Source organism: Engystomops pustulosus, chromosome 4 (assembly GCF_040894005.1).
Source record: "Engystomops pustulosus chromosome 4, aEngPut4.maternal, whole genome shotgun sequence".
Taxonomy (NCBI): Eukaryota; Metazoa; Chordata; class Amphibia; order Anura; family Leptodactylidae; genus Engystomops; species Engystomops pustulosus.
Genome location: NC_092414.1, coordinates 211,758,307 through 211,830,395, shown reverse-complemented (window position 1 = coordinate 211,830,395; position 72,089 = coordinate 211,758,307). Strand labels below are relative to the sequence as shown.

General features: G+C 44.5%; 1 protein-coding gene across 1 annotated transcript; it reads left to right on the top strand.

The window, feature by feature from the left end:
* Positions 1-43,790: 43,790 nt before the first annotated feature.
* Positions 43,791-62,676, top strand: LOC140125774 (mucin-17-like). The gene is made up of 12 exons (XM_072144644.1): positions 43,791-44,154; positions 44,644-44,757; positions 44,970-45,085; positions 46,072-46,130; positions 46,221-46,342; positions 49,067-49,126; positions 49,813-49,981; positions 51,888-52,055; positions 53,277-53,371; positions 58,278-58,333; positions 59,428-59,500; positions 62,363-62,676. Exons 1-11 carry the CDS (start codon positions 44,025-44,027, stop codon positions 59,464-59,466), a joined length of 1,128 nt encoding a protein of 375 aa, XP_072000745.1. The 5' UTR covers positions 43,791-44,024; the 3' UTR covers positions 59,467-59,500; positions 62,363-62,676.
* The last annotated feature ends 9,413 nt before the right edge of the window (positions 62,677-72,089 follow it).

Here is a 72,089-nt window from a genome sequence, read left to right as displayed (position 1 = left end):
AACACTATTCTTCACATTCCAGATGTTCGTGCACATCTCCTAACTTAGCGGGAGACACGCGCGAACACCTGGAAAGTGAAGAATAGTGTTATTTCAATGTGTTCTTACAAGTAAAACATCTGCAAACATCTGGAATTTTTTTTTTTTTGCACTGTTCTTTTACTGTTCAGTTTTATTAAAAAAATGCTCGGGTCTCCCATTGACTTCAATGGGGCTCGTTATTCGAGACGAGCACTCGAGCATCGGGAAAAGCTCGTATCGAATAACGAGCACCCGAGCATTTTAGTGCTCGCTCATCTCTAGATAACACCAAATGGAACTGCCATCCACAGGTAGACCATGTACCTTATTATCACTATCATAAAAAATGTATAAAAAGTGATCAAAAGGTTGCACAGTCCTAGCAAAAAATGACCCCTCACACGGCTCCGTACACCGACGTATGAAAAAGTTATCAGCGTCAGAAGATGGTGAAACTATTTTTTTCTTTTGTACCAATTTGTTTCAATTTTAGAAATGTATTAAAACACAATAAAACCTGTATAAAGTTCATATCAACTTGCTCGTACCGAACCACATTGAGCCCACAAGAAAGTGATGCAAATGCGTTCTTTTGCCAATTTCACCAGATTTGGAATTTTTTTCCAGCTTCCCGGTAAATTGGAATAATAAATAACGCCACTGGGAAGTAAAATTTGTTACGTAGAACATCAGCTCTCACACAGCTCTGTATGTGGAAAAACAAGCTTAAAAAAAGGCCTTTTGTTCATTTTGAGTTTATTTTAAAAATATTTAAAAATTATATATATTCTATAAATTACAAAATTTCCACTTTTACCCCCAAATAAAACTAAACACTAAAAAAATGTAAACTTTTATTAGGTTTTTTAACTAGCCCTAAAAAAATTACAGCAAAAAACTGGGTAGCTCACAAAGAAAATAAGTCATGGCCCTTAAACCACCATGTACAAAAATTTGCTAAAAATGCCCCGATCACGTAATTTAGGTGTTAATAAAATTTCCAGTAGAGTGCCCCTTAAAAAATGTATTTAGTGCTCACCTTCTCCAACTGATCCCCGGGCACCTCTTTGGGTACCGTGCCGCTCTGGCAGATAATATACGACTATAAGATCTGCCGACATACAAACTGTGACGCCAGCAGCTGCCGACACTGCCGCAACCTAGTTTCTGTGCCGGCTGATGTGGATCTGTCAGTGTGGCCTGGAACTTGCAGATGATGCCAGGGGTCAGCGCCGGAGGGTGAGTACTACATTTTTTATGTACTCGAGTATAAGCCGATTTAGACTTTTTCATTGCATAAATTGTGCCAAAAAACTAGGCTTATACTTGAGTATATATACTGTAATTGCTATATTACTGTATATACTGTACCTGGCCTTACTACAGTCTCACAGCGTGGTCCAAAAAATGATCAGCACACATACACTTCAGTCCAAGGAAAGTTCCTCCACTAGCGCAGAGCAGGCCTGAGTAACATACAAGAAGGAGCAGATTACAGGTGACAGTACAGACAGAGTCAGTTTCCTTAAGATACAGCAAGAGAAGCTTTTCTTTCCCTTCTTCTTTAATATGATAATGGATTTTTGTTGAAAGTGTTGAAAATATAATTATATCTGAAACTGTGACGTTTAAGTGCAAAATATAAACCAGCAAATGTAACAATATAAGAGTATTCAATGTGTGTCTGTACCTTGTAGTGGCAGATTTTTCGGTAGCTGTCTCGAGTGCCCCTCCCACCCCTGTCTCGGGTTGCAGGCGCACCCGTGTAACTCTGTGTGGCCCGCTGCGCTACTCACCTCACCAGGTTCCAGCAGCGTCTCCTGCGGCTCCTCGTGCACGTCTCCACCGCCTAGGGCATCCTCGGGCCGGCTCTGTTAATTGGCGCTGGCCACCTTCCTTTCTTTGTAAATTCCCAGCCCCTTCCTGTGTTCCCTGACGGAACTTTGTGCTCAGCTTTTCCTTGTGACCTGTTTCCATGTTTCTATCTCCCATTGTGGCCCTGGACCTGTTCCTGGTTCTGCTCCTCCGCTGCCAGCCCTGACCTCCTCTTCCATCCCAGACCCTGAACAGTTGCCGCCTGTATTGACCTATTGCCTGTACCTAAACACGAGATTGCCTGCTGATTCTGTATCTTGTCCTTGGCTGCCACCGCGGACAAGTCGCGCCCGTGGAACAACCCGGTGGTACCACAACGCATCAAGTCCAACCCGCTTTGCGGTGGCGCTACTTAGACTCTGGTCCCAGATGTTGGCTTGTGTCATAGTCCGGGGTGCTCCAGGTTGTCCACTATCCCAGAAGCCTGATAGTAGCTATGGTCCTCTAGAAGACTTGGACCAGAGCGGCTGCCCAAATAGCCCTTCTTATTATTTTCTACTAGGCGCCTGATTATAAACATTTGTTATATGGACAGGGCGAAACAGTGTAACAGCATGTAAAGCCACATTACAGAGGAGCTAGTGTAGCCCCTCAGGCTTATTAGAATAATTATAAAAGTTGATGTTAGAAGGCAGGAGGCCATGAATAACAAATATAAGTAGATTACCACAATGAAAGTCATAAAAACTGAGCCCACAAGAATATGGGCTTTATTGGCCAATTTCACCGCTTTTAGAAAATTTCCTGCTTTCAGCATGGAAGAATAAACACCGTCATTTTGTTGCACAAAAAACAAGCCCTCACAAAATTGTAGATTTTTTTTAACCAATTGTCACCAAAAATATCTTGATTCCCCTGTGTCATTAGATCTATAGATACCAAATTGGAATTAAGAGGCAACAACAGGTAGTGCGGATAGTGTATTGTTTTCAAGGATTACAAAGATACAATTCCAGACTAGTTATTTCTCTCACCTTGTTTGGTTGTGAAAAGTCACAATACTAAATAGGCTTTAAAGAACATCCACCACCAGGATGAAGGATTGTAAACCCTGCACACTAAAATACTGGTGTGTCCCATTCAGGCTCATTTGAATATTTTTTACAACCTTTATTTCTTAAAAACAAAGACATAAGAAAAGCGGATCCTGCCAGAGGGGGGCACACACCAGTATGTCAGTGTGCTTAGTTTACAATCCTTCATCCTGGCAGTGGTTGAGCATTTGTCTTGGTTACTCCTGGTCGTTTCTATTGATATATGAGCCTTGGCTTAAGAGTTGGTAACGTTTATAAAAGAAGCAAGAAAGCCGTAAAATATGTGAAGGAAAGTCATGAGTGACACATAAAGATTTTTCAGTTCAAAGGTCTATGGAGTTATGGAGTTACAATGAAAAATAAAGATCTCTGTTGATATATTTTAGCTACATCAATATTAGAGTGTGGTCTCGTATGTATGTCTAGGTCAGTGGTGGCGAACCTATGGCACGGGTGCCAGAGGTGGCGCTCAGAGCCCTCTCCTCTTGGTGGGCACTCAGGCTGTTGCCCCATGGCAGAGTTTGCCAGACAGGGATCTTCCTGCAGTCCCTGGACTTGCCATGTTTAGCATTATTTTAATGTGGAGCATCCTGGTCTACCTAAGACTGCAGGACGAAAGATGAGGTGTGGACAGGGTCAGGTTATCATTGGAGCTCCTTCGGTGCGACCCCTTAATCTTCCTGTTCAGGTGGATGTCAAGGGACGCTCCAATGACAATGCAAATTTCCTCTCCTTCTGGTGCCTCAGGTCCATTGAAAGCTGTGGTATAGCACAGAGCAAGAAGATTGCAATAAGTAACTGCTGTGTTGGCACTTTGCAAAAAAATATGCATGTTTTGGGTTGCAGTTTGGGCACTCGACCTCTAAACGGTTCACCATCACTGGTGGAGGTCCTTCAGAGATTCTGTATGGCTCCCAGTATAGACTGATCTTCCATGTATGGGTGAGGTCAGACCTTTTTGTTAGATCCTTTTTTTTCTATAATGAACATTTTTATCTTTGAAAAATTATTTATAAAAATTACATGAGAAGTTTACATTGTACCCAAAGAGTACTTACAAGCAGCATGGAAATAAGGTGAGATGCTTTTCAATGGACAATGTTAGGTCAACTAAAGCAAACTTCCTCATGACGGGCCACCATAGAGTCATATTAAATAAATGCCACCCTAAATGGTTTCCCTCAAATCCTCCATAAAATCACTCCTCTGCTGCTTCATCGTATTTTATTGATTTTAGATCTTAGATGGTTTGGCCAAACCTTCGGAAGGCCTGCACCCATTGTTTGCTGTAAGCACTGCTCTAAATTATTTGTCATTTTTTGTAGCACCCATAAAATCGCCATTGTTCTCTTAACTGGAAAACAGCTGCGAGTCATAGGGGCGTGGCCTCCTCATCTGAGTCCAGTGGCTCCACCCCATGTCAAACAAAAGACAAAAGATAGAATCAGCTCATCAAATTCCTAGCAGCTGTAAGCAGTTTTGCATGGAGAAAAAAGCTGAGCTGAAGTTGGTGTTAGTCTGTAGTAGTTAAAGGGACAGAACTCCAGCAATGTAAACTAAAACTGTTGAAAAAAAACTAGGTTAAAAACTTCTGTTATCTTGTTATCCTGGGTCCCTTATGTTTTTAGCTATGATGGAATAAACAAGATGTTTTTAACCTAGTTTCTTTTCAACATTTGGAGTTGACTTTGCTGGAGTTCCGTCCCTTTTTCTCCCCATGTCCCATACCTCTGTTCACCACTCAGCACTTCATGTCATGTGACTATGGTGATATCATCAAGGTCTGTATGGACTTTTACTCCTACTCATCCTCCACTAAGGCTGCTGTGATTTCATGTGATCAGATACATACATGTGGAATATTTAGCAAATGTTAGGGGTAAAGGACTTAAGATGACATCACCCTGGTCCCATGACCTGAGGTGCTGAATGATATAATATAGTGCTCTCTCTCAATGCTCCAGCAAGACATGGGGTAAAACAACGTATTTTCTACACAGCTGTATATGTCTGTAGTAAAATATTGGCAGACAGTCCCTAAGTATCGGTAGCAGTGAGACTTGTCAATCAGGACTAGGGAGGCAGGGCAGGGCAGGGAAAATTACATATGCAGAACTCCATTATTATCATTGGACTCACATCAAGTGAGTCTCATATAAGTTTATATGCTGATTCTTTAACATTGCAGCCTTGGGAAGGAACCATTTAGGGATAAGGGCAATGGTTTTTAATCATTTATTTTAGATTGGTAAACTTTAATGGCAAGTTCCCTTTAAGAAACAAAAGAAGGCAAGAAGACAGCCTTTCCCATTGGCAGTAGAGATGGAGAGGAAAGGCATGATTGGCCATCATGGTGTACCGTTGGGTATCTAGCAGTTAAGGTTTCACCCTAAAGGCGTGGAGTATGCTGAAAATTAATCGTAAGAGACCTGCATACCTTCTCCAGAGATGGGGGATAAGCCAAGATCAAGACTGTGGACTTCAAATAGACCCAAACAGGAAACAATTTGTTCTTCATAACACATGCAATCAACAATCTTTCATAAGGACAAATCCAATGTCAGATACAGCATCCTCTAGTGGTGAGGAGTAGAAGTGCAGCATATTCGGAGAGAGAGAAACAGCAGCCACTTGTGGTCATGAGTGAATATGCACCAGGATCCTGAGAGGGTAGAATCATGGTAAATACGCAACCGAGAGGCAACTACTCCTCAATAGGGCCTGACCACTACTACAGACTGGGGCCCAAACATATATAAAACCGACTGAAAGCAAATGGATTGGGTTTACTTTGTATGGGATATGGGTTTACTATGTGCTAAAAAAAAAATTCGGCTTTACTGTAATTTAGTAGATCTGAGAGTCTTCACAATTGTCCCTGTTAGAGACTGCACTTCCTAGGGTTAGACTGTAACCGCACTCAATATACGGCTAAGAGATACAACTAATGGCTCCAGAACCCAGAGAGAAGGTTGTGAGATGACAGATGAAAATGGTTATATCTTACCCGTTTCTAAAGCCACAGAGACCAGACTCATGTATGACAATAACAGGTTATTGTTCAATATTGTAATGGTGAAACAACACTCGAAAAGACAATTTAAAGAGCCTCGTAAGAATAATCTACTTTGTAACATACACTTCTGTGATGGGTTCAGAGGGACTGCTGAACGCTTCTGTCACAATGGGGGCCATTTACTAAGGGTCCGATTCGCGTTTTCCTGACGTGTTACCCGAATAATTCCGATTTGCGCCGATTGTACCTGAATTGCCCCGGGATTTTGGCGCTCGCGATCGGATTGTAGCGCATCGGCGCCGGCATGCGCGCAACGGAAATCGGGGGCGTGGCCAAACGAAAACCCGACGTATTCGGAAAAACCGCCGCATTTAAAAACCGAAAAAGTGTCGCTTGCGAAGCGCTTACCTTCACCTGGTCCGAGGTGGTGCATTCCGGCGCGTTGAGATGACTTTCAGTGCAGCAGCGCCACCTGGTGGACGGCGGAGGAACTACCTTCATAAATCCCGGCCGGACCCGAATCCAGAGCAGAGAACGCGCCGCTGGATCGCGAATGGGCCGGGTAAGTAAATCTGCCCCAGTGTCCCTGAGAAGACTTTGGATGTAATATTCTTCCTACACAGCAGGTGGCGCTGTGGACTGTGTGTTACGGTTTCCTGATGGGTGGTGTCCTGGATGGCCAGTGTTACATATAACTCATCACATTGACAGAGTCTTCCTCTCCTTGTGCCAGTTCAGAGTAGTTTTGTTTCTTTTGTACTGCTACTGAATCAACAGTGGCCTCAGAGGCTGAAGGGACATCCCCACTCCCATCCCCCCTTCCCGATGTGTCAAACTGATAATGTAGAAAAGACTATATTCTATATTCTACTTCCTCTTATCTCAGACACATTCTTCTCAATGAGAGCTAATATCAGCCAGGGGTAAACCTAAAATCTCTGCTGCCTGAGGCAAGATATAGAATGATTCCCCCTCTGCCCTATCTAGTAGTAATGTATCAAGTTATTTCCTTAGTAAGTTGGATCCCCATGCAGTGTCTCACATTCATCCTGACATCGGGTGTGAAGAGACACCAGCCATTGCAAAAGCACGAAAAAAACACCCCTCTTCATCTTGATCCCTGTGCTGGTCTTAACATGCCGGGATCACCTACAAAACATTATAATTAGCAAAATTATAATTAACAGGACGAAGCATGGGGAAAAGAAGTCCGGTGCTCCAGGCTGCTAATTATGCACACCCCTACAATTTCATCTCCCATGCTGAGAGCATTGGAGAGCGAGGTGATGTCACGTGAGAATCGTGAATTCAGAACTCTCTCGTGATGTCACCTCCGGAGGTGCGGGGTGTGCATAATTAGCAGCACGGAGCGCCGGACAACTTATCCCCACACTCTGTGCTGCTAATTATGCACACCCCTGCAATTTCATCTACCATGCTGAGAGCATTGGAGAGCGTGGTGATGTCATGTGAGAATCATGAATTCACACCTCTCGTGTGACATCACCTCCGGAGGTGCGGGGTGTGCATAATTAGCAGCCCGGAGCGCCGGACAACTTGTCCCCACACTCTGTGCTGCTAATTATAAGTTTCTTTTCTAGATGATCTCGGTGTGTCAAAACTTGTGGAGGAAAGCATTGAAATTAAGATGAAGAGGAGCGAAGCAGAATATTACTAGGGTTTTTTTTATATGTTTTTGCAATGGTTGATTTCTTTTAATTGGTCGTAGCAGATAACTATGCCCCTGGTGTGACCACCTGCATCTTGTTGCAGGTGGTGCGGTCTGAGACAAGAGGTTCAACTCGTCTAATGGCTAGTGCACCCCTGATATTATCCCACACTGCACATGTCCAAAATTCACACATTAAAATACTAGCTAATAAAGGGCTATAAAAAAAGAAAAAATACCAACCAGAAGGTCACCTCATCCTGATCCCATACAGCAGATACTCTTATCTTAGCCTGTGTATCTCTATAATGCCTTTGCTGCTGCATGTTCTAATTTAGCCTACAGCCACTTACAGTTTAAGCTGCACCAAGTAGATGGCAGTACAACTCAACAAACTAAAGACTCCAATACAACCGTAAAGTGTGCATCTGAAATTTTGTCTGCAGTGTGCAGTTACAGTATTGTAGAGATAGGGGGCAGAAAAGTTAAAAAGTTAAAGGTGGCTACAGTAGGAATCAGAGGTTGCAGGGGTTGTTCTATATAATACCATCCAGTATTCTGTGCAGCTACCTTCCACCTACCTAATACTACATGCAATTAAACCCTTAGCAGCCACTGCCTCTTGAGCCATTACCCCTGGTCATCCATATTAATATCACTTTGATACCCAATCACAGTACCTTATAATGCTCAAGCCTGGGAACAAAGGAATGAAAGGAGGACTTCTCCAGTGTAAAACCATTAGTAAAACCATTAGAAGGGGATTGTGTTGTACTCGATCAGATTTTGGCTCATTCGTGCCGGTTCTCATGCGACTGAAATCGGGGAGGGGCGGGCCGTCGGCCGATCCGATGGATTCGGACTGAGCGCAGGATTTAACTTTAAAATTGTGTCGTAAGACATGCACTTACATACATCGGGAAGAAGAAGGTGAATTCCGGGTACCTGAGCGGGGAAGCGACACATGCAGGATATTGGGTGCATGATCTTAGTGAATCGCGCCAGAGTGCATTATCGTCGGAGTGAGTAAGTAAATGTGCCCCTATTAGTTTAATTTTAAAATAAGTACAATACAATAGAGGAATTGTCTTATATACCAGCCTAGTCCCATCATCTTGGTTTTGACCCAATTTTGTCCGACTCCGTTTGTTTGTCTGCATCTGTGTCGTGTATCTCCAATTGTGACCCCGCTTTCCCTGTCTTTGACTTGTGTTGGTTTTCTATGTACTAGTGTGAAGACTGGTGTCACAATCTCTGGTAATTTTCCCTTGGGACTAAAGTCTGTGGACTCCCACCGCGGGAGATAACAATGCCAGCCAGACTCCTGGTCTACGCCAGAGCCCGCTGAAAAGCGGGATGTCTTGCTGCGGCGGGGAGCCAGCAGGTCGCTCCACGGGTGCGACTAGGCCCGCTGTGACAGCCAAGGTAGGGACACAGGGCAGGCAGGACCACGGGAAGGCAGGAACACGGGAAGGCAGGATCTCGGGAAGGCAAGACCTCGGGACGGCAGGACCTCGGATGGACGGCTGGCAGGACCTCGGAAGGACGACTGGCTGGACCTTGGAAGGACGGCTGGCAGGACCTCGGAAGGACGGCTGGCAGGACCTCGGAAGGATGGCTGGCAGGACCTCGGAAGGACGGCTGGCAGGACCTCGGAAGACCACAAGGATAACCGGACCGCCACAGGATGACCGGACTGCCACAGGATATCCGGACGACCACAGGGTAACCAGACCGTCACAGGATTACAGGACTGCCACAGGATTACAGGACCGCCACAGGATTACAGTACCGGGAACACCACAGGAATACGAGAACACCACAGGAACACGGGAACACCACAGGAACACGGAGGCATCTGGAAACACTCAGGGAGGCTTTCTCTTCAGAAGAATGACCTGAAGATCCGGCAGGGGATGCTGGGAGTTGCCAGGCTATATAGCCGAGCCAGGAATGCCAGCGCCAATAAGGAGGATGCTGGCCCTTTAAATTCTTGAAGAGTCGGGCAGTGGGAGCAAGCGGCCTGGGAGGAAGGAGGCGCGGAGACCACACGCCGGGACCCGAGCAGAGCCAGGAGCCTGGAGAGGTGAGTATAGGTGAGGGGAGCATGGCAGCACGGCAGAGCAACATGGATCGCGGGGACACCCTTGACAGGACCGGACCAGGGGCAGCGCGGCACACCGGGACATGGGTGCCCCTGCGATCCGAGACATGGATATATCCAAATTCCTGCTCCACCATACAGCAGCTGCCATATGAACTAAGTCTTCCCTGTCACCTTGTAGGGTCACTCAGGGTTCATCAGTTGATTTCATGATAGAGGGTTCACCCTTGTCAGGGAGGTTTTATCTGCTTTTTCACAGGGTGAGTTCTCCACCACTTACCCAGTCTGACAGCTAGCACCAAGCATGATTGGGGTTGCGCTATTGCTGGACAGGTTCTTTACAAGCCCTATCACATTCTTTTTTTTTTACCCTCCGACGTGTAGTATAAGGAAAATAACACATGATTTATCTGCTTCCCGTAACCAAGAAGACATAGTTTTTTTAATTTTGGTCATACACCCAAGAAATCTTCAGGTATTGGATCTTTACTCATGTTATCACTCTTAATCAGATAATCATGTAGACCATTGATAGAATATGGTTTCATTTGCTTAAAACCAGTTCTGCCTTCTTTTGCATCTGGATTTGTAGTCTCAGATCCCCGTTTTATTCTCACTAAATAATTTAGGTCCTAATCACAAAATGCTCAAATAACCATAACAAGACCAATGATGTCCTAGATTGTATCCTACCATTCAGCTGTCCTAGCCATTCATTGAGGTCTTCCAGCCAATATCCAAACACTAAAGTCTTCTATATTGTATCCAATCACTGAGGCGCCCTAGACTGCATCATCACTGGGGTGTCCTTGTTTGTATCCAATCACTTCCCAGCTCTGAAAACCAACACTGTGTTAGTAATGTCAAAATAATTGCAATGTACACGGATACAGCTAACCACATGGTAGTTGGTGGAAGCAAGTAGCCTGTGTACAATATGAAATTATAGAACAGTCCAAAATCTGATATATTCCAGTGTTTATACCCACAGAAGATACAGTGGGGTTTACAAGTAGTCCAATAAGAAGCCCTACTGTCAATCAGTGACAATAACAATGAAAAAACATTGGGGGTCATATACTAAGGGCCCGATTCGCGTTTTCCCGACGTGTTACCCGAATATTTCCGATTTGCGCCGATTGTACCTGAATTGCCCCGGGATTGTGGCGCACGCAATCGGATTGGGGCGCATCGGCGCCGGTATGCGCGCGACGGAAATCGGGGGGCGTGGCCGAACGAAAACCCGACGTATTCGGAAAAACCGCCGCATTTAAAAACCGAAAAAGTGTCGCTTGGGGAGCGCTTACCTTCACCTGGTCCGAGGTGGTGCATTCCGCCACGTTGAGATGCTTTTCAGCGCAGCAGCACCACCTGGTGGACGGCGGAGGAACTACCTTCATAAATCCCGGCAGGACCCGAATCCAGAGCAGAGAACGCGCCCCTGGATCGCGAATGGGCCGGGTAAGTAAATCTGCCCCAATGGATATATTTCCCCCAAATATATATGACGACAGATAAAAAATGTTTGGAGTCTGCTACTTTGCCAAAGATAATGGGGCACATTTACTTACCCGGTCCGTTCGCGATCCAGCGGCGCGTTCTCTGCACTGGATTCGGGTCCGGCCGGGATTCATCAAAGCAGTTCCTCCGACGTCCACCAGGTGGCGCTGCTGCGCTGAAGTCCGCTGGAATGCCTCGAAATACACCGGCCTATCCAGGATGAAGGTGAGTGAAATTTTCGCGACACAATTTTTTTTTTAAATGCGGCGGTTTTTCCGAATCCGTCGGGTTTTCGTTCGGCCACGCCCCCCGATTTCCGTCGCGTGCATACCGGCGCCGATGCGCCAAATTCCAATCGCGTGCGCCAAAAACCCGGGGCAATTCAGGTACAATCGGCGCAAATCGGAAATATTCGGGTAACACGTCGGGAAAACGCGAATCGGGCCCTTAGTAAATGACCCCCAATATGCTAAAACACTATGGAGGTTTCCTAAAACTGCATTCAATGGGGCTTATTTACTAAGGGTCTGCAGGTCGCATTTCCGTCAGACTGTTCGTGGTATTCGGGATTTGCGCCGCTGGGACAGATATTTAGAAGGGGATTGTGTCGACTGAATTTTGGCCCAGTGGCGCCGGCTTTCATGCAACAGAAACCGGGGGGGGGGGGGGGGGGTTACGTTGGACGAGCGTGGGATTTAAGAATATAATTGTGTCGCAAGCTCAAGCACTCACATGCACCAGGAAGAAGAAGGGTGAACTCCTGCGGACCTGCGCAGAGAAGCGACACATGCAGGATATCGGGTGCACGATCTTAGGTCAGACAATGCAACATAGTTGTTAGGGCTGTCACATTGCTCGATTTGAGGCCGAGCCCAAAAAACCAAACCGACCATCATGTCCTCTCATCTCTAGATATGTGGAAAGAAAAGGGGAGTGATTTGAGATATGTTTTGTAAATTTTTCTTATTTTAGGCATCCCAAGGTATGTGGACCCTAGCAAGTCTGATGCCATAAATAATGTACTGTAAAAGCTGGAGTTGAGTACGATTGTTGGGGGTGACATCCCTATCGTACACGGCAGGCCAGTCAGAAGGGAGAGAAAAAAAAAATCAAAAGACTCAAGTGAATTCTTTCTATAAATGGTGGATGATATCAAGGAATAACTTTCACCTTGTGGGTTCAGATTAGAGGATTATCAAGGAGTGTAAGAATCCGTTGATGGCGATAAATAGCTGCTGGCTACGAGACACGAGTCCACTCACCCATAATGGCGGACTTGCAAGTGATAGGAATCCATGAGAAGATGGTCTCATATGGGTTGGCGTTGTGTCACTCATTAAGGCAATGTTACATGTGGTCTCAGAAACTGGCCTAGAGGCAGAAAGCCACCTTCTCTAGGCCAGTGTCTGAGACCACGTGTAACATTGCCTTACTGAGCGACGCAGCGCCAACCCATATGAGACCATATTCTCATGGATTCCTATAATTAGCATACTCGGAACGGCTCGTTGCTCGGATGAGTGTTTCCCCTGCTCGATAACGAGCATTTAATTAAGAAAATACAGTGAAGAAGTGAAGAATACAATGAAAACAGTGAACACAGGATCATTTAAGTGAAGAACACAGTGAAGAACACATTGCAGATGTTCCGTACATCTGCTAACTTATCCGAAGACGCACGTGCCGAACGGTGTTCTTCACAATAGTATGTGAAGAACAATATGTGTGAAGAACACATTGCAGATGTTCCCATACATCTGCAATGTGTTCTTCACACATATTGGGGGTCATTTACTAAGGGCCCGATTCGCGTTTTCCCAACGTGTTACCTGAATATTTCCGATTTGCGGCGATTTGCCCCGGGATTTTGGCGCACACGATCGGATTGTGGCGCATCGGCGCTGGCATGCACGCGATGGAAATCGGGGGGCGTGGCCGAACGAAAACCTGACGGATTCAGAAAAACCGCCGCATTTTTTTTTTTAAATGGTTGCACGCGCCATACTTACATGCACCAGGAAGAGCGCAGTGAACTCCGACACAACTCGGTGGACTTCGGCGCAGCAGCGACACCTGATGGACATCGGGCGCAGGACCTTCATGAATCGCCGGAAGACCCGAACGCTCGTCGGAGAAGCCGCTGGTGGAACGCGAATGGACCGGGTAAGTAAATATGCCCCATTGTTCTTCATATACCATTGTGAAGAACACCATTCTGCATGCGTGTCTTTGGATAAGTTAGCAGATGTACGGGACATCTTCAATGTGTTCTTCAGTGTTCTTCTTTCAATGTGTTTAGACATGAGCGAGCACTAAAATGCTCGAGTGCTCGTTATTCAAGACAAACTTTTCCCGATGATCGAGTGCTCGTCTCGGGAGACTAGAGCATTTTTCACTGAAAGAACAGATTGAAAGAACACTAAAGAAGAACACATTGCAGATGTTTGCAGATGTTTTCACTGAAAGAACACATTGAAAGAACACAGTGAAGAACACATTGCAGATGTTCCGTACATCTGCTAACTGATCGGAAGACACGCATGCAGAACAATGTTCTTCACAATAGTATATGAAGAACAATATGTTTGAAGAACACATTGCAGATGTTTCCATACATCTGCAATGTGTTCTTCACACAAAATGCTCTTCATATACTATTGTGAAGAACACCGTTGGCACGCGTGTCTTCCGATAAGTTAGCAGATGTTCGGAACATCTGAAATCTGTTTTTCACTGTGTTCTTTCTGTGGTGTTGGTCCTGCTCCAGCCCGCTCCGCTCCAGCCTCCATTTCAGCCCCCGCTCCGACCCTCCATGCCCGCTCCAGCGCCGCTCCGCCCCGCTCCGTGATGCCCACTCCTCCATGCTCGGTGATGCCCGCTCCGCTCCTCCATGCCCGCTCCAGCCCCACTCCGCTCCACTTCAGCCTCCGCTCCTGCATGCCTGATCCAGCGTCTGCGCTCGTGTCTTCGGCTAAGTGAGCAGATGTTCGGAACATCTGAAATCTGTTCATCACTGTGTTCTTCACTTAAATGATCCTGTGTTCACTGTGTTCACTGTGTTCGAGTATACACGCTCATCTCTAAATGTGTTCTTTTAGTGAAAAATGCTCGGGTCTCCCATTGACTTCAATGGGGTTCGTTATTCGAGACGAGCACTCGAGCATCGGGAAAAAATCGTCTCGAATAACGAGCACTCAAGCATTTTAGTACTCGCTCATCTCTAATTGCAACACAACTGTATTGCAGTATAATACAGCAGACACTTATATTCTAGGAGGAATATTCAGCCCTTGAGTCCTTTCCATACATGGTTAACCACCTATCACCATGCATTATGTGGTTAAGAAAGTTTGGACTTCCATGAATTTACCTCTTATCTGCACCGTGTAGCCGTCCTCAGTGTACAATATTGAGTTTCTGGAACTTCAAAAAAAAAAATCGCCATTCAATGGTATCTCAGAGTTCATGACTTTTTGCTCACATCGAATGCTATAGGCAAACAGCTATAAAGACCAGAATGTGCTATTCTTAGATCTGACGGAACAAGGTTGCAAAAAAATACAAGAAAATTTTTACAATGGTGACAATAAAATGATGTGTACGCTACATGGACGCCGCGTTTTAAAGTTTTTTTGCCTTCGTATTGACAATGAAGCTCCCAGACTGATAATTTTTATATGCAGCACTGAGTCACTCGTCTCCCTCGTTTCCCTTCCTGAAGTTCATATATTTATCAATGTTGCAACCCCTATAGCCAAGGGGGTAACTAGGAGAGGCAGGACCCCATAGCAGACTTCTGAATGTGACCCCTGACCTGCTTACAAATAGAAATATTACACTCATATATACACACACATTTATATACCTATATACAGGGGTTTCAAAATTTTTTGCTTTAATGAGACCAAGGATTATCAATAAAGCTTCATTACAGACACCTTACAGCTGATCATTGCAGCCTGGGACTATAGTAAAGCATCCAGAGAGATTCACAGGGGTCTGTCTTTAACTAGGGGTTGTCTGTAAGTCGGTGTCATTAAGTAGGGGACCGCCTGTACATATTATGCCGCACAATGTACTGCATAATATGTATATAATGGTGCACATCCTCCATTATTTAGTGTCAGGTTGGATGATGGGCCCCATAATACTACGGGCCCCATAGTAGCCACTATGATTGTGGCCACTGTAGTTATCCCTGTCTTTTGTTCAACTACCTCTGGATTGTTCAACTACCTCTGGATTCAGATCACAAGATTGACACAGAGAAAGTCACCAATGTTGTGTCGCCTGCAAAGGATGTGGACGGGCTAACCTGCATTAATGCAGGCAAACTGGCTAGGGGGGGATCTTGGATATTGCTTTAGCTCACACAGTGAATTGTAGAGCTGCCTCTTACATCTCTCTGTCCCAATATCCTGCGCTACTTATTATATCTTTGTTTTCCTCCTGATGAGATTTTTTTTTTCTTCTTACTTCTCTCTAACTGCTGTATTGTGTTATATATTTGAGCCTCCTCACTCATTTGCAACTCTATGGATTTAGCAAGGAGAACTGTAATGTCCTAAAATACCTTTGCATGTTAAGAGCAGAGGTAATGACCAGAGTCCCCAAAATGTGAGCAGTGGGGGTTCCCCGCAATGCGAGATGGTATTTATTATTACAATTATGAACAATCTCTCATGTCCTGACCTTGGCTTGTCCTTCCATTATGTAACTTTCTCAATCCTGACATATTCTGCTTGTATCAGTTGCCAGTTAGTGATGGCTCCAGGACCCTCCACCAGGGACCCCTGTGATCTGTGCCTGCACTGACTGTGGGTGTTAACTGTTGAAATGCTGCGGGCAAAGTCCCCAGAGTATTTAAATTGCTCCAACAGTGCACACAGCCATATTGGGGAGGAACCTTGCTCCTGATGTGGTTCAGTAGCACTTCTAACCATGTAATGGCTTCTGCTGGGGTGCTGGCTGCTCCTGTGTAAAACCAGGAAAGGGAGCAACTCCCCCAAGCCTGCTCAGGTTTATTACTGGAGCTGTTAGAAGTATCCCACAATGGAGATGGTAGCACCATGAGCTGTTTTAGTTCTCACGTATTTGCTTGTTATTATTATCCCTTTTCCATAAACCTGCAATAGATAAAGACACATAGAACTTTCTATGCCAGCTCTTACCTACTGTTCTGTCTCTGACCCTGAACTTTTGCCACCTGTTTTGACCTCCTGCCTGTCCCTGACCACTCTTGCCTTCTGACTCTGTACCTCACCTTGGCTGCCACCGCGGACAAGTCACGCCTGTGGAACGACCTGGTGGTACCACGCCGCAGCAAGTCCAACCCACTTTTCAGCGGGCTCTGGTGAAGGCCGGGTGCCACTTATATTCCGGTCCCAGGTGTCGGCTTGGGTCATCATCCACAGTGGTCCAGGAGGTTCACTACCCCGGAAGCCTGACACTGTTCCATTAGCCTTACATTGTATTTTCTATAAAAGTAGAGACTAGAGATGAGCGAACATGCTCGTCCGAGCTTGATGCTCGGTCGAGCATTAGGGTACTCGAAACTGCTCGTTACTCGGACGAATACTTCGCCCGCTCGAGAAAATGGCAGCTCCCGCCGTTTTGCTTTTTGGCGGCCAGAAACAGAGCCAATCACAAGCCAGGAGACTCTGCACTCCACCCAGCATGACGTGGTACCCTTACACGTCGATAGCAGTGGTTGGCTGGCCAGATCAGGTGACCCTGGGATAGACTAGCCGCTGGCCGCGCTGCTCGGATCATTCTGTCTCTGGATGCCGCTAGGGAGAGAGCTGCTGCTGGTCAGGGAAAGCGTTAGGGTGTTCTATTAGCTTACTGTTAGGCAGGAGTGATTCTCAAAGAACCCAACAGCCCTTCTTAGGGCTACAATAACGTTCTACTTTTTTTATTTTAATTTGCATCTTTTACCATTTTGTGAGGAATTAGCAGGGGGACTTGCTACCGTTGTGTTTAGCTCTTAGTGGCACACATATCCATAGCAAAGACCGAAGTGGGAAAATTCAGTAGGGGTTGGATTTCTATTAGGCAATAACTCAGTGTCATCTCATCTGGCATAGTAGTGTGCTTCCTTTGATACTTGGCTAGAAAATAGCCATAGGAGAATACAAACAGCTTCTTGAAGCCTACAGTAGCGTTCTATATATTTGATTTCTGGTTGATCTGCTGGTGGCTGTAGTTTCTGCAGTGCATGTACTTGCCAATTCTGAGCAATTTGTAGTGAGACTTGCGACCGCTGTGTTCTGCGCTTAGTGGCGCACATATCCATAGCAAAGGCCGAAGTGGCAAAATTCAGTAGGGGTTGGATTTCTATTAGGCAATAACTCAGTGTCATCTCATCTGGCATAGTAGTGTGCTTCCTTTGAAACTTGGCTAGAAAATAGCCATAGGAGAATACAAACAGCTTCTTGAAGCCTACAGTAGCGTTCTATATATTTGATTTCTGGTTGATCTGCTGGTGGCTGTAGTTTCTGCAGTGCATGTACTTGCCAATTCTGAGCAATTTGTAGTGAGACTTGCGACCGCTGTGTTCTGCGCTTAGTGGCGCACATATCCATAGCAAAGGCCGAAGTGGCAAAATTCAGTAGGGGTTGGATTTCTATTAGGCAATAACTCAGTGTCATCTCATCTGGCATAGTAGTGTGCTTCCTTTGATACTTGGCTAGAAAATAGCCATAGGAGAATACAAACAGCTTCTTGAAGCCTACAGTAGCGTTCTATATATTTGATTTCTGGTTGATCTGCTGGTGGCTGTAGTTTCTGCAGTGCATGTACTTGCCAATTCTGAGCAATTTGTAGTGAGACTTGCGACCGCTGTGTTCTGCGCTTAGTGGCGCACATATCCATAGCAAAGGCCGAAGTGGCAAAATTCAGTAGGGGTTGGATTTCTATTAGGCACTAACTCAGTGTCATCTCATCTGGCATAGTAGTGTGCTTCCTTTGATACTTGGCTAGAAAATAGCCATAGCAATAGGATAGGATTGTTTGGTTTTAAAAACTCAAAAAAAAACAAAAAACACAAAAAAAAAAAAAAACACAAAAAAACACAAAAAAAAACAAAAAGAAGTAAAAAAAAAAAAAAAGTTATAACTCTCATTTTAAAAATGTTTAACCCGAGGGCTAGGGGTAGAGGACGAGGGCGGGGACGTGGGCGTCCAACTACTGCAGGGGTCAGAGGCCGTGGTCCTGGGCGGGGTGAGACACCACCTGCTGATGAGGGAGCAGGGGAACGCCGCAGAGCTACACTCCCTAGGTTCATGTCTGAAGTTACTGGGACTCGTGGTAGAGCACTGTTGAGGCCAGAACAGTGCGAACAGGTGATGTCGTGGATTGCTGACAATGCTTCGAGCAATTTGTCCACCACCAGTCAGTCTTCCACGCAGTCCACCCATGTCACCGAAATCCCCACTCCTCCAGCTCCTGCACCTCAGCCTCCTCCCCCCCAGTCTGCCCCCTCCCAGGAAAATTTGGCATTTGAACCGGCATACTCTGAGGAACTGTTTTCTGGACCCTTCCCACAGTCACAAACCACTTGTCCGGTTGCTGCTGAGCAATTTTCCGATGCCCAGGTTTTCCACCAGTCACAGTCTGTGGGTGATGATGACCTTCTTGACGTAGTGGAAGTGTGTAAAGAGGTGTCCGACGATGAGGAGACACGGTTGTCAGACAGTGGGGAAGTTGTTGTCAGGGCAGGAAGTCCGAGGGGGGAGCAGACTGAGGGATCGGAGGATGATGAGGTGACAGACCCAAGCTGGGTTGAGAGGCCGGGTGAACACAGTGCTTCTGAGACGGAGGAGAGTCCTCGACCTGAACAGGTTGGAAGAGGCAGTGGTGGGGCCAGACGGAGAGGCAGGGCCAGAGCTGGTGCATCAGCGCCACTGTCAACTAGTGAAGCTCCCGTGGTGAGGGCTCTTGCGGCGAGGGCTAGATCTTCAGAAGTGTGGAGGTTCTTTAAGGAAACACCGGATGACCGACGGACTGTGGTGTGCAACATTTGCCAAACCAGGCTCAGCAGGGGTTCCACCACTACTAGCTTAACTACCACCAGTATGCGCAGGCATATGAATGCTAAGCACCCCACTCAGTGGCAACAAGCCCGTTCACCTCCGGCCGTGCACACCACTGCTCCTTCCCCTGTGTCAGCTGCTAGTCAGCCCCCTGCCCAGGACCCTGGCACAAAAACCCCATCGTCGCCTCCACGATCCTCCACAGCATCCACCAGCGTTCAGCTCTCCATACCCCAGACGCTGGAGCGGAAACGCAAATATAGTGGAACCCACCCGCACGCCCAAGCCCTTAATGTGCACATCTCCAGATTGCTTAGCCTGGAGATGCTGCCCTATAGGCTAGTAGAGACCGAGGCCTTTCGCAACCTCATGGCGGCGGCCGCCCCTCGGTATTCGGTCCCCAGCCGCCACTACTTTTCCCGATGTGCCGTCCCAGCCCTGCACCAGCACGTGTCAGACAACATCATCCGTGCCCTGACCAACGCCGTTTCTGACAAGGTCCACCTGACCACGGAGACGTGGACGAGTGCTGCCGGGCAGGGCCACTATATATCGCTGACGGCACATTGGGTTAACTTGGTGGAGGCTGGGACCGAGTCTGACCCTGGGGCTGCTCATATACTGCCGACGCCGAGGATTGCGGGGCCTACCTCGGTCCAGGTGTTTCAGGCCTACTATGCCTCCTCCTCCTCCCACCCCTCCTCCACCTCCTCCTCCGAACTACCATCCGTGGGCACGGCGCCATCAGTCGGTAGCTCTAGGCACAGCAGCAGTGCCGTCGCTAAGCGACAGCAGGCGGTGCTCAAACTGCTGAGCCTAGGCGACAAAAGGCACACCGCCCAAGAGCTATTACAGGGCATCACGGCGCAGACTGATCTGTGGCTGGCACCGCTGAACCTCAAGCCGGGAATGGTTGTGTGTGACAACGGCCGTAACCTGGTGGCGGCTCTGCAACTCGGCAGACTGACACATGTGCCATGCCTGGCCCATGTGTTAAATCTGATAGTGCAGCGTTTCCTCAAGACATACCCCAATCTGTCTGATTTGCTCACGAAGGTGCGCCGCATCTGTGCGCATTTCAGGAAGTCCAGCCTAGATGCTGCCACTCTCAGGGCAGCGCAGCGCCGCCTCCAACTGCCCGCTCACCGACTGTTGTGCGACGTGCCCACGAGGTGGAATTCAACACTGACCATGTTATCCAGAGTTTACCAGCAGCGCAGAGCGATTGTAGACTGCCAGATGTCAACTTCCACCAGAACTGGTAGTCAGGTCAGTCAGCTTCCTCAAGTCTACAATGAGGAGTGGACGTGGATGTCTGATATCTGTCAGGTGCTGAGTAACTTTGAGGAGTCAACACAGATGGTCAGTGGCGATGCCGCCATCATCAGCCTCACCATCCCGCTGCTTGGCCTGTTGAAAAACTCTCTGGTCAGCATGAAGTCGGAAGCTTTGCGCTCGTCACAAGAGACAGGGGAAGAATATTCCCTTGTTGATAGCCAAAGCACTCTCAGGTCTGTTTCTCAGCGCATATCGGAGGAGGTGGAGGTGGAGGAGGATGAGGAGGAAGAGGAGGAGAATGTTGGCGAGACACAAGAGGGGACCATTGTTGAGTCCTTTACTGTTCAGCGTGTATGGGCAGAAGAAGAGGAGTTGGAGGAGTTGGAGGAGGAGGAAATGGACAGTCAGGCCAGTGAGGGGAGTGAATTCTTACGCGTTGGTACTCTGGCGCATATGGCAGATTTCATGCTAGGCTGCCTATCCCGTGACCCTCGCGTTCAAAGAATTTATTCCAGCACCGATTACTGGGTGTTCACTCTCCTGGACCCACGGTACAAGCAAAATCTTTCCACTCTCATCCCTGCAGAGGAAAGGAGTGTGAGAATGCATGAATACCAGCAGGCCCTGGTGCACAAGCTGAAACAGTATTTCCCTTCTGACAGCGCTAGCGGCAGAGTGCGTAGTTCTGCGGGACAAGTAGCGAGGGAGAGTAGGCGAGCAGGCAGCTTGTCCAGCACTGGCAAGGGTACGCTTTACAAGGCTTTTGCCAGCTTTATGTCACCCCAGCAAGACACTGTCACCTGTCCCCAGTCTCGGCAGAGTAGGGCTGATCTTTACAGAAAGATGGTGAGGGAGTACGTAGCTGACCATACCATCGTCCTAAATGATCACACAGCTCCCTACAACTACTGGGTTTCAAAGCTGGACATGTGGCACGAACTGGCGCTGTACGCCTTGGAGGTTCTTGCCTGCCCTGCCGCTAGCGTCTTGTCCGAGCGGGTTTTCAGTGCAGCTGGTGGCATCATCACCGATAAGCGTACACGCCTGTCGACTGACAGCGCTGACAGGCTGACGCTTATTAAAATGAATAAAGGCTGGATTTCTCAGAATTTCCAATCTCCACCAGGTGAAGGAAGCTCAACCTGAATAATTGATCCACTCCTCCTCCTCCTCCTCATTTTCCTCCTTCTCCTCCTCTTTGTACAGTAAAGCAGAGGAAAATGGCTATTTTTTGACAGGGCCCACTGGCTCTTGCTATAGTACTTCATGCATTTAATTTTTCTGGAGGGCCACCTACCCGGTCCTCTGTTTGAAACAATTTTTGTGAGTGCCACATACAGGCACTCAATCTATTCCATTTTTCTGGAGGGCCACCTACCCGGTCCTCTGTTTTAAAAAATTTTTGGGACTGCCACATACAGGCACTCAATCTATTCCATTTTACTGGAGGGCCACCTACCTGCTCCCCTGGTTTGAAACATTTTTGGGACTGCCACATACAGGCACTCAATCTATTCCATTTTACTGCAGGGCCACCTACCTGCTCCTCTGGTTTGAACAATTTTTGGGACTGCCACATACAGGCACTCAATCTATTCCATTTTACTGGAGGGCCACCTACCTGCTCCTCTGGTTTGAACAATTTTTGGGACTGCCACATACAGGCACTCAATCTATTCCATTTTACTGCAGGGCCACCTACCTGCTCCTCTGGTTTGAACAATTTTTGGGACTGCCACATACAGGCACTCAATCTATTCCATTTTACTGGAGGGCCACCTACCTGCTCCTCTGGTTTGAAGAATTTTTGGGACTGCCACATACAGGCACTCAATCTATTCCATTTTACTGGAGGGCCACCTACCTGCTCCTCTGGTTTGAAACATTTTTGGGACTGCCACATACAGGCACTCAATCTATTCCATTTTACTGCAGGGCCACCTACCTGCTCCTCTGGTTTGAACAATTTTTGGGACTGCCACATACAGGCACTCAATCTATTCCATTTTACTGCAGGGCCACCTACCTGCTCCTCTGGTTTGAACAATTTTTGGGACTGCCACATACAGGCACTCAATCTATTCCATTTTACTGGAGGGCCACCTACCTGCTCCTCTGGTTTGAAACATTTTTGGGACTGCCACATACAGGCACTCAATCTATCCCATTTTACTGGAGGGCCACCTACCTGCTCCTCTGGTTTGAAAAATGTTTGGGACTGCCACATACAGGCACTATCCAAATTAAATTGTCTCCATAGCAGCCTCCACACGTTGTCTCCATTGCTACCTCCAAAAGTCGTCCATATAGCTGCCTCCATACATCGTCCCTTTATCAAACGAGGTGTGTCAGGCAGAAATTTGGGTTGTTTTCATGGATTCCACATCAAAGTTGTTAACTTTGTCGCCACCCTGCTGTGTTATCCACAAAATATACTGGCAAACTTTTACCATTTAGGGATATTATTTCAGCGCTTCTTGCGCATCTGTTTACATTCCCCTCACCCGGCATATCCTAAACTTATAAGAACGCTACTACACTTGATCTTATACAAAAGGTTCTTAGAAGTGCTGTTTGGGGAGTAGCCTAGAGACAGGGGCTTGGATTGGCGAAAGCTCGCCTGGCAGCGGAACGCCAGCTCCATGCGCATCATGCGCTTCTTGCGCATCTGTTTACATTCCCCTAACCCGCCATATCCCAAACTTATAAGAACGCTACTACACTTAACTTGGTGCAGGCTGGGACCGAGTCTGACCCTGGGGCTGGTCATATACTGCCGACGCAGAGAATTGCGGGGCCTACCTCGGTCCAGGTCTCGAAGGCCTACTATACCTCCTCCCACCCCTCCTCCACCTCCTCCTCCTCCGAATTACCATCCGTGGGCATGGCGCCATCAGTCGGTAGCTCTAGGCACAGCAGCAGTGCCGTCGCTAAGCGACAGCAGGCGGTGCTGAAACTGCTGAGCCTAGGCGATAAAAGGCACACCGCCCAAGAGCTATTACAGGGCATTCCACATCAAAGTTGTTAACTTTGTCGCCACCCTGCTGTGTAATCCACAAAATATACTTGCAAACTTTTACCATTTAGGGATATTATTTCAGCGCTTCTTGCGCATCTGTTTACATTCCCCTCACCCGCCATATCCTAAACTTATAAGAACGCTACTACACTTGATCTTATACAAAAGTGCTGTTTGGGGAGTAGCCTAGAGACAGGGGCTTGGATTTGCGAAAGCTCGCCTGGCAGCGGAGCGCCAGCTCCATGCGCATCATGCGCTTCTTGCGCATCTGTTTACATTCCCCTCACCCGGCATATCCTAAACTTATAAGAACGCTACTACACTTGATCTTATACAAAAGTGCTGTTTGGGGAGTAGCCTAGAGACAGGGGCTTGGATTGGCGAAAGCTCGTCTGGCAGCGGAGCGCCAGCTCCATGCCAAGATCCAACTAACATAGTTTTAACTGCAGCACCTTTAATCTACTACTAGTTCACTGCCTCCATACATGGTCCCCTTATCAAACGAGCTGTGTCAGGCAGAATTTTGGGTTGTTTTCATGGCTTCCATGTTAACTTTGTCGCCACCCTGCTGTGTAATCCACAAAATATACTGGCAAACTTTTATCATGTACCGATATTATTTGAGCACTTCTTGCTCACCTCCTTTGGTTCCTCTCTGCCACCCATTGGTTTGAAGCCTGAGTCCATTTAGGGTATGTCGCCATGACACTCTCTAGCCTGCTGCCGCTGCCTCTGCATGCCGTCCCCTATAGTGTCAGGGTCAATTATTGGATGTTTTAGATACTATCTAGCTTCATTCTGTCACTCTGTCATGGCCATGCTGTTGCCCATAATTTTGGCATAATGGTGCGTTTAAGCAGCCTCAGAGGCATCCATGCATGCTGCCCCTGCTGTTTCCTGTCCATTTCCGTGGTGTTTCCATCCTTTTCTGAGGTTCCCAGGTGTTTGGCCAAGCTTCCCTGTGCAGAGCCTTGGTCCCCTTGAAAAATGCTCGAGTCTCCCATTGACTTCAATGGGGTTCGTTATTCGAGACGAGCACTCGAGCATCGGGAAAAGTTTGTCTCGAATAACGAGTACCCGAGCATTTTAGTGTTCGCTCATCTCTAGTCTAGATGCCTTTTCACACCTAAATAACATTGATTGTTATGCTATATAGGATTGTTTCCCCTAAATCCCTTCCTCATCCAATCCCTACCCTTCCTTGGTTGAACTTGATGGACAAGTGTCTTATATCAACCGTATAAACTAAGATACTATGAAAAAAAAAAAAAAAAAAAAAAATATATATATATATATATATATATATAAATCAATGGCTACTTATGCCTAGATCCAGGCAGTTTGATGGGGAAGAGGAAGCGAAGAGGGAGAGGCTAAGGGAGGGAGAGAATAACGAGTCAGGAGGAGGGATACAGGTAAGGAGGAGAAGATGAGTCATTAAGTTGGAAGTGCCACCCCCGGGACTCACCACACACTGCTGGCAGGGAGCCAGGTAATTTTAATGAAATAATTAAAAATGAGTGGAATAATTCATATGCACAGAGGCTCTTGTAACCTGTCATCATGTAAAAATGACCTTCCTGATGATAGGTTCCCTTCAAGATGATTGATGTATCTTTATATTTCTTATTTTCATCCCCCTTTCTGTGGATCTGCAAATGGTATAGACATGGAGGACTTTCACTTTGTGGCTTTTTTATTTTAAAATAAAATTTTTATACACCAATTTCATGAAAGTAAAAGATATTTTTAACTCCCGTCGTGATTTTGCTCAGCGTCATTGGTTAAGTGCTAGGGCTGCGGCTACTTGTTTTACGGTCATACCATATTTATGAGGAGCCTCGTATATTTTGCTTTTCGCACTTATCTCTGCGTTGTGAATGCTATACGTTTTTTTATTTCTCATATGTCTTTGGAACAAAAGGATCTTTATGTTTGGATGTTGCAATGGAAAAGGTCTTCACATTCCGTAATAATGTTTTAATGGGGCGGGGACCTTTTACAATAGACTTACACCCACTACATATAGACAGACCTGAATCCTGGTCTGTAGGGTGAAGGCTATAGGTGCATAGCATCAGAAGGGCCCCAACTCTGATTACTCCATGCACAAGGGCCACACCTAATCCTCCATGTTGAGCTCTAGCCAATCGCTGGTTTTACAATTATATGTGTAAATATGTGTCAAGAACAATGTAATTGGCAATTTTAGAGTTTTGTTCTGCTATGATTATGCCAGCCACACATTGGGGAACATTTACTTACCCATCCCTGTGCGTTCTCCGAGGTGCGTTCCCCGACGAGAATGCGCATTTGCAGCGATTCACTAAGATTATGTGCCCAATTTCCTGCATGGTTCACTTCCCCGCTCAGGTCCCAGGAGTTCACCTTCTTCTTCCTGGTGTATGTAAGTGCAGTCCAAATCAGTCAGATCGTCCGATGGTCCCCCCCATTTTGTGTCACTTGAAAGTCGATCACATGCGCCAAAAAATGCTGCTAAATGCGTCGCAAAATGGAAGGAGAAGACATCATGGTGGTCAGGGCTGCATGGAGAAGAGATCGGAGAGTATGGTGGGAAAATAATTAGACATGGTCCCAGCTCCTGGGCAAAATGAATTGATATTCCTGATTGTGGATGTATGGTCACATTCTAGAAGTAATAACAGAGGGGAACAGAGAAATAAAAGACATTAATGAGTAACAACACATGAAACAATAGGAGTGAGGGGCCTGCTCAGAAGAGCTTACAGTCTATGAGGATGAGGGGGGACACAAGAGCTTACAGTCTATGAGGATGAGGAGGTGACACAAGAGCTTACAGTTTATGAGGATGAGGGGAAGACACAAGAGCTTACAGTCTATGAGGATGAGGGGGGACACAAGAGCTTACAGTCTATGAGGATGAGGGGGGACACAAGAGCTTACAGTCTATGGGGATGAAGGGGGTGACACAAGAGCTTACAATCTATGAGGATGAGGGGGTGACACAAGAACTTACAGTCTATGAGGATGAGGAGGTGACACAAGAGCTTACAGTCTATGTGGATGAGGGGGGACACAAGAGCTTACAGTCTATGTGGATGAGGGGGTGACACAAGAGCTTACAGTCTATGAGGATGAGGGGGTGACACAAGAGCTTACAGTCTATGAGGATGAGGGGGTGACACAAGAGCTTACAGTCTATGAGGATGAGGGGGTGACACAAGAGCTTACAGTTTATGAGGATGAGGGGAAGACACAAGAGCTTACAGTCTATGAGGATGAGGGGGGACACAAGAGCTTACAGTCTATGAGGATGAGGGGGGACACAAGAGCTTACCGTCTATGGGGATGAAGGGGGTGACACAAGAGCTTACAATCTATGAGGATGAGGGGGTGACACAAGAACTTACAGTCTATGAGGATGAGGAGGTGACACAAGAGCTTACAGTCTATGTGGATGAGGGGGTGACACAAGAGCTTACAGTCTATGTGGATGAGGGGGTGACACAAGAGCTTACAGTCTATGAGGATGAGGGGGTGACACAAGAGCTTACAGTCTATGAGGATGAGGGGGTGACACAAGAGCTTACAGTCTATGAGGATGAGGGGGTGACACAAGAGCTTACAGTCTATGTGGATGAGGGGGGCACAAGAGCTTACAGTCTATGAGGATGAGGAGGTGACACAAGAGCTTACAGTCTTTGAGCATGAGGGGGTGACACAAGAGCTTACAGTCTATGAGGATGAGGGGGTGACACAAGAGCTTTCAGTCTATGCGGATGAGAGGGGTGACACAAGAGCTTAAAGTCTATGAGGATGAGGGGGTGACACAAGAACTTACAGTCTATGAGTATGAGGGGGTGACACAATAGCTTACAGTCCATGAGGATGAGTGGGAACACAAGAGCTTACAGTCTATGAGGATGAGGGGGGGACACAAGAGCTTACAGTCTATGAGGATGAGGGGGTGATAGAAGAGCTTACAGTCTATGAGGATGAGGGGGTGACACAAGAGCTTACAGTCTATCAGGGTGACATAAGAGTTTACAGACTATGAGGATGAGGGGGAAGGCAAAGTTCTAATAAAAGAAAATCCTGAATTTTTTCTTGCAGATCACAAGTATTTACTAGAATGACAGATTTTTACACTTTATATTCTGCGTTTGGCTGTGTCTGATCAGTTACTTGTATAGTCTGCAGTGTCGTAATACTCCATATATAGATCTTGTACTATCATTATATGGTCACTGCATTAGTAGTGTTATACTTATCGTACATTACTGTTTGTACGGTTGCAGCATATGCTTCTCCAGGACTGTGTGATTGTATTTAGTTAAATATATTACATTTTAGCACAGTATATATTTATGCTCTGCTATATATGTGCACACTAACACTGACGTCATATTCTGAATTGTGAAATCTCAGTTACGAGGACCTCGGGTTCCTACGAAAGACCATATAACCATATAACCAAAGACCTTTCTGATGGGGCTGGGGCCATTCCTATACTGCTCATCACTGACTACAGTCACATTATGCAGTTAAAGGTTTTGCCCAATATACAGAGGACTGACACAACCTCCAGGAAGTAAAGTGTAAAAGAGAATTTACATAGATGATAAACCGTAGTTTGTGAGAAGAATTTTGCTGACATATTTCTATAACAAAACACTCATAAAATCTCACCTGTCATAAAATTTATTCTACCTGCATCGACTGCCCACACTCAAAAATGTCAAACAGTCTGGAAGAGAGAGCAAAACTAAGATAAAGACAAGATCTGGTCAAAATGAGTCAGAACGGAACACAAATGTTCTATCAATGAGAGATTTTGAGGTTGGTGGGTTTTAGTGTTTCGACATTAGATAAAAGCAGCCATTGATGGTATACATGGAGATGAGCCAAGCGATTCAGAAAAAGTGGAATGGAATCTGAACTTCAAGTCATCACAAATGGGAATTTCATGGCGATTCCTGTAAACAAAGTTTTCCTGAAATGTCGGAAGCTGGTCAAAGGAAGTGAAAAGCCGGGAACACTACTTCACAGGGCAAGACGTGCCGAGAACCAGTCAGCAGATACCCCTCCCCTGCCATAACCTTTTTACATGTCCGACACTCCACCATTTCCTCCATGATGTTGGATTTGGCACCATGGCCATGCATCAACACAAACTAGGGGACCATCCAATGGCCTAGGAAAACTATGGCAAAAATGTAGTGATACAGTTGAAGGCACAAAGTTCCACAAATCCAATCAGCCGGCTGCAATCCTTCCCCAGTGGTCTGGGCTCCTCCAGTTCATCAGGCCAATCAGTTCTACTGGCCCTTCATCCAACAGTCATGATCTTCCTCAACCTCTTCCTGCCCATTACTACAATCCATAGCCCTGGATCACTAAGGCGATTGTTGGGAAACAACAGCATGTACGCACCTGGTCACGTTGTTCGCCCTACTGTCTATCCCTTTCCATGTGGTTGACTCTGCACCTGTCCAACAACTGGTGGCTTCTGAAGAGCCTGTGGCCGTCATTAATTCTCTTCCAAAGCTGTTCTAGCCCTTCACAAGTATCAGCAGCAAAAAGTAGTCCAGTCCTTGAGTATGTTGGTATCTGTCACGTTTCATATCACCACCATATCCTGGAGCTGTAATCATGGCCAGGGCCAATATATGTCCTTTACGACCCACTGGGTACATGTGGTTGAAAAGCAGTGACACCAGCAAACCAGCCAGGTAACAACAATGCTGCGTTCTCCTTCTGCTTTTCCTGTGTCAATGTACTCCACTGTTTTTTCATCTTCCACCATGTCTTCCGCCTCTACTATAGGCACCGTTAGGCATCTCTGGCTTACTATCTGTGTGTGGCATTGTGGTGTCACATCTTAATACCTTCATAGCCCGGGTTGTACCCTGGCTACTGCAGGAATATAGGGGTCTCTTTCCCCCTAAGAGATAGAGGATACATTATTTTATTACTAAGAAATCCGTTGTAAGTAATTCACCAACACCAGTCCACACACAGGTCCATCTAGGTAGGACCCACTGAGCTCATGTTCCACTGTCACCTCTGTTGGGGAAGGGATGTGGGGGGATAGGTTAGGCAAGAGCTCCATCAGCAGGAACTTGAGGCTCCAGTCACTGATGAGCACTTTTCTCTACCCACCCACAGAGGAAACTGCTGCAGAATCACATGGAGCATAACCTGAAGAAGCAGGTGCCAGCCCACTTAGGGGGCACCATCTCCAAACTGCAGATTTGGCTGCAACTGGCTGAGTTTACAGAGTTCATCAAGATGAATGAAGCTAGGATCCAGCATCATTTTAATAATCCTGCCTGATGCCACAGAAGAAGCTAATCTGTCAGTACAAATGACCCATCACTTCTGGACACATGATGTTCACTATGTTATTATGCTGCCAATACAACTGCTGCCATCTGCTCCTATTCTCATCAGAAAGACTGCCACTAATTGTCCATGTTTCTTCTGCAGCCACTGTGACCAGGCCACTACTATGTGATAACTCAGTGATGACTACTGACTACTCAGATTCCATAATTATTTTTTTGTGTGACTATTGGATATTGAGGGCTCCATGAAGACTGGCTAATGGGACCTGTGGGACTGTTGGTTAGTGGGGTCTGCGTTATTATTGGATAATATGTGATAATAATAAACAGGGATAGTACACACAATGATGTCATAGTAAAGGAATAATATACACAACGATGTCAGAGATAATATTCAAAAACTTTATTAGTGTAATTAAAAATTTCCATCATAATGGGTAAAAAAAGTATCCTGGTAACGCGTTTCAAGCCCTGTTTACGGATCTTAATTTGGTATGACTAACTGCTTGCACATGTATTTAAGAAGTGTCCATGCCACATATGTCGATGGAGGAGGCCACATCACGCAGAAGGTTGGCGCGCTGTGGACTCCTCCATCGATAACCCAACCTTCTGCGTGCTGTGGACTCCTCCATCGATAACCCAACCTTCTGCGTGCTGTGGACTCCTCCATCGATAACCCAACCTTCTGCGTGCTGTGGACTCCTCCATCGATAACCCAACCTTCTGCGTGCTGTGGACTCCTCCATCGATAACCCAACTTTCTGCGTGCTGTGGTCTCCTCCATCAATAACCCAACCTTCTGCGTGCTGTGGCCTCCTCCATCAATAACCCAACCTTCTACGTGCTGTGGCCTCCTCCATCGATAACCCAACCTTCTGCGTGCTGTGGCCTCCTCCATCGATAACCCAACCTTCTGCGTGCTGTGGCCTCCTCCATCGATGTTCCTGTACCAGAACCTTTGGCTGCGAGCACCATGTTCTATGAACTATCGTGCAGGACTTAGATTGCTGTCTCTCCTTTTCCATGCCACATATGTCTCACTGTTACTCATTTGAGTCGTGACTGCACTATACCTTACTAAAATGCTGCACAAAATACAAAATAAGACATAAATACTGCACTAAATAAAATACTGCACTGAAAGGGACGGTCCGGTGCACAGTTGGACTGTGTGCTACATTTATCATGCAGAGCCTGACAGAAGTGTGTCACACTCTCTATGTTAAAGGTGCCCAAAAAATAGTTGGTGCACTCTTTCAAAGCAGTGCAGGGGGTGCCAGAATCATTAAAGAATGGGAACCAGAAATCCTGAATCTGCTGCCCCCTGCAGACTACACAGGACACTGCACATAGTACACACACTGCACATAGTACACCCTGCACATAGTACACAGGACAATGCACATAGTACACACTGCACATAGTACACAGGACACTGCACATAGTACACACCGCACATAGTACACAGGACACTGCACATAGTACACACCGCACATAGTACACACTGCACATAGTACACACTTCACATAGTACACACTTCACATAGTACACACTGCACATAGTACACACTGCACATAGTACAAAGGACACTGCACATAGTACACACCGCACATAGTACACACTGCACATAGTACACAGGACACTGCACATAGTACGCACCGCACATAGTACACACTGCACGTAGTACACACCGCACATAGTACACACTGCACATAGTACACAGGACACTGCACATAGCACACACCGCACATAGTACACACTGCACATAGTACACAGGGCACTGCATATCGTACACACCACACATAGTACACAATGCACATAGTACACAGGACACTGCACATAGTACACACTGCACATAGTACACAGGACACTGCACATAGTACACACTGCACATAGTACACAGGACACCGCACATAGTACACACTGCACATAGTACACACTGCACATAGTACACAGGACACTGCACATAGTACACAGGACACTGCACATAGTACACATTGCACATAGTACACAGGACACTGCACATAGTACACACTGCACATAGTACACAGGACACCGCACATAGTAAACACTGCACATAGTACACACTGCACATAGTACACAGGACACTGCACATAGTACACACAGCACATAGTACAGACTGCACTGTTTTTGATAAATCAGGGACAACGTTGGCACGGACAGTAAAATCTACTTAGCAGTAGTACAGAAGAGAAGTCTAATAGAAATCACAGCAGACGTCACACCACAGGGATAATGTGCACCTTGATATCAACTCTCTGGAATCATGCAAACAAATGCCATATCCCACTGTTATCACTAGCTGCTAGTTATAAGCAATACCTACATTAGGTATCATCACGCCTGTAACAACCCTTGCAAACAAAAATAAATCATTATTGCACCTATAAATTAAACACAATAACAAAAAGATTTTTTAAAAATGCCAAAAGTTGTAACTTTTGAGCAGTTTGCTGCACAAAAAAGCAAAAAACAGTACCATGGGCAAAAAATAAAAATGTTATGTCTCCCAGAAAATAGTGCAGTGATCTTTCCCTAAATGCCTATGTTGAAAAATTAGTAAAACATTTTTTAAAAACTTTATAAAAGGGTATTAGCCTTATTGCTCTGACCCATGGACTAAAGCTAGCATGCTAATTCAGCTATAAATTAAATTACCAAAGTGTTACACTCTTAGCTCCCCATGGGAGATAAGTATTCATTTCTAAGAGTAAGGGATTGTTGCCTTTAAATGCTTTTGCTAAATAAAAGTCATATCCCACAAAAAATAAACCCTCCTGTGGCTATAGTAAAGGAAAAATTCTTCCAATGTGTTTACTGGCAGTCCCCGGGTTATGTACAAGATAGGTTCCATGGATTTGTTCTTAAGTTGAATTTGTATGTAAGTCGAAACCGGTATATTTTATCATCATAGATCCAGACAAATTTTTTTTTGCCCCAGTGACTATTGGAGTTTGAAAATTTTTTGCTGTAATGGGACAAAGGATTATCAATAAAACTCCATTACAGACGATCATTGCAGTCTGGGACTATAGTAACATCCAGAGACTTCACCAGAGGTCACAGAGGGCAGAGGGGTCTGTCTGTAACTAGGGGTCATCTGTAAGTCAGCTGTCCTTAAGTAGGGGACCGCCTGTAGTACATGGGTTAGGGAGATGAATCCTAGTCAAGAAAAAAATTCCCTCCAAAAGTTCAATAACGTTGCTTTCCTCTGGAATTCTGTTTAGGGATTTCCAACCCCATGTCAGGGATTTCTGCATTGAGGAGAATTGTGTAGAATACCGTGGGTTGCATTTTCTCCATTAAAGGAAATGTACCACCAGGTTCAAGGAAGGATTGTAAACCAAAAAACTTACACACATGTATGCCCCCCCCTCTGTCCAGATGCGCCCTTCTTTCAACTTCTTATGCCCTTGTTTTGACAAAAAAAGGATTTAAAAAATATGCAAATTAGCCTGAGGGTCTCCAGGCTCCATAGCTGTTAATTCAGTTCAGAGCCCCTCAGCCTCATTTGCATATTTTCTAAATCATTTTATTTTTAACAAAACAAGGGCATAAGAAACTAAAAGGAGATTGGATCCCGCCAGAGGGGTGCACACACCAGCATGTCCGTGTGCTTGGTTTACAAACCTTCATGCCGGTGGTCGATGTCCTTTAATTCCTAATAAAAATTAGGGGCCAAAATGTCATTCTTTTCCATGACACATTATTTTTTATTCTAAATGGTCAATGTAATAAATTATATGAAACACTTGTGGGGTTAAAATCCTCATTATACCACATGATTCTTTGAAGGTTATAGTTTCCCAAATTATGTCATTTCTTGGGGGTTTCAACTATTCTGGTATCTTAAGGGGAAAAGCATGTTGTGGCTCTTGAAAACGATTCCATCAAACCTACAAAAGTCGATCCATCATCAATCTGCCTGCTCCTCTTGGGTTCCAAAAGGCATTAATTCTGTAGAAAATCTGTACGATGTCTAAATTTCCAAACATTTTGGAAGCTATCCAAGAAATACTGATTGGCCAGAGGAGAGCTTTATGTATACATAGAGCGTTGTCACTTCCTATTCCACTTAAAATTGCACAAAAATACAACATATGAAGAGTATTTCATCTCCCCCCAATAGGCGCAGGATAGGTATAGCCACATATTTACCTGTCTATACTTCAGCCAGGTGTAAATCTGAAGTACAGGGAAATTTTTCACCCAATGGCAAACAGCTCTTCGCCAAATCCAGTCAATATATAAACCGCTTCCCTGCACTATAGATGATATCACGCCCAAGATTTCCCCATCTACATCCAACATACACTGGTGATGCTCATGGGAAATAAGATCACTAGTGGTTGGTGGTTTCGCTAGGTACTGTCATCCTTATGGCAAGTAATTTTCGGATTACTCATTAGAGTACTCACACACCCATGACCCACCACCATGGGGACCACAGGTTCCTTTTTTGACACTGGGTTTAGAAGACTTCAAGAGGGAAGACAACACCTAGGGTTAACGTCGTAAGGCAATAGAAATCTACTGAAATTCCTCTTACTGAACTCATCTTATCTCGAGTAAAAGAGGAACTAAACTCTCCTACAACAAAAATAGGGCAGAGTGGCCACAATTTATGGGTCTCCCAGCACTATGCACCTCCTCCGAGCTTCACTTCTTCAGCTGTAAACGTACCTGCACGCTCCACAACCTCGGCGTTATATGAGTGGACTACCTCTTTTACGGTTCTACTTTTATATACAAGTTCCTCCATACAGGGAACTTTCTATTCTCATTTATTTCGTTTTTTCCCTTTGTACTTATGTAATTATGTTGTAATATTATTTCATTCTGCGGAAGGCAGTAGAAATCCCGGTGCCCTTCTCCATTTCCGTGTACTGTTCTGTTTGTCTTGAAAATGTTTCAATATTTTATGTTTATTGAATTTAAAATTTAAAAAAAATTTGATAAAAAATACCATAAAAGCCAAAATGTTATGGAGTTAAGGTTAGATTCTTATTCTATATCACAAATAATGGCTCCCAAGGGTAGTACTACAAGTCACGTATTTGGGCTTTCTTCTTTTGCCCGTTCCTCGTAGTCTTAGTTGGACTTTGTCCTCTGTTAACTGCATATTTTGTTTTTAATGGACTATAAATGTGCATTTTACTCTGTTCTTTACTAAGTTCTGTAGCTTCTCCACCTTCTGTGCTTACATCATCACCTATGTTATAAATCCTGGTCCTTTTTATTGGTCACATATAGCTAAAAATCCAGGCAGCAGAGAGTGGCCCTTATCACAGCTCTCACTATAATCACTTACACAAGGGATAGTATAGAAGAACCTTCCCTCACCAGAGAAATGGAGATACTACAGAGGTCCTCTACCCTCATTCTGGCTTTATATTTATTGATTGGTAAGTGTTTTTCTAATAATATGACCTTTAATTAAAATAACAGCACATTTTAAGGGGACTCCTCTACTTTTTGAAGGTATGTTTGTATCCCAGGAGGTTTGTCTTAGCCTCCTGGGATAATACTATTATTAACTTTTTAAAGTTAACCCCATGGACCAGACATAGACATAGAGCTCAACCGGTTATCAACATTTTTTTTTTTCTGCCCAAATTCCAGGTAACATATTTCTCTGATAACGTTACAGTATGAGGGTGGGTTTTTTACAGGATGATTCGTATATTTCAACTGCACAATTACTGGGCACTTAAAATGTATAACCTTTGATTATTAGGATTTTGTTTGGGGGAGGGTGAAAAAAAAAAACACATTGGGACACATATACCTACAGGGTCACCGGAGTTCACAGAAACGTCATTGTCCGTGTATAATGCGCTGTGCCGCGATTCACTAAGATCGTGCCCTGATATCCTGCATGTGTTGCTTCCCTCTCAGGATGGATGGAGTTCACCATCTTTTTAGTGGTGCGTGTGAGGGCTAGGGCGTGCGAGACAGTTTGAAAGTTAAATCCCGCGCTCTGTCTGAATCATTCGGACCATCAGACGGCACGCCGCCTAATTTGTGTTGCTTGGAGGCCAGCTGCGCCACAGAGGGTCGCGTGTGCCACAATCCCAGCGCAGACACTTCTTACATACCCGTGCAAGCCGTTTTGGCCCCCAAAAGTGCAGCGCACGACCATTATTAAATGAGCCCCGTTACCTCTTGATTAAGATAAATATAAATATATATAATAAATATATTATTTATGAATATTTCCGAAGCTTCTGTAAAGCACAGACACTGATATCATCACATCATCTGCGTCTAGTAAGGTGCCCAAGAAGTGCCAGCACCGCTGCCCCATTCACATGTACATATCTATGTCTGTGTTCATGAATACTATTTAATTTAACGGTTTAATACTATTTAATGGGTTAAGGCAAAAGCCCTGGGGCCTATGGGAAATGAAAAAACTCAGCCCTATTAAATCTGCTGATGCTACTGAATGTTTATTGCTGTAGTAATATGTAATAGAGTAATATAGAAGTATAGATAGAATTTAGAAGTAATAATATAGAATTTGGTAAAGATGGCAATGACATTTCCTATGGTTAACTTATGGTAATTTATGAATATATGCAAAGCATGAAGAAGGTGCTATATACGCAAATTATATACATACAGTACAGGGAGCAGGCACTGGTGCGGTATAATGTACTAACTCGCAGTGCATGAATTGGGCGGATGGAAGTAGCGGTCGTAGGAGGCATAAATCTGGATTGACTACCAGTATTGACCAGAAGCGTTCAGGTTAGATCTCCTGCCAACAGTGCATGGGGTCACATTCTGGAGCAGGTCTATAGTAGGTGGGGACAAGCCTCTCTTAGGCTCCACCATCATGGGGAGAGAAAAAGAACTGGACCGCTCATCCACACACTACACAATGATCTACTGCCGCTAGGCTACATTATATAACGAACTCGAGGTTCTTAGTTACATTTTGATCAAATTGTATAAGCCCACCAGCCACTTCATGGTGACCTCACTGTAGTGGATCCCTACACTATTATGTGTGGCATCACATGGAGCCACCACCGCTGCAGTACAGCACCGGCTGGGACCAAGACCTAGTTGCCCCCCAGCACCCATACTGGCAGGCATAGCCCCCATGGATCCAGGCTCCCCACCAGCACCGCACCGCACTGCAATTTAGGCTCCACCGTCTGTTCTCGGATTACCCCATGTTACACATCTCTCCCTGACTCACCTGATCACTGTGATTAGAGCGGGGTGAAGGGGCTGCCAACACTCCCTCATTGACTCCAGACATCATAAAAGGACATAAAACAATTGTTTGATACTTACCTCACCGGCACTATCCTGCAGGTTTATCAGCTGCACACAGACTATTGTGGCACTATGTCCGGTTATACGATACAGTACAATGACACATATAAGAGGACCAAAAGTCTTAATAATACCTATCCTCTCTTATTTTATGACCCCGTCTGTAGAGTTTTAGAAGAACTATAATACACTCACCTCTCTCCTCCCTTTCTTTGACCCCCCCCGACAATCACAGTTTCTTCAAGCCACAAGATGTGTAGAATTTATTGTGTGAGCCGATCCTGGAGATGCATCATGTAAACTTTTACCATAGAATATATATAATCAATCACATTACATATATGTGTAAATGAACTCACATATGTCCTCGCTGCCCAGTGCGTGAAATGGGAAAGTCATTAGAAAAATACCAGGTCGAAAAAGAGGCGCTACTCAGGCATGGCTCTGATTCGTTAAACAGTTTATTGAGGTAAAATTTGAAGGGTGCTGGGACTTTTGGTTGGTTCAAGTTTAATGAGTTCTCAAGTTTCAATAAACAAACCAAAAATTAAAGGAAATGATTTTCCTATAGGTCTAGAACTTTTTTATTCCGAAAGCTCTGTGTATTTTTGTATCTGATTTCTTCTTTCGAAGCTTCTTTTAACTATTTGTTGCCTTCTGAAAGACCAGAAAGGGTTATAGTGAAAAAGAACCATATAGGGAGATGTTTGTAGACCCGGCACCTAAAAACATGTAATAACAACCAACTAGCTGAAGGAATGGGGGTAATGTACTGGTGCGTCTGGTCCCAAGGCTGGGACTGTCCCAATATAGAGTGTCAATGAATAAAAAAAAGCGGGCCAGGTAGACGCGCTGTACAATAATGATTTGGAAAAGGGAATAAAGGTTTATTTAAAATAAGGGCAACACATTTCAACGCTGGAATCCACAACTGTACAAGAAACAAACATGTATATAACTATATATATATATATATATATATATATATATATATATATATATAAAGTTCAAAGTGGGGGATGTTTTGGGTGTCATGTGGTGAAAACACAGATTTTGGGTGAATTTGTCCGTTTTTTTTTTAGGTATCCTTTGTTCGGGATAGTGATTGGCGTTGAAGCATTCTTTCTGAATTTTAGCTTTTTGTTTGAAAGTTACGATATCAAAGCAGTTTGAGTTGGCCCTATGGTATGTTATGTAGTCAGGGTTTGTAATGGGGGCTGTTGATGTCCACTGACTTAAAGTGAGTACTTGTGGAGAGAGTGGCGTCTGCTTCTAATTGGATTGGCAGATCCATGAATGTTGGGGGAGTAATTGGAGGTGAAAAATGTTTTATTTGGAGCTCACAGTAAAAGTAGTAAAAACTGAGCCTACAAGACGCAAATGCGTTTTTTTTCCCCAATTTTTCCACATTCAGAATTTTTTTGCAGCTTCCCAGGACACGGCATGGACTAATAATTAACATCACTGAGAAATAAAATTTGTTATGCACAAAATAAGCCCTCACACAGCTCTTTACACAAAAAATGAAAAAGTTATGGATTTTTGAAGGTGGAGAGCGAGAAATGAGCGAAAAAACCCTGCGTCCTTAATTAAAGGACATCTACCATCAGGATCACAGATTTAAAAACCAAGCACACTGACATACTGGTGTGCGCCCCTTCTGAGAGGATCCACTCTTCTTTTAGCCCTAGTTATTGCAATAAAAAGGTTTTTTTTTAATTATGAAAATGAGCCACAGGCTCTATAGGTATTAATGCAGCCTGAAGCCTCTCAGGCTGATTTGCATAATTTTAAAGTCTTTTTTTCTTAAAAAAAAAGGTCATAAGAAGCTTAATGAAGAGCAGATCCGGCCAGACAGGGCACACACCAGTATGTCAGTATGCTGGGTTTACAATCCTGGTGGTAGATGTCCTTTAAACAAACAAGTTGTGGGATCAGGAATTTTGTAAAGCAGCAGGAATTGTTATCAAATTTTGGTTCAGCCGGATACAAAAAGCTTGGGGACCGCTGCTCTGAAGGATAGCTGAGCTTATATTTGTATGTGACTTAGAGAAAGGTGTGTAATGTGAAACCAATGGTTCTGTATTTGCTTTTGTTGAATATGTTCAGAAGGGTGGCTCCAGAGAGCTGCAACCCTAGAACAAACAAGTAAAAGTTTATAATTTACCAAATATTAACAAGTTTTTAATTTCCTATGTGTCATATTTTGGTGCAGATATTTTACGTATATGAGAATGACTTCAGTACCAGCTATAACCAGGCTCCTGCTCTTCACTCATAGGATCAGTCATGCTAGGCTAATTGGAAAACATGTAGAAGTTAAGAGTCTATTTTATTTTTGCTGATTAAACATCATTACTTGTTCTCACCAACAGAATTATCAGCCACATCTTCAGCAACAACCACCATTGACCTGTCTACAGTTGAAGAGTCATCAACCACATCCACAGAAACATCCAGTGGTGACGATTCTCCAGAGTCAACAACTGCATCAGACTCATCTACCAGTGACATGTCATCAACCACATTCACAGATTTATCTAGTGGTGACTTTTCTACAACTAAAGAATCAGCAACTGCATCAACAGAATCATCTACCAATGACTTTTCTACAACTAAAGAGTCATCAATCGCATCCACAGAAACATCTAGCAGTGACATTTCTACAACTGAAGAGTCACCAACCTCATCCACAGAATCATCTAGCGGTGACTTTTCTACAACTAAAGAATCAGCAACTGCATCAACAGAATCATCTAGCGGTGACATTTCTACAGCTAAAGAGTCATCAACTGCATCCACAGAATCATCTAGCGGTGACATTTCTACAACTAAAGAGTCATCAACTGCATCCACAGAATCATCTAGCGGTGACATTTCTACAACTAAAGAGTCATCAACTGCATCCACAGAATCATCTAGCGGTGACATTTCTACAGCTAAAGAGTCATCAACTGCATCCACAGAATCATCTAGCGGTGACTTTTCTACAACTAAAGAGTCATCAACTGCATCCACAGAATCATCTAGCGGTGACATTTCTACAGCTAAAGAGTCATCAACCACATCCACAGAATCATCTAGCGGTGACTTTTCTACAACTAAAGCGTCATCAACTGCATCCACAGAATCATCTGGCGGTGACTTTTCTACAACTAAAGAGTCATCAACTGCATCCACAGAATCATCTAGCGGTGACTTTTCTACAACTAAAGAGTCATCAACTGCATCCACAGAATCATCTAGCGGTGACATTTCTACAACTAAAGAGTCATCAACTGCATCCAAAGAATCATCTAGCGGTGACATTTCTACAACTAAAGAGTCATCAACTGCATCCACAGAATCATCTGGCGGTGACTTTTCTACAACTAAAGAGTCATCAACTGCATCCACAGAATCATCTACCAGTGACTTTTCTACAACTAAAGAGTCATCAACTGCATCCACAGAATCTTCTGGCGGTGACTTTTCTACAACTAAAGAGTCATCAACTGCATCCACAGAATCATCTACCAGTGACTTTTCTACAGCTAAAGAGTCATCAACCACATCAACAGAATCATCTAGCGGTGACTTTACCTCATTTACAGGACCATCAACTACATCCACAGAAACATCTGCCAATGACTTTTCTACAGCCAAAGATTCATCAACGACGTCCACAGAATCCTCCACGAGTGACTCTTCTGCAAATGATGTGTTATTAACATCTGCATTATCCAAAAACACAGAAATAGTATTAAGTGAGTTTTCTACAACTACAGAACTTTCAGGGTCAACCATATCATTAGAACCAGCAACTGGTAATTCTTCTGCAACTGCAGAGACAATAAGTTCTGGGTTATCCACATCATCAGAGCCAGTCAGTAGTAAAACTTCTACTATAGAGTTCATAACCTCTATGGTGTCATTAACATATGGATTATCTACTTCTACATCCCCAACCATCAGTGGAGCATCAGTTTCTGTAGTGTCAACAACATCTGGACCAACTCTGTCAGCAGTCTCAGACAGAATTGAGTCTACTCCCACATTAAACACACTTGTAACATCAGATTTAACAAGTATTACAAGCTCAACTAGCTCAATAAACACAACTGAACCATCAATGACAAGTCCTCCAAGCACAACTGTACCATCAGCTACAACTGTACCATCAAGTACAACTGTACCATCAGCTACAACCGTACCATCAGCTTCAACTGAACCATCAGCTTCAACTGTACCATCAGCTTCAACTGTACCATCGGCTTCAACTGAACCATCAGCTTCAACTGTACCATCAGCTTCAACTGAACCATCAGCTTCAACTGTACCATCAGCTTCAACTGTACCATCAGCTTCAACTGTACCATCAGCTACAACTGTACCATCAGCTTCAACTGTACCATCAGCTACAACTGTACCATCAGCTTCAACTGTACCATCAGCTACAACTGTACCATCAGCTTCCACTGTACCATCAGCTACTACTGTACAATCAGCTTCCACTGTACCATCAGCTACTACTGTACCATCAGCTTCAACTGTGCCATCAGCTTCAACTGTACCATCAGCTTCAACTGAACCATCAGCTTCAACTGTACCATCAGCTTCAAATGTACCATCAGCTACAACTGTACCATCAAGTGAAACTGTACCATCAAGTGAAACTGTACCATCAGCTACAACTGTACCATCAGCTACAACTGTACCATCAGCTTCAACTGTACCATCAAGTGAAACTGTACCATCAGCTACAACTGTACCATCAGCTTCAACTGTACCATCAGCTTCAACTGTACCATCAAGTACAAATGTACCATCAGCTACAACTGTACTATCAGCTTCAACTGTACCATCAGCTACAACTGTACCATCAAGTACAACTGTACCATCAGCTACAACTGTACCATTAGCTACAACTGTACCATCAGCTTCAACTGTACCATCAAGTAAAACTGTACCATCAGCTACAACTGTACCATCAAGTACAACTGTACCATCAGATTCAACTGCACCATCAGCTACAACTGTACCATCAGCTACTACTGTACCATCAGCTACAACTGTACCATCAAGTACAACTGTACCATCAGATTCAACTGTACCATCAGATTCAACTGTACCATCAGCTACTACTGTACCATCAGCTACAACTGTACCATCAAGTACAACTGTACCATCAAGTACAACTGTACCATCAGCCACAACTGTACCATCAGCTTCAACTGTACCATCAGCTACAACTGTACCATCAGCTTCAACTGAACCATCAGCTTCAACTGTACCATCAGCTTCAACTGAACCATCAGCTTCAACTGTACCATCAGCTACAACTGTACCATCAGCTTCAACTGTACCATCAGCTACAACTGTACCATCAGCTTCAACTGTACCATCAGCTTCAACAGTACCATCAAGTACAACCGTACCATCAGCTACAACTGTACCATCAGCTACAACTGTACCATCAAGTACAACTGTACCATCAGCTACAACTGCACCATCAAGTACAACTGTACCATCAGATTCAACTGTACCATCAAGTACAACTGTACCATCAGATTCAACTGTACCATCAAGTACAACTGTACCATCAGCCACAACTGTACCATCAGCTACAACTGTACCATCAGCTTCAACAGTACCATCAAGTACAACCGTACCATCAGCTACAACTGTACCATCAGCTACAACTGTACCATCAAGTACAACTGTACCATCAGCTACAACTGCACCATCAAGTACAACTGTACCATCAGATTCAACTGTACCATCAAGTACAACTGTACCATCAGCTTCAACTGTACCATCAGCTACAACTGTACCATCAGCTTCAACTGTACCATCAGCTACAACTGTACCATCAGCTTCAACTGAACCATCAGCTTCAACTGTACCATCAGCTTCAACTGAACCATCAGCTTCAACTGTACCATCAGCTACAACTGTACCATCAGCTTCAACTGTACCATCAGCTTCAACAGTACCATCAAGTACAACCGTACCATCAGCTACAACTGTACCATCAGCTACAACTGTACCATCAAGTACAACTGTACCATCAGCTACAACTGTACCATCAGCTTCAACTGTACCATCAAGTACAACTGTACCATCAGCTTCAACTGCACCATCAAGTACAACTGTACCATCAGCTACAACTGTACCATCAAGTGAAACTGTGCTATCAAGTACAACTGTACCATCAGCTACAACTGTACCATCAGCTTCAACTGTACCATCAGCTACAACTGTACCATCAGCTTCAACTGTACCATCAGCTACAACTGTACCATCAGCTTCAACTGTACCATCAGCTACAACTGTACCATCAGCTTCAACTGTACCATCAAGTACAACTGTACCATCAGCTTCAACTGCACCATCAAGTACAACCGTACCATCAGCTACAACTGTACCATCAAGTGAAACTGTGCTATCAAGTACAACTGTACCATCAGCTACAACTGTACCATCAGCTTCAACTGTACCATCAGCTACAACTGTACCATCAGCTTCAACTGTACCATCAGCTACAACTGTACCATCAGCTTCAACTGTACCATCAGCTACAACTGTACCATCAGCTTCAACTCTACCATCAGCTACTACTGTACCATCAGCTACAACTGTACCATCAAGTGAAACTGTGCTATCAAGTACAACTGTACCATCAGATTCAACTGTACCATCAGCTTCAACTGTACCATCAGCTACAACTGTACCATCAGCTTCAACTGTACCATCAGCTACATCTGTACCATCAGCTACAACTGTACCATCAGCTACAACTGTACCATCAGCTACATCTGTACCATCAGCTACAACCGTACCATCAAGTACAATGGTACCATCAACTACAACTGTAGCATCAACTACAATTTTAACATCAACACCAACAAGTCAACCGAGCAAAACTACCCCTGCATCTTCGACTAAAGCTTCTACTATTCAACAAACATCTTTAAAACCAGGTAGGTAACATTTTATAAACATGGTAGTTTTTCTTTTCCTCTTTAGTTACAATTTTTCTCAAACAATAATACGTTTACTGATAGGGGGTTCCTCTCAGGTCTCTAGGGGTAGAGTCTCTACTGATCACACAGTATGGTCATTGACTTGGGGTTACATGGGTGTAATTTGTTTTAGCAAGATATGATTGGCTTAGAGACTCTAGTTAACCCTGAATTGACTTTTGATCCATTTCTATAACATTAGAACTTTCATTATCTGGAAAGTAAAGACATCAAGGTACAAGAAAACCTCTTCAGCATTACCAAAATTATTTCTCGTATAGGGGTTCTTTTGTGAATTGGAACTGTTTACTGTGTTTGGATTGATATTTTTACATTGTAGATGGACCTGCTTAGGTCTGTGCTTGGTAAGGAAGGTGAAAAACTGAACAAAACCTTTACTATCCTTAGACAACACATTTTTATTGACATTTTTCGCAATATTTGCAGGCACTGCCGTCCTAAAGTGTAAGAATGGAGGAAACTTCGATGGGTATAGGTGCGTTTGCAAAGGAAGCTTCCACGGAGCGCTCTGCGAATTCATTCCTGATGAAATCTCGCCAGGTAATATAGTTTTCCATTTCAACTCTTTACAAATTTGTGTTAAAAATATCCCAGAAATACATCTACAGAAATGTTCTTTCTTTTACATAAATCTATTTATCATGAGATGATCGGATTTTCAATCAAATATCCCAAGAGTTTCAGAATCATGATCCAGCATTGTCTCACCTTATAATAAGTTTCTTAACTTTTCCTTTTTTATCCCAACCCAGTTTTTGAAGTCTCAGTAAATGTAACAATTAGCGTGAAGAATGAAGATTTTACAGAAAAGCTGAAGGATTTTGAATCCTCGGAATTCAAGATTTTTGAGAAACGGTTCAAAGAGCAGGTAGTTTGTTAAAATTTGCTAAATTATGTAAAAAGTTTTCCCACTTGCAACAATTTTCTCATCTGAGCCCCAGTGATAACAAAACGAGGTTGCCCTAAGACACAGGTGGTTAGACATGTATGTTTACTGGTCCAGTCACATAGGGTTGATGGGACAGCATACAGCTTGGTCAGTCAAAAAGTCGGGAATGTAGTGACCTGTATGTGAATCACACAGCCAACATTTTGGCATTTCTAGAATATGTACCGGTAAGTGTTGGTTGATAATGTAGAGTTCCCAGGCACTAAATATCTGTCCTCTCAACATCCTAGATATTGAGTAAAAGACACTTATGTTCATTGGGCCTTCAAAGGGGCCTGACTAGAAGAACATATTAGGAATCCACTTGTAATTGTCAGAATTAAATAATTTCTAACCCTAAAGATGTACAGTGAAACTTCCCCTAAAGAGCACTTCAGTTATCAGTTAAGGTCTCTAGACAATGGGGCACATTTACTTACCCGTCCCTGGCGCGATCCCCGATCCGGAATGTCCGACGATAATGAACTCTGCCGCGATTCACTAAGATTGTGCGCCCGACTTCCTGCACGTGTTGCTTCCCCTCTCAGGTCCACCGGAGTTCACCTTCTTCTTCCTGGTGTATGTAAGTGCATTGTCTTGCGACACAATTTTAAAGCTAAATCCAGAGCTCAGTCCGAATCCGTTGGATCGTCCGATGGCACGCCCCCCCCCCCAATTTCTGTCGCATGAAAGCCGGCGCGATTACGCCAAAATCGATCACGTGCGATACAATCCCCTTCTAAATACCTGTCCCAGCCATGCAAAACCCAAAAACTTCGGAATATCCGAAGAAGGTTACTAAGGACCCAATAATATTTAGCCCCAATATATTTCTTTCCAATATTTTATTTTTCTTCTTTGAAAAGGCCGCCACACATCTATATATATACAATTGCAAATGATTTTCATTGCCTATTTTATTACAGATGGCTCTACTGTTAATTAAAGTTCCGAACTACGATCATGTTGAGATCTTAGCTATCAGGTAAGTTTTGCAATAACTATTAACTTTCTTTTTGTGAGCTACATAGGAGGATAGTAAATCTCTGAGTTTCTCTGTTTTCTCCAAACCCAGGAATGGAAGTATCGTAGTTGACTACTTGCTAATTCTGCGATCGTCTATTGAAAAAAAAGAAGAGGTTGTTGATCAAGTGTCTACAATTTTGTATGAGGCAAACTGTACATCTGCAGAGACTGGTAAGGATTAGGCAGTGTCTGTTTCCTTCTGCTTGTTCTTAAGGTGGTCCATTAGGACTCATGATCAAGATTGCAACAGAACCTCACTCTAGTTTGAATAGGTCCAAAAAGATTAAACACTTTTCCATTAATTCTCAATGGAAGATCAATTCTCTTTGTCATGATCTTCTTGTGATTCAGAGATAGAATTGGGTTTATATGCAAGAGACAATTAAAATATTCACAGCTTCAGGAGAAGGCATTATCCACAAGGTCTGTGTCAGACCGCCTGCTGGAATTGTAGATTAACTTTAGTCACAGATCACAGCTTTCATCAATGAGCAACTCCTGAATAAAACATATAGGAATGTCAAGGGTGCCCCAGCAATCCATGTCTCGGATCGAGGGCAAAACCGTGCCCCTTTCCATTGTGCTACCCACCTGGTCCCAGCATCTAACTCACCTCTCCACGCTCCTGCTCCCATCCGACCTGACTCCCCCTAGAATGTGGGACGCACACGCGCCGGCACTCTAGGTTGTACTGGTACTTCCGGGTTTCCTTAAAGGCCGGCTGTTCCTAGGATTCCCTGCCACATTTTTGCGCTCATTGCCATTGAGAAAGCTTCCTTGTCCCTGTGTTGATCCGTGTTCTGTTCTGCCTGAATTCCTGTTGTGACCTCGGACCTGACCTCTGACCTCTGCATCTCTGCTGCCTGCCCTGACTTTGTGCCTGTTCCTGACCTCGAGCCTGGACTCCGTTTCTGTACACATACTGTGCATACTATGGGGAGGGCAGTGGGGAGGGTGAGCTGGTAGAAGAAGCATAGGGTGATGATAAGGTCCTAGACATGACATGGGTGAAAGGAAGTTATACTTTGGTGGAAGAATTGGTGTGCAGAAAGCCACAGTCAGCTGGGAGAACAAGTTAAAGTGGACCAATGCACAGCAGTCAGCCAGTAGCCACTGCATCGAATACTACTGCCCATGGAGGATGTGGACCTTTCCACACCATGGCCCACATTGACTAGAAACAGTGCAAAAACTGCAGCTGTGCAGTGTGCAGGGTGCTCCAGATTCAGGATGCCTGGTGCTCATACTGCATGAATCTGGCACCCTCTTCGCACAGTTCCGACAGGGTGCACCAACTTTTTTTGGGCACCTTTACCATGGGATGTTCAACACACATCTGTCGGACTTTGCATGATAAGTGTAGTTCTTGGTCCGATTGTGTATCGCAGCACCTACATTTGTGTTGCATAAAGAATAGTGCAGCCGCACTATTGGCGTGGACACTTCTTAAATACATGTTCAAGTAGTCTGCGTGAAAAAGAACATCCAACAGAAAACTGAGGGCCCTCGTGTTCAGCTCTCCACCCTCCAAATCATCAGGTTAAAGTGCAAATTTTGCCCTTTACAAGATTGAGTCCTAATTCGGAGCATTTCCAAATTGCTGTCCTTTGACGTGCTCCCATTCAGGCTGGTGGAGACTGAGAGCACTGTGCACTGTGCAAGCTAGCCTCAAGGTTCACCTCACAAATGGACCTGGGCCACATGTGGACCAGTAAGCACAGGCAGGGAAATTACATCTCCTTTGCAGCCCACCGAGTTAATTTAGTGGCGGCTGGTCCTGGGGCAGGAGGCAGTCTGTCTCACATTATGCCCCCAGGACATCACTACTTGCCTCCAGTTGCCTCCTCCTACACTGCACAGATAGCACAGCACCCACAGCAACCCTTAAGCAAAGCCATGGGGAAACAGCAGCAGGCCATGCTAAAATTCATCTGTTTAGGCTAAAAAAACACACCGCCCACAAAATGCGGATGGGCAGACAGATGAGTAGTTGCTGCGGCTGAACCTCAAGCCCGGCAAGGTTGTGTGTGACAATGGTGGGAACCTTGTAAAAACTTTGGGCAAAGTCAAGTTGACGCATGTTCTTACTCAGTAAGAGGAAGGGTGTGTGGTTTCTCCATTGATTCTTTAATCCTCTATGTAAGTAACTGGATCTGAAAACCCAGAGCACTTTTAACCGTGACATCTTTTTTTGTTACATTTTTTTAGTATTTCTTAGTTTTTTAAATTTCATTATTTCATTTACTTTGCCTAACCCATTGTGGGAAGTGCAACTGCCCTGTTATTCCCACCATTATTGTGTGATAAGATCCTGGTCCCGTTTGTCTTTGATGTGGTTCTTGTTTGGGCCAAAATTTGGCCTGAAGTCCGGGTCCCTAAGCAAATTTTGTTATGACAATTGGCTGAACCTGACAATCCCAAATTTGGAACAACCCACTTATCCCTAGTTATATCCCTAAAACCAGTACGTCTGAAAATTGCCTTAAAATCTATGGTCATCAAAGCCCTTTCAGGCCTTTTCATTAAAGGGGTTAAAAAAAGAAAAACATTAGCATATTGAGACCCTTTTCTTCCACCAGGCAGGTTCAGGTGATGACCACATGTACAACCCAGTGGAAGAAAGGGGGGAACGCAAGCAGTCTCCCACCCCCCCCATCTAAATTTGGGAAACATTGTATATATTTTAATAACCTTGGGGGGGGGGGGGGGTATTTTTTGAGATTCGCCCTGTACAAGAAATTACCTAGTAACTGCCCTGTGCATATTATTCCTGTAAATTCTCACCTGAGCTATTGAACTCTCAATGTATTCATAGTACAGAAGGACAAAATGTGTAGGGTTGACTTTTTAATGAATTGGATGAGATCCTAAACCCTTGTCTTCTTTTCTATACAGCTCATCTTTGCTTTAATACAGAGTTAACAAAAGTTGGAATGCCATCAGTCAATTATACAGGTAAGACTATAAACAAGGCATAAGATGGAGATAAATGTACAGCGCTAAGTCACAGAATTGATGAATTCCATTATTTAGAGTCAATAGGGCAGATTTACTTACCCGGTCCATTCGCGATCCAGCGGCGCGTTCTCTGCGTTGGATTCGGGTCCGGTTAAGGCAGTTCCTCCGACGTCCAACAGGTGGCGCTGCTGCGCTGAAGTTCCCCGGAACGCACTGGAATACACCGAGCCGGGCTGAGTGAAGGTAAGTGCAAGCTCCGCGACAGATTTTTTTTAAAAAATGCGGTGGTTTTTCCGAATCCATCAGGTTTTTGTTCGGCCACGCCCCCCGATTTCCGTCGCGTGCATGCCAGCGCCGATGCGCCACAATCCGATCGCTTGCGCCAAAATCCTGGGGCAATTCAGGGGAAATCGGCGCAAATCGGAAATATTCGGGTAACGCGTCGGGAAAACGCGAATCGGGCCCTTAGTAAATGACCGCCAATATTTTAGCAAATGCGCTTAAATACTTTGAATAGTCTGGATAGTACTGGAGACCAGACAAATGTTCCCCTTATATACCAATGTGTCAAAAGACATTATAAAGTGGCCGTGTATTATATGTTCTGCAGAAAACCCATAAGGTAAAATGTAAACAATATAATACATATGTAAAATCGCTACATTTTTTTTTTGTGACTCCAGGAAATTGCTTAAATCACCCGGATATCCCAAAAGAAGTCCAACAATATTACACAGCTGTAGAAGTCTCTGGAGTGATGAAATGTGTTTCGGCATGCAGTGACTATAGCGTCAATTTCATGAATTGCAACGCAGGAAAATGCTCTGTCACTATGGAAGGACCTCGCTGCTAGTAAGTGAAAACAGCAGACGTAAACATTTTACACCATTTGTAGACCAATGAGAAAAACTTCATTCCATTTCATTTTCCTCCCACAATCTGCAGAGATAATTGACCTACTGACTGGTTTATATTTCACATACAATAGATATTTGTAAACCTCTACAGTAAGCAAATGCAGATTCGCCTACAATATATTTCAATTTATGTGCAGCAATGATGCCCCATGGGTTGCTAACATCTTCTAAATAAAAACTTACCCAGTTTTTGCTGGTTTGCTCCACAAATTTTCTAATTCTGGACAAGCCTTTTAAGATTCATTAGATCCCCAGGCAGATGGGGAAGGGTAGGCCCATGGTGTTATCAGCAGCAGGTCAGGGACCAGGCCTGTCAAGAGGGGTATCAGCAGCAAGATGACTGACTCTCTCAGAAGACGGACTAATTCTCTGGGCCCAGAAATCCAGCCAGGGGGAATGTTTATAAACTTCCATATCTGGGCATTGCCAAGTGTTCCAACCAATCACTGGCCTCACGCTACAATAAGACTAACAAATGGCAACATTTAACATAAACATTGAAAACAGTAACCCTAGAGTGCACAGGTATAAGGTCTTGTAAGTGTTATACTATATTTTGGCATTAGATAACTTCAAAGGATAGCAGATAAGGGTAATTTTCATTGTAACAGAGCTGGCCATTATATATAAGCCAGCCAGGAAGCTAACTAAAACTAGCTTTGCGTAATATCCTGTCTTGGCTAACGAAGGCCCGATTCCCGGGCCGAAACGCGTTGCACATTGAATAAAATACGCTTTTAAAAGGAATCACTCCGAGAGCGGTCCATCCACGAGCGCCGGCACATATTTCTTCCATATACACACTTGGGCTTCCACGTTGCAGTTGTTTGGCTAAGGCAGTGGTCAAGGCAGGGGTTAAATGAAGGTGCTTGGAAGGAGGGCTGGAAGCACCTGGAAGGTTGGTCTGTGCAGTGGACACTGGATGAGGTGATGACTTTGGTCGGCTGTTTAGCGGCAGCCATAACCAGTAGAAGAGTGAGGCATGCAGGTGTGATAAAGTGGGCTGTCTCACACGGGCTCTCAGAACTGACCGGTTGTGGGGAGGCAGCTGTTAACTCAACCATTTTTGGTAGAAGGAACCGGGACTTTGTTGGCAGAGCTCAGCAGTGGAGAAGTAATGCCATCACCGTAGGATGAGAGCACCAATAGAGAAGAAGCTCCAACATGTTTACATGGCTTTTCATAAGATGGCCACTGACGTGGGGGTCCCTGGAAAATTACTGTCCGAGGACCCGAGGTCAGGGAGAAGCTGAAGGAAATTGAAAATTGGGGTGACAAAGGCAGGCTTGACTTGTTGTCCACTGGAGGAGAGTGTCTCTGGTTGGATTTCCCTATGAGAAGTAGCTGTGCAGGTCTCGTTAGCTGAAGCCTTGGACAGAGCTCTCCTCATGTATGTCTACCCATGGTCAGGACACGTCCCCCTAAAATCAACTTTTAAAAGGATGCTTATGTGCCTGAAGTGCTCTGGTGAGAATTCTCAGGTGGGTAAGTATTCACAGGCTGTTACATTGTTTCGGAGCACTAACCCTCCCACTGTGTGCTAAAACTTCCTCTGCTGCAGGCAGAGGGAGGGGCAAAGTACTAAAGGAGCATGGGTTAGGGTGAAACATTCTAACAGCTTTTGTAGCTACCACACAAAGGGGCTATGGCAACACCTCCCTAAGCCCTTCTGGATCATTAGCATCATTTTAAAAGCTGATTTTGGAAGGAAGGAGGCCATGTATTACAAATGGAAGAAGATTACCACAGTCACGGTGTCTGGATCTATGAGTAAATGTCCCTGGTTTATCATGATGGATTTTGTTGGTAAATTTCCTTTAATGATTACTCTTTCTCTTTAGCTGTGAATCTACATCGGACTACTGGTACACGGGAGACCGCTGCCAGACGGCCATCAGTAAGCCTGGAGTATACGCCGGAGTGGCCGTCGGCCTGTTCGTGCTTCTTGCCATAATTGTTGCTATGGGTATAATCTCGTACAAACGTCGAAATGTACCTGATAAAGAAAAGTGAGTATTATTATGTCACCAGCAGCAGATGTCAAAACTTTCCAATTAAAAGCTGAAATGAAATTGAATTAAATTATCACAAATTATATTTATAAGGACATAAGTAATGGAAATGGTCTAAATATTAATATTTACTGTATGTATCCACAATGCCACCTCCACGAAAGGATAACCTTTTAAGCTAAGTTCCCTGATCAGATTTTGTCAAGGATTTTCTATCTGATGCACCAATTTCTGCATTAAAAATGTTTAATATTTATACATTTTTGAGGTTTTAACGTGAATTTACACTCTGGAAACTAAAGTTTACAGATCTACAAGTGAGCAGATCTAGTGTGTGTGTGTGGGCGGGGTTATAGGGACTCTCACTGACAATCAATGTGTGTGGGCGGAGTAATCAGGACTCTCTGGGTGCGGTCATCGTGCGGTGAAAGACATGAACTGAATAGGTGAATATGATTTTATAGGGGAAACCTGTTCAACACATGTCTTTCACCTGCTAAATTAACAAAACTTCACCTAAAACCCCCTCCAAGCTGCTTGTGATGCAGTTTTAACTGCAACGTGTGATTAAACCCTCACTGTCAATCACTGTGAGTGGGCGGGGTATTCAAGACTCTCACTGTCAATCACTGTGTGTGGGCGGGGTAATCAGGACTCTCACTGTCAATCACTGTGTGTGGGTGAGGTTTTCAGGGCTCTCAATGTCAATCACTGTGTGTGGGCGGGGTAATCAGGACTCTCACTGTCAATCACTGTGTGTGGGTGAGGTTATCAGGGCTCTCAATGTCAATCACTGTGTGTGGGCGGGGTATTCAAGACTCTCACTGTCAATCACTGTGTGTGGGGGCGGGGTATTCAGGACTCTCACTGTCAATCACTGTGTGTGGGTGAGGTTATCAGGACTCTCACTCTCAATCACTGTGTGTGGGTGGGGTTATCAGGACTGTCACTGTCAATTACTGTGCTTAGACAGGGTAATCAGGACTCTCACTGTAAGTCACTCTATGTGGGCAGAGTAATCAGGACTCTCATTATTTCAACTAGGAACCTTGTCATTATTTGTACTTTTATAGAAAGAGACATTTTTTTTATCAAATGTTGTTCAGCCAGTATCATTATGATGAATTAGCAGCTCCAGTCTGAAGGTTGTAGTATTCATGGACCAAACAATAATGCTCATAGTTGTCACATGACAGTGTATTTTTGCAATTTTTACAGTTTAATTCAAGAAAAAGAAGTGCAGTGGTACGAGGACGGATGGGAAGAGAACAACCAAGATCTTGGCACAAAATACAGTAATAGCAGCATCAGCGGTGAGTAATCTCATAACTCAACTAGTCAACTATAAGTTAACTATACTGCAACTTACTGGCACTGCAGCTGCGTCTCATAGTATAAATAATAATAATTCCTTTATTTGTATAGCGCACAGATTACGCAGCGATGCACATAACTTTTCACATCAGTCCCTGTCCCCAATGGGGCACACAGGTCACCAAGTTTTGTGCAATCAAGTAATTTTTTTTGTTGCTTTTGACTAGAATGGTGGATCCTGCCAGGACATCAAAGTATAAAGTGCTTGATAGTATTAGTGCTGGTGGTTCCAATTTCAAATTGATTCAACAACATTGGTTTAAGGCTTAGCAGTTACGTAACGTAATGGATACAGTGGGGCAGATTTACTTACCCGGTCCTGTCGTGATCCCGCGGTGCATTGTCCGACGAGGATTCGGGTCTGCCGCGATTCACTAAGGTCATGCGTCCAATTTCCTGCATGTGTCGCTTCCGCGCTGAGATCAGCCGGAGTTCACCTTCTTCTTTCTGGTGCATGTAAGTGCTTGATCTTGCGACACAATTTCCTTTTTAAATTCCACGGTTTGTCCAAATCCGTCAGGTAGTCCAATGGCCACGCCCCTGAATTCTGTTGCATGCAAGCCGGCGCCAATGCGCCACAATCCGATTGTGTGCGCCAAAAACCCTTGGCAATTCGCCGCAAATCGGAAATATTCAGGAAACCCGACAGAATTGCGGTCCGCAGACCCTTAGTAAATTAGCCCCAGTGTCTTATGGTTACACAGGGTAAGGCTGCATTCACACTTATGTGTGCCTATCCGGCTACGGCCGGGCGGGCCCACGTCGGACGCATTGGAGAGGAGGAGAGGTGAGCACTGCTCAACCCTCCCCTCTCCATAGAAAATAGAGCTGCATGGCCATTCTTACAACCAATGATAGAGCATGCTCTATCTTTTTTGTGGCCAAGTCACGGTATGGTGAGCACACGCGGTGTGTATGGTGTGTTCACCTTACCGAGCCAAGGACCCATAGACAACTTTGGGGGAAGTATATCCTGCCGCAAATTTGCGGCCATATATATTTCCCCTATATGTTCATGTGAATGCAGCCTAATGGTGACAGCTTCTGGCAGGGGCGCACCTGCCATGAGGCGAGTTGAGACTCTCGCCTCAGGCGGCGCGCCACCTGCTGGACAAGGGGGCGGCGTTGTGTGCCCGCCCGCTCGCTTGTGCTTCCGTCTGCCCGCCATGCTGATGCCTATGCCGCTGCCCAGGCTGACAGACCTCCCTCCATGCTGGGTGGCGCATTCTCTTTCCCGCCACACACATCCCCCTGTCAAAAGTGCAGCGCCACCTGTCCGCTCCGGGCATACCCCCTCGGCTTCCTCTCCGCTCGGCTCCCTCTCCGCTCCATCTCCTCTCCGCTCGGCTCCCTCTCCTCTCCGCTCGGCTCCCTCTCCTCTCCGCTCGGCTCCCTCTCCTCTCCGTTCCCTCTCCTCTCCGGTCGGCTCAGCTCACTCTCCGCACGGCTCCCTCTCCGCTTCGCTCCATCTCCTTTCCGCTCTGCTCCCTGTCCGCTCCCTCTCCTCTCCGCTCGACTCCCTCTCCTCTCTGCTCCCTCTGTCGCCCAGTCCCCCTCCCCCGCGCTCCCCCGCTCCCCCGCTCCCTCGCTCCCTCTCCGCTCTCCTCTCCAACTCCCCCCCCCCCTTCGCTCCAGGTGCCCACCCCAAGTGAAGGACAAGGCAGAAGCTTCCTAAAAGAAAATATAGTAAGTTTATCTGTATATGTATGTGTACATGTATATGGATGTGATGTGTACATGTATATGGATGTGATGTGTACATGTATATGGATGTGTACATGTATATGGATGTGTACATGTATATGGATGTGATGTGTACATGTATATGGATGTGATGTGTACGTGTATATGTATATGGATTTGATGTGTACGTGTATATGTATATGGATGTGATGTGTGTATGTGTATATGGATGTGATGTGTGTATGTGTATATGGATGTGATGTGTGTATGTGTATATGGATGTGATGTGTGTATGTGTATATGGATGTGATGTGTGTATGTGTATATGGATGTGATGTGTGTATGTATTTGGATGTGATGTGTGTATATGGATGTGATGTGTGTATGTATTTGGATGTGATGTGTGTGTATGTATATGATGTGTGTATGTGTATATGATGTGTGTGTGTGTATATGGATGTGATGTGTAGGTGTATATGTATATCGATTTGATGTGTATATGGATGTGATGTGTATATGTATATGGATGTGATGTGTGTATGTATATATGTATGTGATGTGTGTATGTATATATGTATATGATGTGTGTATGTGTATATGTATATGATGTGTGTATGTGTATATGGATGTGATGTGTGTATGTGTATATGGATGTGATGTGTGTATGTGTATATGGATGTGATGTGTGTATGTGTATATGTATATGGATGGTACACTGTATGCATTTTATACTACATGGCAGCATGCTGTATGTATTTTATACTACATTCCGATATGCTGTATGTATACTACATGGCGGCACACTGTATGCATTTTATACTACATGGCGGCACACTGTATGCATTTTATACTACATGGTGGTACACTGTATGCATTTTATACTACATGGTGGTACACTGTATGCATTTTATACTACATTGTGGTACACTGTATGCATTTTATACTACATTGCGCTACACTGTATGCATTTTATTCTACATGGCGATATGCTGTATGCATTTTATACTACATGGTTGTACACTGTATGCATTTTATACTACATGGGGGTACTCTCAATGCATTTTATACTACATGGCGTTACGCTGTATGCATTTTATACTACATGGCGGTATGCTATATGCATTTTATACTACATGGCGATATGCTATATGCATTTTATACTACACGGTGATATGCTGTATGTATTTTATACTACATTCCGATATGCTGTATGCATTTTATACTACATGGGGGGACGCTGTATGTATTTTATACTACATGGGGGGATGCTGTATGCATTTTATACTACATGGGGGGATGCTGTATGCATTTTATACTACATGGGGGGATGCTGTATGCATTTTATACTATATTGTGATATGCTGTATGCATTTTATACCACGTGCCATGCTGTATGCATTTTAGACTAAATGGCGGTACGCTGTATGCATTTTACACTACATGGTGGTACACTGTATGCATTTTATACTACATGGCGGTACACTGTATGCATTTTATACTACATGGCGGTACACTGTATGCATTTTGCATTGCTTTATTTTCACATCAAACCAATATGATGGATCTGGTCCTGACACTCCCTGATATATTACATATATGGGCGGGGGGGGGGGGGGGGCGTCTCTCTATAGCTCGCCTCAGGCAGCAGACAGGCTTGGTACACCCCTGGCTTCTGGGGCCAAACACAGGAACACACTTAATCATAACCTCATGAAACCGTAATGTAATGGCTGCCAAATTTGTGATCTCTGGTCACTAACCATATGATCTGCAGGTTGTCCCTCAGACCTAGTTACATAAATCCAACAGATGTGGTCTAAAACCACTTACACGTTACCCCCAGGTGACTTTTAGTAATAAGAAAACTTTGTATAGTGCCATCATATTCTGCAGCAATTCACAGATTGTGAGGTACAAAGATAAATGAAATAAGATTTTACAGATGAAATAATAGGAGGACCTTGCTCGTAAGAGCTGACAATCGTTGAGAAAGCGGACAAGCAAAGGACATTTTCAGAAGCTCCAGTCTCATGCAAGTCCAAAAATTAGAGCAGTAGAAAACCTACTTAGTATTGGCTCAAGCCATTGGAATCATCTCCGGTCATAATCTAGATAATTTGGCGGCTACATCTTTCAATAGTCTTAAGATCATTTTCACATCTGTGCCTGAAACTCTTTGTATAAACCCACCATTGTGCAGATCATATATGGAGCCTCACTTATATGTACTCATGGTCTACACACACACATACGCCATATATACAAAACACTCAGATAAAGGTATAATACAATGCAAACTATAAAATACTGTCAATATACCAGCAATGGATACACCAAACACAAGTATACAACAACATAAGAAAAAATATATAAGTGTGGTATCCCTGTAATCGTATCGACCCATAGAATAAAGATAACATGATTATTAGGTTATACAGTGAACATAAAAAAAAAAGTTGAAAATACATTATTGAAGGGATGCTTTTCTACTCCTCCACCCTCAAAAATAATTTATTAATTTTCAACAATAGGGAAAAGCAAAACCCCAAAATGTCATCACTGGAAAATGCATCTCATTCCGCAAAAGAAATGCCATCACATGGCCCCCCCTAACCAAAAACTAAAATTTTAAAGCCTACAAAAGGCGGCAATGAGGAAACTAAAATCCACTAAGCTCTATAGGACAAAACTTGCAGCTGCAGGACGCTCCTTCCCTTCTACGCCTCACTGTGCACCCCTACTACAAGTAGCGGCCACATGTGCTCGTACTTGGGAGAAACTTCATAACAAATTTTAAATGGGTTTTCTCTTTTTATTTTTTGGAAATGTGGCTAAATAAATGTGTTACCGACAAAATTAGACCATTCTAAATGGCAACTTTTTTTATTACTTTGCAAAGTGTTAAAAATCTTCCTAAATGCATACAATTGATTATTTTTTACGGCCCTCTGGCAGTTGGGGGGGCCATCCACCTCTGTCTTTGCCGCCCCTCTTAGGGCTCCACCATCTGCCGCCTGAGGTGAGATTACCATCTTGCCTCATGCCTGATGCGTTCCTCCCCCTATCAACCCTTTTTAAACTACTATTGGGTTAAAAAAACATTCTATAGCTCATATAAAAATAATATTAATAAAAAAATCACTGTTTCTTTACTTTGTTTAGGTTCTACAGGGTCTAACTTCAAGCCAGACCTGACAAGAGTTGACCCCAATTTCAAAGTAAGTTATTTAAGAAATGTATTAAGGAATAAGTCAATCTCTGTAGGAGAATGCGTGATATAGCTATCTATTTTTGTGGAAAATGAAACGTTGAGTAAAGGATATAACATATATATCACAGGTGTCCCAGCGATCCATGTCACTGATCGAGGGAACACCCATGCCCCTCTCTGTGGTGCTGCTCTCCCGGGCACGCACTCACTTCTCCAGGCCCCTGCTTCCGGCTAGGACGTGCACGCGTCCCCACTCTTTAAGGCGCACATGCACCGGCTCTCGAAGATTAAAAGGGCCAGCGTACTTATGATTGGTGCTGGCACTTCCGGGTTTTCCTGAAAGGGCGTCTGTTTCCATCATTCCCCGCTGGATCTTTGAGCTATTGGGATAAGAAAAAGCTTCCATTGCTGTTCCTGTGTACCGCTCCATTGCCTTTTCCTGTGTGATTTCCTGTTGTCGACCCCAGACTTGTATCTTGACTGCGCATCTCTGCCGCCAGCCCTGACTACCAGCCTCTATCTGACTCCAGGACCGCCCAATGAATCTGTACCTCGACCTTGGCTACCATCGCGGGCTAGTCGCACCAGTGGAACGACCTGGTGGCACACCGCCGCAGCAAGACCGTCCAACTTTGCGGTGGGCTCTGGTCAAGACCAGGTGCCACTTAGATTCTAGGTGTCGCCTAGTACCATCTCCTGCGGTGGTCCAAGGGGTCCACTGACCCCGAGACCTGACATCATAGATATTCTTCTACTAAAGTTCCAATCTACTATATATTCATCACTTGTAATACTTATTTCTTCTTAAATGGTAGAAGGACCTTTTGACCCCCTCATACAACAGGGTTCAGGGTCTTGTAGTCACATTTTTAGTGTTAAGTTTAAATATATGACACTAGATCCATGCATAGAAGACACTTTTTATGAAATTACTTGATTAGATATGTGTGTAGAGCCTGAGGAGTTAAAGATCTTTGAGAAAGTGTCAATATGTCAATATATATATATATTCCAAAAATAAAGTCTTAGTTATGTATGTTAAAGACGAGATTCATTTAAAGATGTCTACATATTTAGCTTATATTTATGTTGTTATTTCAGATGAGTCTTCCAAGACCTACGATTTTGAGAGGCAAATAACCATCGCCATCAACCAGTTGAAGATAATAACAATGTAATAATTGATCTAATTGCTCTTTTATTTGCACTAACTTAACTATTAGGTCATTACAAAACAATTTAATTGTGAGCCAAAAGGAACTAACCAGGAGACACATTACAGGTCTATGCCAAACAAGGTGGATGAACATGATGTTCTGCCGTCCTTCAAAGGCTGAAGTTCTTGTCTTTTGTCATTTGAATATTATGCAGGGTTGTGGGTTTCAAATTTGTAATACAACCCTCAAAAAGGGTTTTTTCATAAATTTGGAGAATTTATTACACATTTTTTTCATTTTCCCTTTCCTCTCCTACTGCCCAAGCTTTGTGATGAATTACAGTAGTAGTTATCTGCCATTTTGAATCAGAAAATATTTGGATTTGATTGGTTACTGAAGAAAACAGATTAGTTCCAAATCTATGAATCAAAGATTAGATTAAATTATATGACAATCTAGCATCTCATCATGAAAACCCAAATTTGTAGACCATAAGCTTAGAAAAAAGATGGCTATAAGATACCTTATTACAATGTATAGTACAAATACCCAAATACCTGAATGGGCAGTACAAAGATCTTTCAAAAGATACATAGGTTTGTGGCCAGGACAAGGGCATCCTCTACACCTTGAAGAGAGGCGGTTCTACCATTGTCATTGACACGGGGCATCCTCTACACCTAGAGGAGAGGCGGTTCTACCATCACCATAGACAAGGGGCATCCTCTACACCTAGTGTAATGGCAGCTCTACCATCACTATAGACAGTGGGCATCCTCTACACATAGAGGAGAGGAGGTTCTACCATCACCATAGACAGGGGGCATCCTCTACACCTAGAGGAGAGGCAGTTCTACCATCACCATAGACAGGGGACATCCTCTACACCTAGAGGAGAGGAGGTTCTACCATCACCATAGACAGGAGACATCCTCTACACCTAGAGGAGAGGAGGTTCTACCATCAACATAGACAGGAGGCATCCTCTACACATAGAGGAGAGGCACTTTTATCATCACCATAGACAGGGTATCCTCTACACCTAGAGGAGAGGAGGTTCTACCATAACCATAGACATGGGACATCCTCTACACCTAGAGGAGAGGAGATTCTACCATCACCATAGACAGGGGACATCCTCTACACCTAGAGGAGAGGAGGTTCTACCATCACCATAGACAGGGGGCATCCTCTACACCTAGAGGAGAGGAGTCTCTACTATCACCATAGACAGGGGGCATCCTCTACACCTAGAGGAGAGGCAGTTCTACCATCACCATAGACAGGGGGCATCCTCTACACCTAGAGGAGAGGAGGTTCTACCATCAACATAGACAGGGGGCATCCTCTACACCTAGAGGAGAGGAGGTTCTACCATCACCATAGACAGGGGGCATCCTCTACACCTAGAGGAGAGGCAGTTCTACCATCACCATAGACAGGGGACATCCTCTACACCTAGAGGAGAGGAGGTTCTACCATCACCATAGACAGGAGACATCCTCTACACCTAGAGGAGAGGAGGTTCTACCATCAACATAGACAGGAGGCATCCTCTACACATAGAGGAGAGGCACTTTTATCATCACCATAGACAGGGTATCCTCTACACCTAGAGGAGAGGAGGTTCTACCATAACCATAGACATGGGACATCCTCTACACCTAGAGGAGAGGAGATTCTACCATCACCATAGACAGGGGACATCCTCTACACCTAGAGGAGAGGAGGTTCTACCATCACCATAGACAGGGGGCATCCTCTACACCTAGAGGAGAGGAGTCTCTACTATCACCATAGACAGGGGGCATCCTCTACACCTAGAGGAGAGGCAGTTCTACCATCACCATAGACAGGGGGCATCCTCTACACCTAGAGGAGAGGAGGTTCTACCATCAACATAGACAGGGGGCATCCTCTACACCTAGAGGAGAGGAGGTTCTACCATCACCATAGACAGGGGTATCCTCTACACCTAGAGGAGAGGCGATTCTACCATCACCATAGACAGGGGCATCCTCTACACCTAGAGGAGAGGCGATTCTACCATCACCATAGACAGGAGGCATCCTCTACACCTAGAGGAGAGGAGGTTCTACCATCACCATAGACAGGGGGCATCCTCTACACCTAGAGGAGAGGAGGTTCTACCATCACCATAGACAGGGGGCATCCTCTACACCTAGAGGAGGTTCTACCATCACCATAGACAGGAGGCATCCTCTACACCTAGAGGAGAGGAGGTTCTACCATCACCATAGACAGGAGGCATCCTCTACACCTAGAGGAGAGGAGGTTCTACCATCACCATAGACAGGAGGCATCCTCTACACCTAGAGGAGAGCAGGTTCTACCATCGCCATACTCAGGGATTCATTACTGTAAGAGCAGTGAGACTATGGAACTCTCTGCCGCAGGCGGTTGTTATGGCAGATACTTTGTACATGTTCAAGAGAGGCCTGGATGCCTTTCTGGAGAGCAAAAATATCACGGGTTATGGGAACATAAACATGTATTAACTATTATGGGCTGGACTTGATAGAAATGTGTATTATTCCAACTTTATATGCTATAATAAAACATAGCTCACATCCTTTCTTTAACAAAATCTCCTTAGTATTGGGATCTCTAGAAAACAAAAATAAAATGTATTATAAAAAATGTGTTTTTTTTTTCTAATAATATTTAAAGATATTTTATCTCCTTTGGGTAACTTGCATTTATGACATTATGTAATTCTGTGATACTTATTATATTATAACTTTACTGCACTTTACTGTGATTTATATATTTGTGTTATTTTGTATATGATATTACTGCATTACTTCCAATAAAACTTATATTTAGAATAGCTGAATTATTTCTCCTTTTTATCCCAGGAGTCTTTGCGGTTCAGGGCTTCTTTTTTATCGAACAACTTTAAAGAAAGAGCTTTGTGAATGGCCTACAACATTGCCTTTAAGGAGAAGTCAACTAACTAGTATCATACAATCTTGAACTGGTATCTTAATTAAGAACAAAATAGAAAAGAGTGACTTTAACATGGATAATGTTTCTTGCAAACATGGACATGACCAGTGGCCTCTGACTTGGGGCTCTCTCTCTTCTGTCCTGGCAGAATTGTGGGGTTACATCAGTTGAGAACAACTTTTGAAAAAAACAAAATTGTAATCATATAATATGTTATCATGGTGGTGGGGTACTCCAATACTAAATTGTACAATATCCTTAAATGAAATAGAAAAATCTGGAAAATGGTGGTGGTCTTAATGTTCCTGCTGTATCGTGTTTATTTGAATGAAGCCTAAGGTATTTTTGTGTTCTTGCTACCACTTTAGTCTCCATTTCAGTATATCTACTCAAAGAAAATGACATGGGTGCCCCTACGATCCATGTCGTGGATCGTGGACACACCCATGCCCCTCTCCATGGCACTGCCCCTGGTCCCAGCTCCTAACTCACCTCTCCACGCTCCTGCTCCCATCCAGCCTGGCCTGCGCACCCGTCCCAGCTTCCTAGGGCATGTGCGCGTCGGCACTCAAGGATTTAAAGTGCCAGCACACCTATGCATCTCTGACTTCTGCATCTCTGACGTCTGCCCTGACTTCGTGCCTGTTCCTGTCCTTGAGCCTGGAATCCAATTCTGTACCGCGACCATGACTGCCACCGTGGGTTAGTTACACCTGTAGAATGCCTGGTGGCACCCTGCTACAGCAAGACCATCCTGCTTTGCGGCGGGCTCTGGTGAAGACCGGGTGCCAATTAGACTCCAGTCCCAGGTGATGGCTAGTACCACCTCCAGCGGTGGTCCAGGGGGCTCACTGACTCCGAAACCTGACAGTGACCATACTGAATACTAATTACTTGTAAGTAACGGTAAAATATATAGTTACAATCATCTACCCCTTGACTGGTTTACATTTCAAAAAGTCCCTAAAAGGTGCAAAAATTGCAATACGCCAAAATAGATAAAAGTGTGATTGCTGTCACCCCAACACTCATCTCCTACTGCTCATCCCACCTGACATGATCACAAACATTATCCTTAGACATCAATCTCCGGGCTTGACTGTTATAGGTTTATATAAAGAACCTCACAAGAATCGGTGGAGGTAGAGACATTTCCCTGCTTACATTTTTCAAAATGTAAATATCCTCAGTTTGTGCTCTGGTGAGTATGGACATATATATTTTTTTTAGATATAGACAATTTGTAGAACCTCAGTCATAAGGTCCCCTAGGTCAATGCAAAGGCCCCATGACATCTAGTAGTAAAGTTACCAACATAACAAGGATCCTGCTCATACTCTGATCACTACGTGCAGTCACATAATGCAGGTATAATGTACATACCACATAATAAACTGTAAACTGGAGCTAAACTGGATCCTAATGAAGGAAGTCTCAAGAAAAATGAGAGAATTTACATGTGTGATGATTTGTTCTTTATGAGAAGACTATTGCTGTGATACATTTATAACACTACACTCGTAAAATCTTATCTGTAATAAAATTTAGTTGACTTCTATTTACCGTCAAAACATAAGAACAATCAGAAAAGTCTAGAAGGAAGTTAAAAATAATAGAATAGGGGGGCGGAGTTTGGCCGCTGAAGGTGATGGACGCACAGCTCCGTGCTCCTCACAGCCACCCGTTTGGGTCCGCAACTAAGAGCCTACAAACACGCGCAAAATGGGCAAATCTACTAAAGTAAAGTCAAAAGAAACTCCGGGTATAACTAAAACGGCCAAGAACCAACTGGACCTAGAGAAATACCTGAGAAAAAAGGTTTGGGCCTCTCCAGCGCAGTCATCCAAGATGGCGCCCGCAGATGTTACAGGCACAGGCACTGAGGAGGAGTCAGATGCCGAGAGCGTGGGAGAATTCTCGGATAAGGAGGTGAGAGAGGCGCCAAGAACACCGCCCCAGCCACACAAGGCTTTATGCGTAGCATTTTACTTCAGGCCCTGAGCCCACTAGCCAGGGACCTGGCGGAGATCAAAACTGATATGAAACAAATCAGCCACCGCCTGGAACAGGTATAGAACGTACAGGCCGCCATGCTGACGTTTGAGACAGGAGTCTCGGCCTCACTAAAGGTACATTACAACTTAATAAATGATGCACTAGCTCGAGCTGAAGACTTAGAGAATAGAAGTAGGAGACAGAACATGCACATAAGAGGCCTTCCAGAGACATATTCTAATGAAGCTCTACCAGCGGTGGCAAAGGAGCCATTTGAGATTTTATTGGCCCCTGACAGAGCGAGTGGGGTGAAGATTGAGAGGATTCATAGGGCTCTCAGAGCTAAACCCAGATCAGACGAACCTCCGAGAGACATCATCTGCGGCTTTTTAAGCTACACAGATGCAGCAGCTATTTTGCGAGCCAGCAGGAAGAAGGGCGTGACTAAATATCAAGATGCCATCATAACCTTTTACCAAGATCTAGCCCCTTCGATACTCGCAAAAAGACGTACATTAAAACCCTTGCTAGAGAGCCTCAAACACTCCCTTCCGCTGGTTATATTCATTCGGACTCAGCATCAATAAAAATGGCAAGCAGCTAACTATACGCACTCCAGCGGATCTAAACAACATTTGGCCACAGTTGGGGATGCAACCGATCCAGATTCCATCGTGGCTCCCGGCAGAGCAAGATCTCAAGATGGCACCTCTACCCACCATCACGCCCTGGAACGTGGTAACCAAGCATCGCTCACCAAGAAGCAAGAAGCAGGGACGAGAACATCCAGTGACACCGTGTTGTACTGCGGACTGTCCCTGAAACGTGTTGCTTCACCACCACAGACAGAGGACACTCTATTCTTTTGGTGGTATCGTATGAAAACCAAAATTGATCACCACGGCCTAGTGCTGACCAATAATGTTTGATTTTTTTCACAGGTTGAATGTATAAAGAATCTTATAAGTAGCTAGAACTGTTAAATGCATGCATATTGTGTAAATGCGATATATATTCCTGTTATTGCTAACTTGTAAATGCAACTTGGATGCCCCCTCCCTTTTTGAGGTCCCACACGGGGAGGTTCATGTAACGGCTAAATTAAAGATGGCTTAATCCCCCCCCCCCCCAATTATACCCTCCATATGACAATAGGGTAGGCGGTCCCAGGGTCAGCTTGCCTATGAGACCTAAGACAACCCTCAATCTAATTTATCATGGTTTACTAAGTGAACATAAGAAGGCTACTAAATGTACAACAAGCTTGAACAAAAGAGGAAGTAGAAGTAGTAGCCAACCTATCATCTCCATTCCCCCATATGTTGGTTTTCCCTTACCTTAAGTTCTGTTCCAGGAATTGTGTACCTCTGTAATCTCATATAGAGGGAGGATGCTGTGGGCACAGCCAGCTTAAAGTCAGCGGGTCGCTGTCAGTCAGAGGGAAGCGTGGGTGGGTATAAGCGGAGGTGGTCGCTTGTATCACTATGGTTGTGCACGAACTTCCAAAAGTAAATCAGCAGAATCCATACAAGTAGAAAACGAAGTGGCACTCACCAAACGTGAAAGTAAGCTTCTTTATTCAAAGTTCATATGGAGGGTACACAGGGGGGACACACAGTGCCGCAAAGCCGACGGGCCGTTTCGCGCCAGCCGGCGCTTTCTCAAGGCAGAGACCTTGAAACCCTAGAAATACTGTCAATACTGAGGAATGAGGTAATACTTTTAGGAATTACTGATTCATATTTCACTTTGAGCAAGACCACTCTATACACACATTTACTGACTGCGGCTAAACTGCTAATTCCCACACAGTGGAGATCCACAACCCCACCAACCATAGCACAATGGAAAATGAAAGTAAGCGAGATATGCAGATTTGAAGAGCTCTCTCACTGGGCAAATGGTACTTGAACAAAATATTTACGTATATGGTCACCCTGAACAGAACCCTCCTTGACCCCCCCCCCCCCAAATTATACTTCCACATTTCCTAACATCACCACTTCCCATTCTTACGCCCTCATCCTCCTCCTCTTCCGAACACCGCACTTCTGTTGGGTTTGGCGATTATTTCCATTTTGCGCCAAATTGCCCGGGTTTTTGGCACATGCGATCGGATTATGGCGCAGCGGCGCCGACTTGCATGTGACAGAAATCGGGGGCTTGGCCGTCGGACAACCTGACGGATTCGGACAAACCATGAAATTTAAAAAAGGAATTGTGTCGCAAGATCAAGCACTCACATGCACCGGGAAGAAGCAGGTGAACTCGGGCACACAATCTTAGTGAATCGCGGCAGACCCGAATCCTTGTCGGACAACGCACCGCGGAATTGCGAGGGGACCGGGTAAGTAAATCATTGAATGAAATAAATACTGTCATTAAAAGTTCCATTTGTTCCGCAAAAAATAAGCCCACCCTCAGCTTTTTACATGGAAAATGAAAAAGTTATAGATTTTTGAAGGTGGGGAGCAAAAAATGAACTCAAAAAGGCTGCGACGCAAAGGGGTTAACATTTGTTAGTTTTCAACTAGCCCTATCTGTCACAGAAAAAAATGCCACAAAAAGCTTAAGGTTTTGAGCAAAAAAAAACAGGTTATATTGAAAATGAATCCACCCAAAATAAAAACTTCATTAAAAACTGTGATTACAAAGAATTACCCATATCCCTATATGGTTCAATGGCTGCAATGTAAAAAAATCAGTTTCTAAACTTATATGCAACTCACCTGATTTGAGTCCAATGTCCCTATGGGAGTTCAATGATGCCCTACGTATTCATGAGTTACTTGAAATGCCCTGCCTCCTAGTTCCTGATTGACAGGTCTCACTGCCTCAGAAAATCCTGCTCTGTGGAACATTGAGAGAGAGCTCTGTTACATCATTGGCCACTCCATGTCATGTGACCAGGGTGAAATCATCTAAGGTCCTGTTACATTTGCACAGTCTACCCCATGTATGTATCTGATCACATGAAATCACAGCAGCCTCCAAGAAGGATTGGGATGAGTGGAAGTATGGAGACATGATGTGATCAGATATATACATGTGGATGTTGCAAATATATCTGGGTAAAGGACCTTATATAACATCCCTCTGGTCACATAAAATGCTGAGACATGGGACATGAAGAGATGTACATGGGAGGGTCTGGAAGAGCGGGAAACACCCCCTCTGATGTCAGGGAATATAAGAAACAAGATACAAAATTAATGAGGATGTAAAAGTTTTAGCTAAAAGGGTGTCAGTTAGTTAATATAGCTCTTTGGGAACCTGTCACTAGCTGTATTTGAGAAAATGTGGTGACAGGTTTCCTTTAAAGCCTTTTCACACTTGGTCATTTATGGGTTAATAATGTAAAAATACATTATAATAATAACATTGAACTATTAATGCTGTCAAAAAAGTATTTAACTGAAACTAAAAAAATAAGTTAAAACAATTTGTAAAATAATAATAATGACAATTTAAGGGAAATCGACCATCAGGGTCAAGAATTCTGAACCAAACACGCTTAAATACTGGCGTGTGTCACTTTTTGCAGGATCTGCTCTTATTTTAGCTTCTTATGCCCTTGCTTTTACAAAAAAAAACAGACTTAAAAAATTATGCAAATGAGCCTGGTGGCTCCAGCTCAATTAACAGCTATTGAGCCTGAAGCCCCTGAGGATTATTTGCATAATTAAAAAAACTTTTTTTTGTAAAAACAAGGACATAAGCGGCTAAAAGAAGAGCAGATCCTGCCAGATGGGGGGCACATCTGTATGTCAGTGTGCTTGGTTTACGTCGGGTTACCCGAATTTTACCGTTTTGCGCCGATTTTCACTGAATTGCCCCGGGATTTTGGCGCTCGTGATCGGATTGTGGCACATCAGCGCCGGCATGCAGGCAACAGAAATCGGGGGGCGTGGCCGTCGGAAAACCCATCGGATTTGGAGAAACCGCCGTATTTAAAAAAAAAAAAAGTGTCACTTGACACGCGCTTACCTGCACCCGGCCTGGCTTGGTGAACTTCAGTGAACTCCGACGGAATTCAGCGCAGTAGGACCTAGTGGACATCGGGGAAACTACCTTAGTGAATCGCCGGAAGACCCGAATACTCCGCAGAGAATGCGCCTCTGGATCGCGACAGGACCGGGTAAGTAAATCTGCCCCATTATTACACAGGTATGAGGGGAGGGTCCTCTGCTGTGAGACCCCCCTCCATTAGTCATAAAAGAAAATGTATATTCTAGTATATTAAATATCTCTACTACATAAATATGCTCTAAATTTAATAAATCAGGGATATCAATCCATGTTATATCTGTATTTGAGGGTTTCTTTGCTTCCCTGTTCCTTGTAGATTAGATATAGATAGATGTTGGATTTTGTCCCCTGGTAATTGCATGTTGTGCTTGTAGATGACTATTATAACGTTTTTTAATATCCTTTGATGATCACTGTTTAGTGTGTATAAAATGCTGTGAATTTTCTGTTTCATGCATAACATCATGTCTGACGAAGAGAACTTGTATTCTCGAAAGCTCACCATCAAATATACTCAGTTAGCCTCAAAAAGGTATCGCCTGATTTCTTCACTCTTCTTCTGCTCTCCATGGCTAACACGGTACAAATCTACACTATTATAACGTTTGTAATTTTGTCAAATTGTGCCTTTCTGGAATCGGTGACAAGGCTCCTCCCTCTTTGCTTTCACTGTAACTTGTGTTATAAATCCTGGTCTATGCCACAATAGACAGAGCTAATTTTCACAATTTCCCTAACAGATCACAACATAATATACATTTTCAGTAAATATTGACAAGATGTTGCATATATTAAATGGATGATTACTAGAATCAAGGCTATATGATATATTTCTGTTCCTGAACCATTACACTGCCCACATCAACGAATGCCATCATGCTGGTGCCAGATGGTGTGATCTCTAACTATAGACTTCTGCGGGGCCCTTTGGTGTATTGTGAGTTTTCCATGGGTTGCAGGAGGGGGTTTATGACTTATCATTACACAGTATAAATAAAAAATTGTTAATTACACTCTACATCTCATAAATATGAATGATCGGACCCATTCCAGCTTGGATTCAGCCAAACCTGAAAGATTTGTTTGGGTTCCCAAACCGGAATGCTACTTCTGACCAGTAACAGCCAAAATCAGTGCGGGCACTGATCATGGGTCTTCGTTAGAGATGAGCGAGTATACTCGTCCGAGCTTGATGCTCGTTCGAGTATTAAGGTACTCGAAACGGCTCGTTGCTCGGACGAGTATTTCCCCTGCTCGAGATCGAGCATTTAATTAAAAAAACACAGTGAAGAACAATGAAGAATAGAATAAAAACAGTGAACACAGTGAACACAGGATCATTTAAGTGAAAAACACAGTAAAGAATAGATTACAGATGTTCGGCACATCTGCTTACTTGTCGGAAGATACGCGCGGAACGGTGCGAACAAAATAATATGTGAAGACCAATATATATGTGTGAAGAACACTTTGAAGAACACGGTGAGCAGGACAGAGACAACGGGCAGGGAGACATCGGGCAGCACGGAGACATGGGGCAGCACGGAGACATGGGGCAGCAGGGAGACATGGGGCAGCAGGGAGACATCGGGCAGCACGGAGACATCGGGCAGCACGGAGACATCGGGCAGCACGGAGACATCGGGCAGCAGGGAGAAATCGGGCAGCAGGGAGACATCGGGCAGCACGGAGACATCGGGCAGCAGGGAGACATCGGGCAGCAGGGAGACATCGGGCAGCACGGAGACATCGGGCAGCACGGAGACATCGGGCAGCACGGAGACATCGGGCAGCACGGAGACATCGGGCAGCACGGAGACATCGGGCAGCACGGAGACATCGAGCAGCTCGGAGACATCGGGCAGCATGGAGAGATCGGGCAGCAGGGAGACATCGGGCAGCACGGAGACATCGGGCAGCAGGGAGACATCGGGCAGCAGGGAGACATCGGGCAGCACGGAGAGATCGGACAGCACAGAGAGATCGGGCAGCAGGGAGACATCGGGCAGCACGGAGAGATCGGACAGCAGGGAGACATCGGGCAGCAGGGAGACATCGGGGAGCAGATAAACATCGGGCAGCATGGAGACATCGGGCAGCACGGAGACATCGGGCAGCGGCAGCACGGAGAGATCGGGCAGTAGGGAGACATCGGGCAGCACGGAGAGATCGGGCAGCAGGGAGACATCGGGCAACAGGGAGACATCGGGCAACAGGGAGACATCGGGCAGCAGGGAGACATGGGGCAGCATGGAGACATCGGGCAGCAGGGAGACATCGGGCAGCATGGAGACATCGGGCAGCAGGGAGACATCGGGCAGCATGGAGACATCGGGCAGCAGAGAGACATCGGGCAGCACGAAGACATCAGGCAGCACGAAGACATCAGGCAGCACGGAACATGGGGCAGCACGGAGAGATCGGGCAGCAGGGAGACATCGGGCAGCGCGGAGACATGGGGCAGCACGGAGACATGGGGCAGCACGGAGACATCGGGCAGCAGGGAGACATTGGGCAGCAGGGAGACATGGGGCAGCACGGAGAGATCGGGGAGACTTCAGTGGAAGAAGAGCAGCGGATCCCGGGACAGCGTATCTCCCGTCAAGTAACCAGATGTGCCGAACATCTTCAATCTATTCTTCACTGTGTTTTTCACTTAAATGATCCTGTGGTCACTGTTTTTATTCTAATCTTCACTGTTCTTCACATCTGCTAACTTGTCGTGAGATAATATACGTGCGGAACAGTGAAGAATAGATTGCAGATGTTTGCATACATCTGATCACTTATCAGAAGACATTCTTTTTCAATTAAATAACACATTTTATTCCCAAACCATGGTCTCTTTGAAAAATGCTCGGGTCTCCTATTGACTCCAATGGGGCTCGTTATTCGAGACGAGCACTCGAGCATCAGGAAAAGTTTGTCTTGAATAACGAGCACTCGAGCATTTTAGTGCTCGCTCATCTCTAGTCTTCGTTTAAATGCCTACTGTATGTGAGCACCACCATTTACCCGAGGATTGTCACTTCCTATGACACACACAACATCAATATGGAATAGGGGGACCACAAGTCCAGAAGATACCAATTATCTCCTGTTAGATTAAAAAGCATTAAAGAAGTAAATAACAAAACAATTTAGTGACAATTTAGGTGACAAGACATTTTTCGGGGTTCTGGTATTTCTCAGGTCTTTATCCATGTTGTTATGTTTAGAACCAGTGCAATTCTGAAAGCTTTAACTTCTTTAATATATTGTAAGTAATGCTGTGTGATGCCCTATTGATGCATATACAAAACTACATCTATTATACGATGATGCATATATTTTACCGTGTATACTCGAGTATAAGCAGAGTTTTTTAGCACAAAAATGTGCTGAAAAACCCTAACTCGGCTTATACTCGAGTCAAGTAAAAAAGAAGTGTACTCACCTTCTGACACCCCCACCAGCATGTCCTCTTCCATGCATTGTGGCCCCGACATCGGCTCCGTGAGGTGGCTGGCAAGCTATATACTAGAGGAGGCTGGCAGGCTATATACTAGAAGGGCTGGCAGGCTATATACTAGAGAGGCTGGCAGGCTGTATTCTACAGGGGCTGGCAGGCTA

Coding starts and splice junctions, on each gene's coding strand:
- LOC140125774 (XM_072144644.1), top strand. CDS start 44,025: ATGGTACCATCAACTACAACTGTAGCATCAACTACAATTTTAACATCA. Junction 45,086..46,071: donor AGAAACGGTTCAAAGAGCAG/GTAGTTTGTTAA, acceptor ATTTTATTACAG/ATGGCTCTACTGTTAATTAA. Junction 52,056..53,276: donor AATGTACCTGATAAAGAAAA/GTGAGTATTATT, acceptor CAATTTTTACAG/TTTAATTCAAGAAAAAGAAG.